At 39.7% G+C, this 68,738-nt stretch overlaps 1 protein-coding gene and 1 pseudogene across 7 annotated transcripts; one reads left to right on the forward strand and one right to left on the reverse strand.

The window, feature by feature from the left end:
- Positions 1–15,214: 15,214 nt before the first annotated feature.
- MTX3 (metaxin 3) lies at positions 15,215–29,759 on the reverse strand. Of its 7 annotated transcripts, none has more exons than XM_009240848.4 (9): positions 29,650–29,759; positions 29,088–29,157; positions 28,648–28,724; positions 27,637–27,729; positions 26,947–27,129; positions 26,714–26,790; positions 25,409–25,566; positions 24,040–24,128; positions 15,215–22,262 (listed from the first exon to the last, which is right to left on the reverse strand). In XM_009240848.4, exons 1-9 carry the CDS (start codon positions 29,728–29,730, stop codon positions 22,152–22,154), a joined length of 939 nt encoding a protein of 312 aa, XP_009239123.1. In that variant the 5' UTR covers positions 29,731–29,759; the 3' UTR covers positions 15,215–22,151. The 7 variants fall into 7 exon arrangements, 6 of the variants coding, with proteins under 6 accessions (XP_009239123.1, XP_009239125.1, XP_002815735.2 ...); XM_009240850.3 differs by having other exon boundaries at positions 15,215–22,344; XR_010139978.1 differs by lacking the exon at positions 15,215–22,262 and adding an exon at positions 24,927–25,023 and having other exon boundaries at positions 24,057–24,128.
- A 34,841-nt stretch (positions 29,760–64,600) lies between these two features.
- On the forward strand, positions 64,601–65,041 carry LOC112133492 (RING-box protein 1-like; annotated as a pseudogene).
- The last annotated feature ends 3,697 nt before the right edge of the window (positions 65,042–68,738 follow it).

The raw sequence follows: 68,738 nt of genomic DNA on the forward strand, positions 1-68,738 counted from the left end.
TAGATACTTTATAAAAATTATCATGCTCATTTACAGATGAGAGAAAAGAGGCATAGCAAGATCACGTTATTTGCCAAAGAAACTTCTTAACTAGGAAATTTAAACCTGGGAATTTAAACCTGGGTTCACCTTGGTAAAAGGCTCATCGTATTCCACTATGGCACGTGGATTAAAATACGGATGTGGAGATATGGATGTGGATGGGGAGCTCTGTAACTGCCCTGGCTCCGTTTAGCTTACAGATCTTTGTTAAGGTTCTTTAGCAGTTTGCCCCTAATTCTGCTAAAATAAGAGCCACCTCTCTAGCCCGTTCCCCTCCTACACAATGACAGAACTTCTTCCCTCAGCCTTTCTTCTGTATCTCTGGGAATACCCCAGTGGCAGTGGCAGGAGGTTGCAGCACACATAACTCATGCCACTGCTTGCCCTTCCCTAGCCTGCTCTGCTGGCCTCCTGATCACCTAGATGATGCTGTCTGTAGCTCCCGCTCCAGAGCTCCCGTCAACCTGCTAAAGCTCTGGGATGGCGCTACACCACCTGTGACCTCTAGTTGACCTTGGGCCATCTCTCCTCCCTTCTCCAGCTGCTTACAAGCCCTTGATGTCCCTGCTCATCCCAGGTCTCTCTCTGGCTGGAGGGGAAAGAACTCAACCTTCTGTACCCTGCCCTTTTGTGTGTTTCATTTTGTGTGTGGATGGTGGAGGTGGGAAGGTGCAGGCCAGCAGCAGCCTTCCTTGGGCCCACTCTGGGGTTACAGTTTGTTCTGTTTCTCCCTATACTCCTCCCGTCCAGTGCATGTAAGCCCCAGGGGTGCTGGATCAGAATGGTTCACATGGTGGAGTGCTGTGCTCAGATGTGTGGCTCTTTTTTTGGTCCTGCTACTGAGTGACTCTCCAGGGCTCCTTCTCCTTTCTCAGTTAAAGGGAAGTTTCTCTCCCAGGGCTCCATGGTGTCCATGTCTGTATATGGAAACCCACAGACTCCTGGAACCACAGAATCAGGAAATGTGGCTCGAGGGGGGTGAGGTGTCCTCACAGATACTGGGTGTGCAAATTCCAGGGGTAGTCAGGGGAGGTGTATGTGTGTGGAGTGCTGGCTGGATAATATTTTGAGCTAGCTAGCTATTGTGATTTTATCCATTTTATCCCTGTTTTTTCTCTTGCCCTCCTGCACCGGCCCCCACCCCCCACCTCCCATTCAAGCAGATAATAGCTGACTCTGTGCTCAGGCCTCACAGGAGGTTTGTAGCAAGGCACAAAGCAAAGACTTTGCTTCTAAGCTTTGGAAACAAAAGCCTAAGCCCTTAGCAGAAGAGGATTCAATGGAAAAAAAAAAAAACAAAAAACAAAAAACAAAAGACAGATTATCCTGAAGAAACATGGAAGGAAAGAAGCAATTTCTCCAAACTAGAAAGAAATCCCATTTGGTTAACAGGAGGTGAAGGCAGAGGTGACAGAGAGACAGATGGGGCTCCAGGAGCACAGAACCAAGCACTGCTTCCGGGAGAGTGATGTCAGCATGACTCAAAGGCGGCCTCAGCAGAGATGCTTGGGGACCCAGGAGTCACAGCACAGAGTGACTAGGCCTGAGGGGTCAGGCCGGCCAGGCAAGGGCAAGGCTGTCTCAGGGATCTGTAGACAGAGAAGCGAGGACCAGGTGGGCCTCACCCCAGAGGCCTTGGCACTGCATAAGCTCCAGAAACACTGGCATTAATAACCATGGGCAAGGGATTCCTAGGAAAACTGAGGTTATGCATTTTTTGTTTATTTATTTTTTCTGCCAGCCAGAAGAAATAAGAGCTTGGCATTATAAATTAAGTTGTTACAGAAAACAAAAGAAAACTTGTAAACCTTGTGTTTGTGGACTGGGATTCATGCCCTCTGTCACCTGCCCTTGTACCCCTTGTGTTCACCCAGAAGGGGAGAAGAGAGCCTGTGCTCATGCTCTATCCTGGGCATTTGGCTAGACTCAGGCCTTCTGTCCTGGACCCAGGAATAGGTAGCCTTGACCATGAATGCTTCGTATTACACTTTCTTTTCCGTTTCAATAATGATTCAACAAAACAGTTTTAAATGAAAAGCATTCGGTAAACATTGTTCAGTTTTTCCAGGACCTTAAACTTCAGAGGGATGCCACAAAATCATCTTCAGAGAAGTTTATGGTGCTTGTAAGGCTGAGAAAACAAAAGTCCTTAAGAAAAGCTCTAATTAAACATTGTAGAGCATTGTATTTCCTGCCTTGTAATTGTGATAGATGGTATGGCTTTGTTTTTAAACAACACCTCATCTTTAAAATGACTCTGCTAAGAAACCTAGCATTTTTTTTTCAGAATATGTCCACTGTGTATATTAAATTGACTAAACCTTCAGAAGAAGGAGCACAAATCAGACCCAGGAGAGTCTGTTGCAAAGTGTAAGTAGGAGAGAGGAGATGTTACCAATACTGAAAATACACTAAAATTCTGATGAAAGTACCAGATTCAATCCCATGCAAGCCTCTTAGGAACACTCAAACTGTTGAAAATAAAATGGAAAAAAGTGATTACACACTGGCACCAGCATCTAATTGTTTAATGAACATTACATGGCCTGGATCCTATTACTAATGTTTCTCTTCTTTGACATATGTCCACTGATGAAGGAAAGTTCTTTTTGGGTTGCAAAGTGGCTTTCAGAATTTGGACGCTCTGAAAGATAACAAACAGGCAACATCTTTTACTTCTTGCTCACAAGTAAATTTCTGGCAGTTTTTGACAGGTCATAAACACACATGAAATGCTAAACTTAGTGGGTTGTTAGATGCTTTCCTTAAAGTTGAAAAACATTTTTAAAATAAATTTCCTTATGTCTACTTTTTTCCACATTCTCAACTCTGACATTCAAATGCACTTCACGAACCGACATGTAATAACATTTGAAAACCAAATTTGGAAAACCTTCACGAATTCAGACTTTACTCTTAGAGAATTTTCAAAGCATTCTTGAGACAAGTAAATCGAGGCTGTGAATAAGATTACTGAGAATAATGCTTACTTAAGAGAAATATTCATGTTTGTTAGATATTTCACAAGCAGTTAATTACATTTAGAGTTGTGCTTGTTTAGGTCCTTTTGTGAGAGCACTGACACTGGTTAGAACTTTCTAGAAAAGCTTTCATCCATTGGTTTCTGTGACTTCACTCTTCCTTGTATTTCCAATGGGCTCCCTGGACGCATCTTCTCAAGCTCTTTTGTGGGCTCTTCTTCCTCACCCAGCTACTTCAAAGGTGGAGTTACTTAGGGTTCCATCTATAAACCTCTTCTTTTCTCACTCCACAAACTCACCCAAAGGTTTGAATTAATTATATGCAGACAATGCTCACGTTTATGTCTCCAGCCTCAATCTCTTCCTTGAGCTCCCTCATGTGTATCCTGCCTTAGCAGGTGACTCCACTATCTATTGCTAGTCTAAGCCTTAAACCTGGAATTTATGCTTAATTCCTCTCTCTCTTCCCATCTTCATCCTAAATATCACTTTAACCATCCACCCTGTCTCTTCCCACTGTTGTCAACTTATTCCTGCCATCATCCTTTCTTGTCCAAATTTCTATAGCAAGCTCTTAACTGATCCATCTGCTTCTAAAACCTTTCTCCTGCTAAGACCACAGAAATTTTTCTAGAATGCAAATCTGAACGTGTCACTCCTGGGCTAAAAACCTTGTTCAGGGCTGGGCGTGATGGCTCATGCCTGTAATCTCTGCACTTTGGGAAGGTGAGACGGGTGGATCACCTGAGGTCAGGAGTTCGAGATCAGCCTGGCCAACATGGTGAAACCCTGTCTCTACTAAAAATACAAAAAAAAAAAAAAAAAAAAAAAATTAGCCGGGCATGGTGGTGGGTGCCTGTAATCCCAGCCACTTGGGAGGCTGAGGCAGGAGAACTGCTTGAACCCAGGAAGTGGAGGTTGCAGTGAGCCAAGATCGCACCATTGCACTCCAACCTAGGTGACAGAGTGAGACTCTGTCTCAACAACAACAACAAAAACAACAACAACAACAACAACAAAATTGTTCAGGACTCTCATTGCCCTCAAGATAAAGCCCACACTTCGCTTAGGCTGACAAGGGCCTTCATGATGGAGACCACATTCCACCCTCAGCATAACCCTTGCACACCAGACTGAATGCACTGTTTGCATTTTCTGTTCCATCTGCTTAGAATGCCATCCCCCTCACCTCCACTCTCCCCTGGATCTATAAAGCTTTCTTCCATCTAAGATATCACCTCCACTGGGAAGCTTCTCAGCCTTCCCAAGATTGAATAAGGGACCTCTCCTATGTGCTTCTATAGTACTTACATCCTATATTACCTATATCACAGCACTCACACTCTGAATTTCAGCAGCAGCTTTACTCATCAGTTTTCTCAGATGATTGTAAAAACCTTCAAGGAGAGATGTATCTTCCTCATCATATCTCCAATAATCAGCTCATTCTAGATTCTCAAAAAACATTTGACAGATAGATGAATGCAGTTACTTTAAAGATCTGTTTCTCAGTTTCCTGATTCTAAATTCTGAACAGGGAGAATCTAATTTGCCCAGCTTGGGTCAGTTTCCATCCCTGGTCCAACGAGCTGAGCTAGGGGTATGACAGTATGGATGGAATCTCTTAGAAAGGAGTGTGGGGTTAGAAGCAATGAGTGGCATGAATAACCGAATTATACAATGATCTTCATTGAAACAATAAAACTGCATTGTAGTTTTTAAAAGTCATATGTTATATATTTTTCATTAATTCATGAGCCTCCTTTCATTAGTTCATTATAAAAAGTTATCACTGTACCTTCATTTTAATACATAAAATAAAAATTATACAGTCACTTTTTACTTATTATTAGGGACTCATTCATCCAACTGTTCACAAATATTACTAAGTACTTACTATGTGTGAAGCTCTGTGCTAGGGACGCGGTAGATAGCAGAAAATAAAATCAAATCCCTGCTGTCATGGTGCTTACTTTAAAAAATGTAAAACACAGATGTAGCATTTTAAATTAGAAAACTTAATATGAAAGAAGACAATAGGATGCTCTGCAGAAAATAACTGGGGGGATGTGATTCAGTTATGACAGCCAAGGAAGGATTCCCAGTCGGGAGAAAGAATTACATCAAAGCCAAGATCTGGCTTCTCTGGGAAGAATGCCTGGGATTGGAGAGTTGGGGGAGGACAAGGACGGAACTGGGGATCCCTATGGAGTTATCTGATAGTTGCAGCAAAAGACTATGACGCCTACGACTGTTGATGAATTCAGGAGATTTTGGGAGCCGGAACTGATTGCATTTTGATTGTTTCTATGTAGGGTGAATTAAAGGTGCTAAGAATAACAGTTGGGGTGAGGTTAAGCACATGAACTCTGAAGCTAGATTGTCTGAGTTTAAATCCCAGTTTCATTAGTAAGCTATGTGACCTTGGGCAAATTACTTAACCTCACTGTGCCTTGGTTTCCTCATCTAAAAAGTGGGTGATAATAATAGTAGCTACCTTGAAGATTTGTTGTGAGGATTAAACAAGTTAACATGCATAAAACATTTCAAACATTGCCTGCATGTCGGTTTACTTACAAATTGAAAAAGAGAGGTAAGTTTCCATGCTTCTGGCTTGAACAATGGAGCGATACAGGTGACATTTATTGAGATGGGAAAGACTAGCAGAAAAAGAGACTTTGATGGACTGAAGATAACAGTTTAGCCTTAGATACAGGCTTGAGATTGCTCAGACCTCTTGGACATCTCTCTTTGGGCAGGAGTCTGATCTCAGAAGAGATCCCTGGGCTAGAGACGTCAATCTGTAAGACTTTCAAATACAGGCAACATTTGAAGCCCAGGGAATGGAAAAGACAAGCAAGGAAGAGTGTGTAGAGTGAGCAAAGTGTGAATACAGGGCCAAGGACTGACCATGAGAGTTCCGAAAGCCAAGTAGAGAATGAGGGGCCAACTACTGGTTTATGTGCAGTGCTGTTATACACATGCATTAGACAAGTGGAAATAGAAACATCTGGTATAATTTGAATATAAGGAATATTAAAACAAAGGACATCTTTGTATTTCTATTTTAATGGGGCTTAAAACTCTAATTTTCTGTTTAGCCCTGTTACATTGATTTTGTGGCTTCTCCTATCCCTCATTGGAATCTCTGATCCAGAGATTTAAAAGAAAGTCTGGAGAATTTGGAGATATGAGTAGTTTCACGGCTGGATCTTCAATGGCAAAGACAGAAGGTGGGGCATAAACTAGAACCAGGTGATGAAATGTCTTATAAACTGTCATAGGAGTTTAAACTTGATAACAATAAGGAGCCACTCAAAGTGTTAAGGAACAGTGAAGCATGATTATTTCGTATTTGAGAAAGATCTCTGTTGAACAAGGTAGAAAATGCATTGAAAAGGAGCAAATCCAGAAGCTGAGAGGCCAATGGTGCATCTGTAACAGTAACCCAGGAAAGAAAAGGCAAGACAAAGGCAAAGAAAAGACAAACCAGGACTGTGGGGGAGGCCAATGGTTCCAATTTAAGTAATGACCACAGCAAGAAACAGATAGGACGAGGTGATTGACTAGTTAGAGAAGGTAAGAGAGAGGATGACGCCATTGCCTCTGCTTTTGTTCAGACTATTCCGTGCCTTTAAAATATTACATTTTTCCTAATCCATCCTTATGCTCCATGCAGCACCCTCAATGTCTTCTGTAGGGATAACCCTTTAATTTTCAAATATGTTCTCATCCTGTCTCCTGATGAATGCATGCAGTCATTAATTAGCTCAAGTGGAAAATAAAGATGCGACTCACTTCATATGCACTCTAGGTCTCAGGCCTGGGTAGTAAAAAAAAATCTATTACCTAAACCACAGAAGCTAAAATCCTCCACAAAGAAGAAAATACCCCAGTGATTGACTTGGTCTCCACGTCATCTGGCTTAACTAAGTATAGAAGTATTAATATGCTAGACCCTATTTATTAAAATAATTTAGCTCATCATTGTGAGAGAAAGCCCATGTTTCAAACAGCAATATTTTTGTAATAATTTAGAAGTCCCTCGACAAACCTGGTTAAACCCCATGTGGATTTCTGTTAATGGGGAAGATTTCCCAGTGACCTAGCTTAACACTGCTGCTGCACATTAATTTGCTTTCCAGCTATACATAAATAAATAAGTGGCTGCCTCCTTGATGTGAGCCGGAGGACCCAGGGGAAGGCATTTTTACCTCTAGGTATCTTCCCCAGACTTCTTATGCCATTTATAATTATCATATTCATCATTTTTTTCTTCTCTCTCTTCCCAATTTCTTTCTTCCTAGTCTCTCTTGAACCTATTCCTATCAGACTTATGCCCCCACCATTCCATCAAAACTGCTTGTCAAGGTCACCAATGACCTCCATTTTGTTAAATCCAATAGTCAGGCATCAGTCCTCATTTAACATGATCCATCAACTGCATTCAGTGCAGCAAATCACTACCTCATCCTTGACACACATTCTTCATTTGGCATCAAGAATAACACATTATTTCCATTTTTACCTACCTCATTGGGCTTAGCCTTCCTTGCTGGTGTTCTCCGTGGTCTCTTAGTGTTCAGAATACCCCAGGGCTCAGTTCCTAGTCCTCTTCTCTATAACTTAAACCCTTGATCATCTCATCCAGTCTCACGGTATTAAATAACACCTTTACCCTGACAACTCTTCAATTAGTACCTCCTGGTCTCCAGCCTTACTCAGCATCTCCACTTGGATGTTCAATAGACATCTCAAACTCAATGTCTCAAAAATGGAACTCCTCATCTCCCTTCAAAAACTGTTCTACTCATAGCCTTCCTTATCTCAGTTGATGGCAACTTGATTAAGCCAGTGCTCATGCCAAACATCTTGAAGTCATCTTTCTGTCTTTCTCTCACAATCCACATCTAATCTTGTTGATAGTGTCTGCAAGTTACACCCAGAATCCATTCTCTTCCTACCTTTCCACTGCTACCATCCTGATCCACCAACTCTCGGCTCAAAGTCACTGCAGTATACTCCCAGCTTCTCTTCCTGCTTATACACCCTTGTCTAGCACCAGCACCATAGCTCGAGTAATCCTTCTTAAAAAGTAATCAGTGGCATCACTTCTTTACTCAAAAACTGCAGTGACACAGGGTAAAAGCCAAAGCCTTACAAATGCCTTCAAGCTCCTACCTGGTCTGCTCCCTCCCCTGAGTTTCAACTTCATCTCATGCTCTCCCCTGCTCACTCTACTCCTGACCACTGGCCTCCTTGCTGTTTCTGAGACATTCCAGACAAGCTCTATGTGTGCCCTCTGCCTTGAATGCTGCTGGATACTAGAGGCCAGCCCCACACTTCTTTCATGGCTTTGTTCAAATGCCATCTTCCCAATGCCACCTATCCTGCCATATTTCATACTGTCACTTGCCCCAGCCCCAGTGGTCCCAGCCTCCTTGCCCTGCTTTACTTTTTTCTTTTTCCATAGCACATATCACTTCCTACTATGTGATGCAATCTGCTTATTTATTAGGTTCACTATCAACTGTCATCCCTGCTGGAGTGTAAGAATCACAAAGGCAGAGGTCTTTGTTTTGTTCACTGATGTATCCTGAGCACCAAGAACAGTGCCTGGAACATAGGAGGCACTCAGTAAATGCTTATTGAATTAATGGATAGATTGTTTTAGGCTTCAATCACAAGGGGCTCCTAGTATACAGCAAATATTATTGGACAGGTGATACATTCAGCTTCAGGTTTCCAATCTGAGCCATTAACATATCTTACCAGTTGAACGAACTACAAGTGAGATGTCTTTGATCCATTTCCTTTCTAGCTCACTCCTTCGACACATTTTTCATCCCAGTGCTCTGGTCCTCTCCTCAGGATGGGGAATGGATACAGTCAATAGTGTCTGCTCAGGGTTTATCCTCCCTAGAGTAATTTGGCCCTCTTTCTCCTTATCCCCATGAAATCCGAACTGCGATCCAATTTCTCAAGGCCTTAAAACTAAAAAAAATGAGAACTAGTGACTCCATTTTAAGAAATATTGCAGATTGTAAATTAAGCCAATGCTGCTGTTAAACCAGATTTAGCTCATTGACATCTAGAGGAAATACAAACAATCGCCAGAACTTTATGGCAAGAGAGAAGGACATGGTATAGTGGGAAACCCAAGCAAAGGGCTGGGTTGGGAGCTCTATGTTACTAGAGGCTAACATGAATGTCCCAGAGGAGCGAAAAAGAGGGGCATGACTGGAAGGAATAGATCATGGGGCACACATCTTATTTTTGCCTAAGCTGGACAACTGGGCTAACTCACCAAAGGTTTTGTGAGCCCCGCACTGTGCTGCTGGCACCTAGGATAGCCGGGTGGAGGCTTCTCCAAGAATTCTAAGAAATACCCATGGAATGAGAAACGCCCAGGCAGATATGTGGTAAGTGCTATCTCCCCTGGAGCTCTTCTGGAGACCCTGGGCCACTTCCACAATGCTTTCTACACTGAGAACACTCTACACTCTCACTCTACACTGAGAACACTCATTAGGATCAACTAGAGGCAGGTTGAGTTTTTATTTCACTAAGTACCCAAGCTCTTGTGCATAATTAATCCTCAAAACACTAATTTCTTTCCCAGCACTGAATTAACCTTGGTCAAAAAGAAATCAACATGATAAATACTAGGCACATCGTGGGCATTTGACATCCTTCTTCCCATGTCTCTCGTTTTCCTCTAGTACCCACCCTCCCAACCTCCTTTGAGATGACTATTTTCCATATTTGCTTCTTTCATGGCATATCTGTATTTCTTCGTATTTGGCCCCAGATGTCAGATTGGCTTGCATTACTCCAGGCTGAATCATTTGATTTCCTGTCCGTGTTTCTAACCTTTCCAGATCCTCTTGTATCATTTCTCAGTCATTCCCGCTGTTTACAATACCTCTCAATTTAAAGCCATCTGCAAATCTCATTAACAAACCACTGACTCCTTCTCCTTCACAATCATAGGACATGTTGAATGAAACAAGACCTGACAGCAATCCTCTCCTCTCCATTTGAGGCACCATTTCTCTGGGTTACTTTAATTTATTATCATTTTTATATTATATTGTTATTGCACATGTACTCCCAGTCTAGGCATATCTAATATGTGAAAATCAGGATTCATCATTTTTTGAAATTAAGTTATTCACAGGCTGGGCGCAGTGGCTCATGCCTGTAATCCCAGAACTTTGGGAGGCCGAGGAGGGTGGGTCATTTGAGGCCAGGAGTTCCAGACCAGCCTGGCCAACATGGTGAAATCCCATCTTTACTAAAAATACAAAAAGTAGCCAGGTGTGGTGGCCCACGCCTGTGGTCCCAGCTACTCAGAAGGCTGAGGCACGAGAATCGTTTGAACCTGGCTGGTGGAGGTTACAGTGAGCTGAGATCTTGCTGCTGCACTCTAGCCTGGGTGACAGAGCAAGACCCTGTCTCCAAAAAAAAAAGAAAAAAAAAAGTTATTCACCCTACAAAAACTTAATTATATTAATCCCTTTACTAGTGACTTTTCCTAGTATACTTAAAATACTTTGCTTACAAAGTAATAATTACCCAACTTTTCAAGGCTGGTTACAGCCTTGAATATAGGTGTTTAATACCCTTTAGCTACATCTGTCTGTAAGAAATTTTTTCCTAGTAGAGTTTTTGAATAAGATTCAAATTCTTCCACATCAATATTAGTAAGCATCTGAGGAACACACCAGTTTTCTCACTGGCGATTCATTGGATCTTGGCTTCAACTTTTCTCACCCCTTTTCCTGATATGCTCAAAATATTTCCAAATCTCACTATTCTTCCTTCCTTAAAACTTTTTGTGTCCCTTCTATGTGCCAAGCACTGTGCTCAGCGCTGGGGTACAATAAAGAAAAGAGTCTCTATTCTCTGGAGCTGTTAATCCAAGAAAAAACTAAAGGGAAATAGTACTTTTGAGTACCTGCCATATTCTGGACCTGCAATGTGTATAATCCCTTTTACACCCCACAGAAACCCCATCTAATAGCTGAGAAAACAGGAGTTCAGAGAAGTTAATTAATTTGCCTGTGACACAGAATACAAGTAGACAATTTGCAGAAGAAATACAAGTGGATGATAGACATATGGAAAAAATACTCAACCATACAGTTATTAAGTAACTGGTTTATTAAGTAAATAAAATGCTACTTTTTTACCTATCAAGGTGGTAAAGAGAAAAATAATACTCTACGCGGGTGGGGTTGCAGTAATACAGGCTCTCTTGCATAAGGCTGCAGAGAACATAAAGGGGCATAATCCTCCTGAGAAACTGTATAATATGTAACAAGGACCATTATAAGAGGAACTCACCTTAGTGTCCATCGCAAGGGAATGAAATAAACAATGTTACATCCATCCAATGAAATTGTACATAGCCACTAAAAATCATATAGAATATGTAATGACCTAGAAAGATTTACCAAATATTAAATGAAAAAGGCATATTACAGAATAGTAGATACTATTGGATGACAATATATACAGGATTGTGTGTATGTGAGTGTGGAGAAAATAAAAGACTGGAAGAATGGATAATATGTTAACAGGGGTTATTCATAAAAGATAGGACAGAGTTCTTTCTATTGGTATCTTCTACATTTCAATTATTTAAAAAACCCAAACATAAAAATGTTCATACATTCAGATCTAGTTATGCAACTATATTGCAATAAACAGCAATGTAGACTAAGAGTCAAGTAACTTGCTCAGAACCACCCATCTGGTATATTATGTTAAGTCTCGCTTAAGTCTGAAATCCATTTTCTTTCTACAACCTACTCATTCAGCTCCATAATCCCAATTATATCCTAACTAGAGTAATCCCTTGATGACCTTTCTAGTTTCTAGGCTTTTTATCACGAGATTAAGTTCTCCCACCAAAATGGTTTGCTGTTCTAAAATCTCTAAGCTGGCACTCTTTCTGCATTAAGCAACTCTTTCTTTTTTCAAAGCCTGCTTGCTGGCAGGTCATCCCAATTTTCATCATCTACTTTTGTTCTGTGAAATCTGACAAGGGCTTACGAGGTCTTCAGCATCTCTCAACAGCAAACATTGGTATTTGGGTTTGAACAATTCTTTGTCGAGCAGGGCTTCGTTAGCCCTGGCCAGCTTAAATGGCTTCAAGGCTTCACTGTGACAACAGAACTGCCACCACACATTTCCAAACACATCCCAAGGGTGGGCAATTGAGAACCACCCTATGATCGGCCACAGCTAACCCTCTGACCTCATCTTTCTCTACTCCCTGGCTCTCTGGCTCCATTCCAGCCACACTGGGCTCCTTGCTGCCCTTCTCATAAGCCCACAAAGGCAGGGATTTGGTGGTGGGGAATGGGGTGGAGGGGTGTTCCTTTCATCTGTACAACCAGTTCCTGTATTCAATTCCCTCTCTTTTAAGCACTCGATTTGTTTTTGATCCCTTTTAAATTTGATTCGGCTTCCCCAACTGTAAATGAACTAACCAATGAAACTAATCACTGATTCCACATGTTCCCAAGCTGTGCACCTCTACCACAGGATCTTCCAAGGTCTGAACTGAAAACTGCGTCTGCATTTCCTTTTACCTTCTATGTTTTGGGAAGGTATCTCTAAACTATTTCTTTGGGACAGAAAAGAAAAACTACATGGATGCAAATCAGTCATACTGCATTTAAATTATGTGCATCTCTCTCTTATTTTTAGTTCCTTGAGGGCAGTCTTTGTAACCTTCTCTTTATATTCTCCCCAAATAAATGAGTGCCTGGAAATCATAGGTACTAAAGACCTCCACAGCAGCCTCCTCCCTGAGAGATTAGGTGGCTGGAATGTGATTAGACACGTGGGCATCTCCAGGCTTCCACACAGCAGCCATTACTGAGTGATAGATGTCAATCTTGGCATGAACGTGATTTGCAAGGCTCCAAAGCGGAGATTGGATTAAATTTGCTTAAATTTCCATTAGGCTGTGTGTGTGTTATTTTTTCCTTTCTTTTTGGTCTTTTTCCTCTTAATTTCTACATCTGCTATATACACTCCCCACCGTTTTCTAAACCATTTTAGCAGTAGTCAACCCTGTGAATTGGATGTCATATGCAATACAAAATGTAAATCATGTTCATTAGATGAAAAACGCAATTTCCCCCCTCATGGAGAAAACTGGGACAACACATATCAGAAGGGGCACAATATGACAGTCTTCAAATAAGTCAGTGTGCTTCCTGCATTTAAAGCTGAAATCTGTTTGGTCTTAATTGTGATATTTGTAAAGTGTCATGCTTTCTTCTACACCGAAAGATTTCTTAGCTTCTTCAAAATATGAATTCGTGAGCGGACTACCTTCTCCAAACTAGGATCTGGGGAACCAATCCTAATTGTATTTATAGATGTTAAAGTTCCCCTGTTCTTTCCACTCACTCAAAACGCAGGATAAATATAATAGCTTCTCTTCCACTTGGAAAAGCACAAGTTTTGGAGCCTTGAGTTGGCTGCACTGGAAATTAGAAATGTCTTTGATGAGGCACAGCTGTCTTCATTTCTTAGTCACAAATGTCTAAAGCATTCCAGGAGGCTGACTCATATACCTGGAGAGGGACCATGGTTTCTCATTCTGTCTCCTGAAGCCTTTGTCTGGTCAAGAAGAGACCAGTTTCTCCTTTGTTCTACAGCTAGGAACTTAACTACAGCATGATCTTGAGTAAGATAAAACCTGACATTTCTTCACCACCATTTGCTTTTCATTCTCTTACATTTGTCTCAAACATAATGTGCAGCACTTAGTGATCTTTCTGCTATGCAGACTCACTGAAGACAAGATCCCAACATGGCAAAACTTAAGAGTTTTCCCACCAATAGCTGCTATCTGCAGCAAAGGAAAGAGAGTACCTTGCGTTGTAGCCTACCATCCACTGAAGGAGCTCAGTATGGACATCTAGGAGTTTCTGAGTTCCCCAGATAGTCTCAGATGAAAAGTCAAACCTCTGAGATGAGCACTTAAGAACCAAAATTTCTGAAGCTCTTTGTCATATGGTTCCTAGCTTTGTGACTCTAAATAGTTGTCTCTCCGCAAATAATTCCATTATTCCACAACAGCAACTCCTCTTTTCTGTTCTCTTGCAGCAAGCAATCATTACTCACCACCTCAATCCACCCAAGGGCTTTCACCTGGAACCCAAAGTGCATAAGTAATTAAGATTTGTGTTCTTTGGGGAAAGGAGTATCAACAAAGATGTAGCTGGCTTCTCATGTGAGAAAAGTACTTACATACCTACACAGTTCTACTTGGAAGGCCTATGCATTTTACTATAGGTAAATTACACCTCAATTTAAAAAAATTCTACTAGGGAAGACACCCATTCTCTCAGGGAACTTGCCCTTATTTAACTTACAGTTATAAATAACAGGGTTCTCTAGAACCATATACTTTGTCCCATAAATGAAGCAGTAAAAAAATCTGAATATCTTCCCTCCAACTAAAATTACATTATTTTTCTCAGTTAAATCTTCCATTCAATTACAATGGATTATCACCGTACTATCTGGGTGAGCAAAAGGTATAATTTACAAGAAACTTACAGAGCTGAAGGGATGAGAGAACTATAACCCTGCAAAGTTGTGTGAGCATCTGAGGTTCTACACAAACCAGTGGCCTAGAGAACAGGCCTCTAACCTCCCTTAGCCTGGAGTGGCAAGAGCACAAGTGGTCTCAATGCATAACAGAAAGAATGGACATTTTCTGGCCAGGCACGGTGACTCACGCCTGTAATCCCAGCACTCTGGGAGACCGAGATGGGTGGATCATCTGAGGTCAGGAGTTCAAGACCAGCCTGGCCAACATGGTGAAACCACGTCTCTACTAAAAAAAAAAAAAAATACAAAAAAAAAAAAAAATTAGCCGGGTAAGGTGGCAGGTACCTGTAATCCCAGCTACTTGGGAGGCTAAGGCAGGAGAATTGCTTGAACCCGGGTGGCGGAGGTTGCAGTGAGCCGAGCTCACACCATTGCACTCCAGCCTGGGTGATAAGAGCCAAACTCTGTCTCAAAAAAAAAAGAATGGACATTTTTTAAAAACCTGCTATGTCTACAGCTCAGTCCCAGCCCTGAACAACTACATTCAACCACCAAAAAACTCTTCGCAATGAAAAGATTTACCTCAAAGAATAACATTAAATCGAGAATTAATAAGCAGTCAGGAGATTTGAGATTTTTATTGAGAAAATAGCTATTTTGACATTATATCCAGTTTCTCATTTATCAGAATAAATTCTTTACAATATTGATCACCATCACCACTTTAGTGTATTTATACATAGTCTCTGACTAAAATATATTCACACTCGGCAAGGCTAGAATATTGAAATTATGGCCAACATTGCTTACTTTAAGACTGTTTACTTTATAATGAAGCTAGAGTAGTTGTGCAACTAGAACAGATGTTTTTAAAATGTTTGCCATTCAAAGATAGGCTTGGTGGGACAAAACTAATATGCATACTACATACATATATTTCTTGTCTTCTTTACTGTCAATCTTTCAGAACAGTAACATGACATTACAAACACCTCAAATTCCCACTTCAAAATGAACAGAAAAATGGAAAAACATTATTTCCCATTTCATAAAATTAAAAATCAAATCAGAAGAGAAGTAAAACTCATTTTTATGCATTTAACTTAAAAGCTTGAGTACATGACTCCTCCTAGAGAGAAGGAAGCCAGCACTTCAGAAGTAGCCAACGGTCCAAAGAATAAATGGCCCCATGGCCTTCTCTATGGTTCATGACTTATTGAGGGCTGATGCAAACTCTGGCAAGTTATTTTTCATGATTTCCAAGGATCTGGGATATGAAAACGAAATGATTAAAAGACATTTCTCTGAATTTGCAAGAAGATGACTGAAGAATCAGAACAAAGATCCAATGGCCTTTCACGTGGCTACATGTTCACCATTACACCACAACTCAAAACCCACAGGCGAGCTTTCTCTCAAATACACACTCAAAATGGTGTTCCAAATAATGCAATTGTATACATTGCAAAGACACACAAAATGCTTCCTTACACATGATTAGTAATCTGGTTTTAGACTCTGAAGTGATATCAAACATATTTAGCTAACCCTCTCAAAATTGAAGGCCTAGTGAGGTTTAAATGTTTCAGGATATAGAATCTGCTTAGAATTTAGTGAAAACTATGAACCTTAGACTGTCTTCGGTAATGAACAAAACTGGAAAATATTAAACTTCCTTTGCTTTGTCACTGAGCAACTATAAGCTTTCTATGATGTATGTATCATACTAGCTTGTATGTGACTTTATTGTCATAAACATGCATTCCCTTTTTGGCACTTTTAAAGTACAGCCAGAAAAGGTTTGGAAAATTGTTCTGGAAATACAAGTTGATTCCCTCTATCTCATGGATGCTTAGGAACTGGGTAGTCTGCTGAAACCACCAGTTCAAACCCTTGTACAGCTGTTCCCAGCCAACTGGGATTCTAAGGAAACAGGCTGGAAGAGCCAGGGGCTCCCCTCACAAATGCCTAAATAACCAACATATCTATGCCGACAGCCATCCCTCTCTCAATGCCATGGTCCAAGGGAGTCTTGACCTGTCTCTTCCCATTTTACTACCACTGGCTAGAGGGGCACCCAACAATAAGAAACCTTTGTAATGAGTATAAACTAGCAAAAACACTGTAGGGCAGCATTTCCTTAGGTGTATCTCTCAGAACATAAATCCCAAAAGATACCTACTTTTAAAAAAATCCGGCCGGGGACAGTGGCTCATACCCGTAATTCCAGCACTCTGGGAGGGTGAGGCAGGCAGAATCACCTGAGGTCAGGAGTTCAAAATCAGCCTGGTCAACATGGTGAAACCCCATCTCTACTAAAAATACAAAAATTAGCTGGGCGTGGTGGTGGGCGCCTGTAATCCCAGTAAATTGGGAGGCTGAGGCAGGAGAATCGCTTGAACCTGGGAGGCGGAGGTTGTAGTGAGCCGAGATCGTGCCACTGCACTCCAGCCTGGGTGACAAGACCAAGACTCCATCTCAAGAAAACAAAAACAAAAAATCCATATTAAAATAAATTAGGGAAATGATGTATAAAATAGAGGTGCTTCTTGGAGATTTAAAATGCACATTAGCGTATCAAAGGTCTGAAAGGCCAACAGTAACTCAACTTTGTCTAACTCACTATTTCCCAAACTTACTTGGCCACAGAACCCTCTATTCACCTAACAATATATTCTGACAAAACACTCCTTTAGGAACTGCTTCACCCGGAACCAAAAAGGTGAGGTTTAAAAAAAATTATAGCATAATTTCAAATGATTAATAAGGATACAAAGAGACTTATTTTCCTGTCTTTTGTTATTTTGTCTATTTATTTTGTTCTGAATAATCTTCTATCACATTTCCCTTTCTATTCACAAACCTTCAACTCGAGTTACCCTTTCTGATACCTTTGTTCAAGAATGTTAATTCTTATCAGAAATCCATGGCACACTAGTCTGGAAAAAAATAATTTTGTGTCTTTTTAAACTCCTAGAGTACCTCTCCACTTCAATCACAATTTAAGTCCAGGGCAGGTAACCTGGGCTCCTAGCAAACACTACACCCCAACAAGAGTTTGGGAGCCAAATTATTTTGCAAACCCTTAAAAACACAAACTAAAACTAATTTATCCTCATATCTCTGCGAAAATTAGCATTTTGAACATCCAATGAAACTTCAAGTTTGAGGATAATGGGATTACTAACTGACCTTTGATTTCATGTAACTAACAACAAATTTCTTTAAAATCTGGTTAAGAAATATGAAAATATTGAAAAGTAAACATAAATTCCACAAAGCTGAATGGCAGCAAAAAATATTTCTTAACATCAAGAACATATACAAAAGATGATCATTACCACCCAAATTATCTCTGTTGCTCAGGATTTCAGTTATAAAAACAGCCAAATCAAGACAAAGACAATTACAGCTTAAAACGAAAAGCTACACCTTCTTCATTAAAGGTGAGCTTCTTGTCACACTGTGCATATGGAGAGAGAACAAGTACAAGGCACGGGAGAACTACCACATCAAGGGACAGAACTTTTTCAAAATATTTTATCCTCAGAAGTAAACCCCGCTACCACAGAAAGAAAAAAATATAATTAGATATTTTAAATCACAGCATTTTTGACATCCTAGGGAAAAGGCGTTTTTGGTTTTAGGGTTTTTCTTTCTTTTCTGGTAAGGCAAAATAGATCTTTAGATATCATTTGTTACAAACATGAGTTTTTCTTAAGAATGAAATAAAAATTGTATTTAACTTCTATCATATATTTATTCAACTAAGTTGAATACTATGTTTGGAAAAGTAAAGTTTTAAATCATAGTTTATATAGATAATGATACATTTAATCTATGAATTTACTTTAAAACCACTTTTATTTTGAAATACTTAGACTCAGAAGAAGTTATAAAAATAGTCCAGAGAGATCCCAGGTACCCATTGCTTAGCTTCCTGTCTTTACATGTAAGCATTTATATCTAGGTTTTAAAAGGGTTAAAGTTTTTGACAGTTGATGAAAAACTGTCAAAAATTGTAACAAGGCTGGTAAATGCATATTTTTGGAAGAGGTTCTAAGGAAACACTACCAAGTTCAAATACCACTTTTATCACATGCAGCTGCCTTAACCAACAGGTTTTCTAAGATACTATCGCCATTACTTATTTCTGTCTCTTTCAATGGTGTTTTTCCATTTTTACAGACTTCTGAAAATTTTAGCTTTGATTGAAATAAGTTTCCCCGTTCCTTCATGTTAATATATCTAGCAATATTGAATAGAAATTATAAATGGAAATAAAAATGCTTGCTTTTATAAAATCTCCAGTCTTGCAGCACCCCCAATATAATACAAACAGACTTAAGTTGAAATTTGGTTTGTTAATGCCCACTTTTTGTGTGGTCAAAACACAGTTCTGAAGGAATGACCACCTTCAATGTTCTTTATAGCTTCTCTAGTGTTACTTAAAAAAAAAAAAAATCAATCTGATGGATGATTGATGGTAGTTTGTTCATGGAAGATCTTCATCTTATGGGAATTATCTAGTTTTTCTAATCATTAACTACCAACAAAAATAAACACAAGCATGTTCCCTTTAATCATATTATCCTCCACCATCACTTCCAAAAGGCATTGGCTCACAGTATTCTGTTTAAGATTGTGGACCATTTATCCCAATGAACTCAAACTTTATCCAAAACATATCATGACAGGCTGGTCCTGCAGTCTGTTCAGTCTGAAAAAATGTTCTGTGCTCTGTTCAGATTGACAAAATGTTCTTTTTGGCCGGGTGCAGTGGCTCACACCTGTAATCCCAGCACTTTGGGAGGCCAAGGCAGGTGAATTACTTGAGGTCAGGAGGTCAAGACCAGCCTGACCAACATGGTGAAACCCCGTCTCTACTAAAAAAAAATACAAAATTAGCTGGGCGTGGTGGCACATGCCTGTAATCCCAGCTACTTGGGAGGCTGAGACAGGAGACTTGCTTGAACCCAGGAGGTGGAGGTTGCAGTGAGCCGAGACTGCACCACTGCACTCCAGCCTGGGCAACAACAGCGAAACTGTCTCAAAAAAAAAAAAAAAAAAAAAAAAAGTTCTTTTCTAAGAGCTTCCTATTTGTGTGGCTGGTCCCTAACGTACTTTGTGCTCAGTTACAGCTTCCTGTCATCTCATTTGCTTATACATAAATAGCTCAACTAAGTAACCCAACGTATAAACTCTCACTAAAATCACACGTTGCATCTTAGGAAAAGGTGATCTGGAAGCATTATGGACTACAGTGAGAATGTAAGGCTAACGGCAGTTTGAAGTAGGGATGACACAAAAACATATAAATCATATTGACAGTCATTCCCTCTACTAAAAAAGACAAATACTTGTTATTCTAAAATGACCTCTTTTGATTAAAATTTCAGTTCATAAAACATTACAGTATGCTTCTTTATCAAAGTCTACATATCAGAAGAACATGAGCTCCACGTTCCTGTAAAACTTTAAACACATTTTTCTTCCTAATAGACATTAGCAGTTTTATTGAAAGAAAAATTGACATAACCTAGCATTATCTTTTGACTTTGCCCATGGAGAAACTTGGAGTTAAATTTACTGCTTAATTTTAGAATCTGTCAGTGTTGATATGGTTCTACAAATTTTTAATTTTTTTAATTTAAATTTTTAAATTTTTTTAATTGTTTAAAATTTAAAAATTTTAAATTGTCCTGTTTTACATGTAACATACTTGTAATATACATGTAATGTACTTGTATGTTATAACTGTAATATATTTCAAATACTTTTTGGAGGGTCTAATATAAATCATAATTAAAAATGACTGGCCTTGACCAAAGCATAAGCAGATGTCTGATGAATATGCTAACCACCCTTCTCCAATATACATCCATCCTAGAGGACAATAAAGTCTCACAGTCTTGATTTCCAATATAAAATATTTAGGTTTCAGACTGCTGGAATAATAGATTTCAGATTGCTGGAATCTTAACAATCTGCCTTTGAAGATCAATAACACAAACACACACACACACACCCTGTTGTAGAAGTAATGTGCAACTCATGAGGTACTTTCCCTAATCCAAACAGATGACCAAGATTTTGAAGACTACCTTATTTCTTAGTTAAAACTTTCAAGAAGAAATATTTACAATGACTTAAAGACTCTTGTATAAATAACTACCTAAATACAGAACAAATTGGGAGGATGTGGGTCAAACACAGCTGAGCTCCACTCAGCTCAAATTAGATGAGTCTTTTGACTACAAAGCTCATTTTCTTAACATATGGGTTCCTGCACGACTTGATAAGATCTGCTGAGCACCACAGTAATCTTTTAAGACACTAATCAAAAACATGGTTCTACACTTTAAAAACCTCAGAAGTGGTTTTAGGACACCAGAAGCACCTCAGCCACTAAAATAAGCAAGTTTCTATTATAAGTAAAATTACCACACAGCAAATCCCTTAACAGTTCAGCAACCAATAAATAGAAAATATTTGTTAAAAGCTGCTATTTCTGATTGTTCCTTTGTATTCTTCGACTATAAGTGAAACGTATGAAAAATAATTGGTTGTCAGAAAGCTTTTGACTACATGATATGCATCTTATGAAAGAATATTAGCCTGAGCCAAGCATAGAAAACTTGGACCAGATGCACAGTATTTCTACTACCCTGGCCATGGGCTCCTCCTGAGTAGTCTAACAAGTGGGCAATTTCAGTAAGATTTTACAGCCTAGCATAGTAACGATAACCAGTACATTCACTTCTTCTGGAATTAATACAAGAAAGACAACTAAAGATGTACTACAAAGACATAGGTCTAAAACTGCCACATTCGCCCAAGTAAACTAAAAGAACCCTTCCTAACCTATATCAAAACACATCAGCAAAGACCAATGTTATATTGAAATGAGTATTATCAGATATTATACGTTAACCACCTTTAATATTTATCTATGTGCTACTAAACCCCCAAAAGATTAGACTTATGAGAGCATAATTAAAAAGCACATTCCTCATCACTTTTTAAAGTTAAATATGGTCTCCTCTAGTGAAGCAATTTATCTTTTTCTGGTTCCTAAAATAGGCATCAAATTTCTAAACAGAAGTAAAAAGCCTCAGCCAAAAAGCCACATATTAGGTATTCAGCCTGGTCTAAGAAAACTAAGTTAATAAATTGAATAAATTAACTCAAATAAATTAGGAGTGCACATTCAGAACGAATTGTAGCTTTTGGTCAGCAACATGTGAACCAAAGGCAAAAATCTGCCATGATTAAGGCAGTTCTTTGTATACAGTACCATGTGTTTTTCTTCCCCTCCCCCAACCAAGTTCATTTAGCATTCTCTTTGATGTTATTAAAAATGCAGTGCCAAGCTAGAATACAAGCTTCCTAATAATAACAGTAAAAATAGATGGCATAGAAAGTTCCTTTTGGTTTAGAGTCTTCCTTAACACCTATTATGGTATCTTCTTGTTGCCTTCACACACTTGGTGTAAGAGATTACTGCAACAATCATTTGACTTTGGCCACAAACCATGACTATTGTCAGGGTGAAAGCCGTTGGAAGGAATTATTTTCTTCTTCTGCTGGAGTCAATTTAAGTGTTGGCAGTTTCCGAGGAGGAAGCTGAGGGCTTTGGCGAAGATTGTCATCCATCTGTAGAAAGTACAAAAGATACATCTGACTAATGCTGTGGCACCGCTTATGTGGACTGTGGCCTCCCCATCCAAACTATAGCCTAGAAGAGAACAGAACCATACGTTTCCTGGGCTGCTAGAGAAACCTTTTTCTTACAAATAATCTCAAGAATTCTAAATGTCATACCTCAAATACCAGCTGACTCAGTTTCTGTAAAAAGCAATGTGGCTCATTCCTGATACCTTCACGGAATTAGAGTTAATTCCACAAAATAAATATTCTACTGAACTCAACCATAACTTAAAGAGGTCTTCTGATAGTAAGTGTAAAAGCAGTACTGTTACACTAAGCTCCAGTTTGCAAACTATGTTCACATACAGTATCTTATTTGATCTTCCCGATACGCTATGAAGAAAAGGCAGACACAGACCTTCCCTGTTGTACAGATGAGCAAAACGAGACTCTGTAAGGTTAAGTGATTTGCCCCACGTCACAAGCTAGTATGAGAGCTGAAACTTGAACCCTGGTCTTCTGATTCCAAAACTATTATTCTTTCAACTATACTTCTTTACCTCAATGAAAATGACCTGTACTCCAATCAAAAAAGACCAGCTTTTTAAAACTGAGAGTATGTAGACCAAAGGAAGCTAGGACATTAGACAAAAAGAAAGATAAATTCTTTAAATCTAATCCAGCGGTTTTCCAAACACTGGATCAGTTCTAAATGAGGTAACCCACATCAAGCTCAAATAACACAGTGGCGGACCTCAAAAACTGTTAGCCAGTGTCATCAGGCCTCATTGCCCTATGAGTTTGTAAAATAGTAAGTATTACTATTTGTATCAGGAAAAAAAAAAAAAGGCAAGCTTATCAGTCACTGGGGAAAAAATATGTAACCTCTTGGTATTTTTCCTACTAGAATCACACTTGAAATTTCCTTTGTTGGCTCTCTCCCCTACCCAGTTCCTCAATGTTTCTCTCATGAAAAGAACACCCCAAGTGGCAAAATACCTACACTGGTGAAAAACTATAAACTATATCTAGAGCAGAGAAGAACAAGAAGGAGAAAAAATAAAACTTTCATGTGGAAAGAAGAAAAGAACATGGTGCTGTTAATAAGAAAGGATAAGCCCAGTGCTTACTATCTTAAGAAACATTAAGAGACAGAGAGGCAGACACACAAGCAAGAAGTGTTTTTGCTTTGTTTTTTTTGTGTTTTTTTCAGATGGAGTCTCGCTCTGTCGCCCAGGCTGGAGTGCAGTAGCGCGATCTCAGCTCACTGCAAGCTCCGCCTCCTGGGTTCACGCCATTCTCCTGCCTCAGCCTCCTAAGTAGCTGGGACTACAGGCGCCCGCCACCACGCCCAGCTAATTTTTTGTATTTTTAGTAGAGGTGGGGTTTCACTGTATTAGCCAGGATGGTCTCGATCTCCTGATCTCATGATCTGCCCGCCTCGGCCTCCCAAAGTGCTGGGATTACAGGAGTGAGCCACTGCGCCCAGCCGCTTTGTTTTTTTTTTAAAGCCAATCTTTTGGATTTCCTAGCTTAAAGGGTACTAATTGTGTGGCAAAAGTAAACCCAATACTCTTATCTGATCTTTCCCCAATCAGGCCACTATTGGCTTCAAAACACTATGTTACATACAACTTTAGTGAAAGTATATTTAAACAGTTTTCTGAAAAACAAACTCTATAAAAAAACTAAAAGGGTACAGTTAATGCGTGACCCAAATGACAATATTAGCTACAGAAAGGAAAATACTAAACTATGATAAAATGATTGAAGTAGACTTGACCTTTTCAATCAAGTTGGATTCCTTATTTACAAGTTGTGTGAGTTTCTGCAGATTTGCATCTACCGTTTCTTGTCCAGCTGGAGAGATGCCTAAGAAGCCAGGACAGAAATCAGAGAAAGACAGGAAATTTTTAAAGCCTTTAAAGCTATTTAGATTGAAAGAATTTTGAGTCTACCCACCCTGTCCAGTGCCCCACCCTCCCCAAAAAAGGCACAGAGGAAAACCATTCTGGGTTTAAAGGTGAAGAGAGGGATTCGAATGCTCCAAAACTAAACCCTGAGCAAAACGGACAAAAATTTATCCACTAAGTAGACACTGCTAACCAAGTGTTCTGCAACTGGCCACAATAATTAGTATTTAAAAAAAAAAAAAGCACAGTAGTCCTCATTTCCTTCTCAAGTTTAAGCTATTCCTTTCTCGCACCCATTTCAAATAGGTCTTTGGTCACAACTATCTGGATAGTTTTCTAAGGCAGTAACTCCCAAAAAGCTGCCCACCAGACATCCAAAGTATTTAGAAGAACTTAAAAATACAAATTCCTAGGATTGATGCCTATAAGATTCTAATTTAATAAGTCTGGAATAGGACCCAAGATTTTTTATCTGTCAAATAATCAGGTTTGCTAACCACTTCTCCCAAGTTAACAAGGTTGAACATTAATTTCATGACTCCCAAACTACTAACCCCTTCCTGTATACAGAATACATAACCCACCATAAAATAATAAACTGTCCACCTAAGCCAGCTATCTTTATAACCTGTTTCTTAAAAGGACAATTTCAGCCAACCCTCCCAATAGAAATTTAGTATCTGAATCACTTAAGCACAAGGCCCCACTCTCTCAAAGAAGCACATCCTAAGTAACAGGTGCCCTCTATTTACTATACCTCCATTCTGATGCAATCAGTTTTCAAGTAGTGGAATCATGGGAGTGTACCTCACCAAAATCAATCTACTGCTGATTTCTGTTCATGCAGGAAAATGCTAGAAGCAGCAGGTAAAAATCATTTAAAGTAATTGCCCATTTGCATTAGGATAAATATTGTTTTTCAGCAAAGACTTAATACCTGTGGTTTTAACCTTTCAGAAGAAAATGACCCACTTCAAAGGGGTAATATTTAAAGAACAAGAAGCAAGAAATGTAAAAATCCAGACAAATAGATAAAAGGCAAATATCTATTTATCTATTTAAATAAGAACTAACATGAGAATAAAAATGAAGTCGGAAAAACACAAATCCTTGAAGTGCTATAAACCACTATTTAAAGACAATACGCAAACTTCTAAAATTAAAATAAGTAGTGAATTTTGCTTATACATACATAGGAGAATATGCAAACAAACATTAGCTGAAAAACAGCCAGCTTACCTCCAAGACTAAGCCTAAAATAACTGCTCAGGATGTCATCACAAAAGCGACAGAGGTTGGAGAGCTGTTTCAGATGTTCTTGTAGCTGAACTTTAGGAAACCGTACTTTGTAAAGAGGTGCAAGAAAACCAAAAACATAGGCATCCAAGGTAGAAGGCCTAGAAATAAATTAAGGATTTTTAAAGCACATAAGACAATATTAACTGAAGGCCGGGTGCAGTGGCTCACGCCTGTAATCCCTGCACTTTGGGAGATCAAGGGGGGCAGATCACTTGAGGTCAGGAGTTCGAGATAAGCCTGGCCAACATGGTGAAACCCTGTCTCTACTAAAAATACAAAAAAAGCCGGGCGTGGTGGCAGGCACCTGTAACCCAGCTACTTGGGAGGTTGAGGCAGGAGAATTGCTTGAACCCAGGAGGTGGAGGTTGCAATGAGCCAAGATCATGCCACTGCACTCTAGCCTGGGCGACAAAAGCGAGACTCCATCTCAAAAAAAAAAAAAAAAGAAAAGAAAAGAAAATATTAAATTAAGGATTTTTTTAAGCACATAAGAAAACACTAACTTGGGATGGTGTTTAATTTTTTTTTCAAAATTCTCAATTCTGAATTACACGGTAAAATCTCTTAAAAGGTTTACTATCCATTTTAGTTCATAAAAATGATGCAACTAAGGTTTTACTCATTGAGTAGCTTAGACTCTAGAAGAAAATGAAATTGTCCTTATAGATTCATCTTTACTCACAAATGTTAAATAGGCTGGAGGCAGAGTGGGAACAGTCTTAGGTGTTTTAAATTCACATATGCAGCCTATTAAGTCAATGTTAGATTATCACTGGTAGAAAAAGTTTCCTATAATAAAAGCCCATTAAATTTTTTTCTTGTTTGTTTTGGTTTTTTGACACGGAGTTTCACTCTTGTCACCCAGGCTGGAGTGCAGTGGCGTGATCTCAGCTCACTGCAACCTCCACCTCCCAGGTTCAAGCGATTCTCCTGCCTCAGCCTCCCAAGTAGCTGGGATTACAGGTGCCCACCATCACGCCCAGCTAATTTTTTGTATTTTTAGTAGAGATGGGGTTTTGCCATGTTGGGCAGGCTGGTCTTGAACTCCTGGCCTCAGGTGATCCACCCAACTCGGCCTCCCAAAGTGCTGTGATTACAGGCATGAGCCACCGCACCGGCCTAAATCTTGTTTCTTTTTTAAGTGAAAAACTCATCTTTTGGGGAGATAAGAGGACTTGCTTTAAATAGCTGCTCACTGAATATATGTGCACAAAATATCAAAATGATTTTTAAGGGAATACTCACGTATCTCCAAAGAAAAACTGAGATGTTCCCAATCTGTTTGATAGAAGATTTAGGCACTCCTTGGCATCTCTGTATATCTAATAAGGATGAAATTATATCTCAAAAGTAGAAAAAAGTAGAAAAAATACTCTAAAACTACTTTTGAGGAAGGCATCTCTAGGTAAACTCATGTCTGCGTTTTATCTTGTCCTTTCTCTCTAGGGCCCTTGCTTAAAGAATAATCCATACTATACCTGCGCTTCCACTTCTCGGAGGTGGTAGAGGGGAGGCTGTCCTCTGGTCAGGAGAATCCTGTTCAGTGCTCCCTTAGACATTCTTCCAGGCAGGATCAAACTCAAAGGAAAAGGAATTTGTGAAGCAAACCATGGCTTTGTCACAGTAAAGTAATTGTCACTCTCAACCCAGAATGTGTGAAGCTGCAAAAGAAGAGAAAAAACACTACAAGGATGTTCTTTTATTAAATGAAAGATCACTCAATCAACATGAGAGTTTTTCATAAATATCTTTACATGAAGTGTCTTCATACAAATTTTCCAGTTAGAATGACTCAGGATAAAACAAGATTATTTTAAATGTGTGAGTTTTGTTGACTGCTATCTTCCAAACACCCAGAACAAGGCCTGACACACAGCAGGTGTTCAATAAACATTTGTTGAATGAATGAATTACACCCAATTCTATACATGGAGCAAAAAGATCCATCTCCCACAAAGAATTTCCAACATGACATTTTATTTTACTTTGTTGTTTCACATATGAGTTGAATGCCTAACAGAATCCAGTTTCACAGTAATATGAAGGAATTAAGATTAACATATAAGTAAAATTTTCTCTTAAGACTTTTCTCATTGGTTTTTTTCTAAACAGACTATGTACATCTGCAACTAGGCTACTAAAATACTGTAATATTTAAGAACACTTACCACTGCAGGGAGAAGCTTCTCTTCGAGGAGAGCAATATAAGCCAATGTATCTGCCCCTTGTTTTGCTGAGAGTTCATAATCAGCATTATATTTCTATTAAAAAAAAATAAAACCAAAGAAACTCAGAAGTCAAAGAGTAGCCCAAAGACAGTAAAACTAATCAAATCAGGATTCATATTTTTCCTTACAAATAGCAAATGTGGTATTAAAATGGGAGAAAGAGAAATACAAATCCAGTGAAACCTATTGCTTAATGCACATAAAGTTCTTAGCACAGCATCACATACACAATATGGTCAATAAATGTTACAATATTAACTACTATTATTTTCATGCTTGTTAATGACCTAGTTCAGTGCATGGCATGTAGCACAAACTTAATAAAAGCAACTATTATTTTTAACAAGAAGGAAACAGTTCCAATTGGCTGTGTTTCTCTCCATGAAAAAAGAAAAAAACCTTCCAATTTATAAAAGTTCAAAATGTTATTGACACAATTTTTTTTAAGTACAGTATTGGCAAAACAAATAACTTATGCATTCATATAAATCTTTACATGTTTAAACATTTTGGATACATAACTCTCTACTGTTAAAACATTTAGATACAATATTCCATAAAACTGCTATAAGAGCTTTTTAAAAATAATATAGTTGCTAGCTGGTGAGAACTCAGGTGTCATGCCCAGCACAAAAAATGTACCAACTATGTGACAAAACAGACAATCCTATCAATAAGTGTAATAGTGAAAATGGCTAAATTAAATCTACTTACATATAAATTTCAATAAAATTCAAGCAAAGTTTATTAAAATATAAATTGACTACCTCTTCATATGACTTTCAAATCACACAACTCATGCTTTAGAGCAGTCAGTCTCAAATCTATTTTTAAATCTTGTCCCAGGTATCTCCAATTGTCTAATGAGTTGGCAAAAAAAAAAAAAAAAAAAAGCCCAACATGCAGGGATCAACAATCTACCAATCTACTTCTTCAAAGTGAACCACCCACCTGTTTTCTTAAAAAGTTTAGTATTTTTGCTGGCTGAGAAACCATGTCGTCTTCAGTTGTCAAAATTGGTACATCACCTATAATCAAAAAGCAGTTTACATACAAGGACACAGTGTGATTTCCTCTGAGAGATTCCAATATCCTAAAAACTATAGCAGTTGCACATCTAGAGGGGAAAAAATTAGTAAGCTTGTCTTGGTTTTTTTGCTGTTTCACAAAGAGCGATTCTAGAGAACATTTTCGTTTCTCATAATTTCCAGTGATTTCGCTTGCACTTTGAGATATTACTCAGAATGATCAAACCATAAACAACACAGAGCCAAGGTCACGGTAAGAAACTAAATCCTCAATATTATAGCTATATACCTCACAGCTTTAAATGCAAGAAGAAGAAAAAAAAAAAGATTGCAGAAAGGGGAGTGTAAAGGTTTACACTATACCTCTTGAACCTCTCCAGGTGTTATCTATCACATTGACTTTCAAGGGTGCACCAGAAAATTTGGCATAAGCCTGAAACAGAGTTTGCAATCAAACATTTTAGACCAAGTGCGTAATGCAAAGCTGCAGAGCAGCTTTACTTCACAGCCCCATCCCCCAAAGGCAGAAGGCGACTGATACTGAGGCCGCATCCCTCCCCGTGATCTCAAGTAGGGACGCGGGCGCCAGCCACCCGGCTTTCGGGGACTTTGTTCCCCAAAAGGTCCTGGGGATGCAGAGTAAGGAGGGCGCGCCCCTTGCTTCGGGGTTTCACTCCACCGCCCAGACAGCTTTGTGAGGCGGACAAAACTCGGAGCCAAGCGGAGAACCCTTGACGTTGCCGCCGGCCTTCGGCGGGGGTACAGGCCAGGTTGGGATTCGTCGGTGGGAGGGAACCCAGGGCAATGCAGCGTGCAGCGGCCCGTCCCTCCTGGACCCCGCAGCGCAGCGGGAAACTGGGGCGTCAGCCTCGCGCCTCCGGCCCCGCCCCTTCCTCCTGCGCCCTGGCCCGCGAGGCGGCCTCACCATCACCACCAGAGACTCGCTGTGAACCGATGGGAGCCCCCAGCCGCCTCCCCAGCAACTGAGTTCCAAGGGGGCCGCCATCTTGCGGGGGCCGACCTTTACTATCCCGGAAGTACTTTGCCTCCTAATTTCCGGCACGTGGAAACGCGGGGGCGTGGCGAAAGGAGGGAAGGGTAATTTGGGGGATCTTGAGAGATGAGGGAGAGAACGACTGGAGGGATTAAAAATAACTCTTAGGAGCAGCTTGGCCTGAAGGGTAAGAGTTCTGCGCCTTAAGTCAGACAGACCCACCAGTAATTCTTCAAATATTAATATTTATTAGATCCCTAGAGTGTTCCAAACCCTTTGAACATTAAATCTGTGTGATGCCTAAATTAACCTGTTTGTAAAATAGGAATGACCCAGTATGTACAAGATTGTGGTATTTAAAATGTCATGAAGAGAAAGAACTTGGCACACAGGAGGCACTCAGTAATTGTTCAACCCCTTCTCCCATATATGTGGCCTCTGCCTGCTTTTCCAGCCTCAATCTGTTCTCACCCTCATGTTCACTGGCACCACCCTGCTTAAAAGTTACAGTATTTCTGAACGTCAGGTAAATTGTGCCCACCTTCAGTGCTGGTCCTTCAATCTGGAATATCTTTCTTCCCTATGCAACTGCTCCTCAAAAATGAGCTTAACTCACCTTCCCTGTGATGTTTTTACAAAATTAGGAGCTCTGTGTTCTTGTAGCCTCTTGTGCATACTTGAATTGTAGCTTCTCTCCCTAGCTACAGACCTTTTGCCTTTCACAGAAGAGGGTTAGCTTCATAGGTGTGGGACCTGTGCAGCCACACAAGGCCCTGTGCTTAAAAAGGCTCCTCATTTGGCTGATGCTCTTCCGTCACTGTCTTGAAATTCTTAAGTTTTGAACAAGGGGCTCTGCATTTTTATTTTGGACTGGGCCCCTCAAATCATGTACCTAGTCATGTCTGTGGGCCTAATGAGCACAGACTAAATGTTTCTTGGCGTTAAACCTGACAATTTCTCAGAAAAACTATCGAAGAGGAAATTTTGGTCTTGGAAATGCTATGATCCAAACATATGACTGGGTCTCAGAGTTAGAACTTGGGTGCTGGGTCTTTTTTCTAGAAGGCACAGTAGTCTTTCTGGGATACCCTCCCAGTCATGCCTCTCTGAGTTCTTTCCTTTCCTCTATCCCACTGAGATGGTCAGATCTTCTTAACTAAAACTCAAAAGAAACCTCTGCAACTTTTCGTAAAATTACTATTCAACAAATATTTGCTAGGAACTCCCTTACTGTTTACATAATCATCTAAATTATAGTGCCAGCCTGCTAAAGTCTTTTTTACCTGTTTCAAAACCAAGAGTTCTAAGAAATGAAAAAGAGCTATGTCAGAAATGAGAATTTATTAATAATAACTGTATAATTGGAAAATGCGTAACATATGTACCATTAAAACTGTCGAAACATTTATTGAGCAGCTCCTATGTCTTAGACATCATAAGGCTCTGGAACAATACAGAAGTATATGAAACATGAATTCTGTCCTCAGGAGTTTACAGTGCACAAAGGAGATATACACACACCAAGGTGTAACAAGTCAGATAATCACGAGTAGGGTTAGAAATATAAGCAAAATACTACAGAAACACAAAGGAGGGACAATGCATCCTCTGTGTGAGCAGTGGAGACTATCTGTTGAGTCTTCAGTATAAAGAAAGTAAAGTAATTCAACTTTCAGATTGTAATGGAACCTCCCTGTTTTGAGGGTTAGAAATGCCAAGCCATAGACTGACAAAGGCAAGGCAGGGGGAAAAAAATCCTAAGCCATAAAGCTGAAGGTCCGTATACTACAATCAGGCATTTAAAACAATCATACAGAAAGAATGTGGATTTCCTGAGCCTTGTTTGTAGCAGGACTGAGAGAAGTGAATGAACATACTTAGTGGACACATAACACAGTTACTCAGTTTGGCCTTCTTCCGTACTGCTGCTGCTACATACAGTGATTTCATTTGCATTGAAGAGAAATTAAATCTCTTCCCTTAGTGTTGAATTGAGACAGAATAGCATGTCATTGCATCTGATGAAAGAATCCTTACACACAGGTTTATTAGTGCATAGATAATACCAATCTTTTATTGCTGCAGTTCCTCTTGAGAGTCTATCTGTTAGATGGAATTTAAAAACTCTAACATAGCTGATTGCACAAACAGGCTGAACACTGTTCCAGAGAACCACACAGAAAATTGAAACCTTCAGAAATTATGCCTGGTATGGTTAGTTGGCTCCTGTGCCTTTTCCTGGCTGTTTTAGAGTATTGTTCAGAGTTCATCTAAATCATAACTTCAGATTCCTACCAGGAAGAATACTGTCTGCAAAACATCCATGTTTGTGTGGGATGGCCTGAATCACAGCTTCATAATGAGTATCCCAGACAGTGTTTTCCCCGAAAAAGAAATCTTATTTTTCAAAAGATGATCATTAAGAATGGTTTCATCTGGTGATAGGCATCTGAACTCAGGCAACCTGACCTTGGCATCCATACCCATCCTTTGTGTGTTTCTTAACTTGGGAGCCACAGTGCAAGGTTTGTTAGGCTCTTTTTGTCTGGGTGATTAAGAATCTGGGAAATGGTGCTGTTGGGAAAGATGAAAGGTTTGTGACAAGTGATGGTGCAGTATATGGTCCCTTATGGGAAAATTAAATTGTAAAGTCTTAAATATCCCTTTGAACTTGAAGATTCTGTAATTTGTGTTCAGATATAAAATCCTTAAGGAGGGGAAAGAACAAACACTGAATAGAAATCAGGAGAGCTGAGTTCTTGACTTGGCCTCTGATTAGCCATATGCGCTTGAGCCAATCATTTTACATTGATACCTCTGCTCATTCATTTATAAAGCAAAAGTTCTTATATCTCTGAGATGCTATCATTTTATGTGTAATGAACATTTAATAATTTCTGACATTTATGGAGCAATTTCTACATGCCAGAAGTTGTTTCAAGTATCTAACATAACTTGCTTTATCTCCATAATGATTTCATGACACAGGTACCTTCCTAAGGTTAACTAACATCTTTGTGTCCCTCCTTGAAAATAGAAGAAAATATCAGTACCCATATAGCCAGTAGGTGGTAGAACCAAGATTTGAACCCAGGCAGTTTTGGCTTCAGAGTTTATACTCTTAACCACTGTGTCATACTGCCTCATGTAGCCTCCTGTGTAGTCCGTTAAAAAGCCCAGTTTCACCCAAAGTAGAGATATCAATGCCATATTATTGTTATTATTTATGTAAATAATATTTGCTTAGTATTACACCATTAAACAAATTCATTAAGCAGCTTCTGTATGCCTAGCACACTGCAAGGCTGTCAGGGAATAAAAATTTATGTTCGCCTGTAATCCTAGCACTTTGGGAGGAGGATCACTTGAACCCAGGAGTTCAAGACAAGCTTGGACAACATGATGAAACCTTGTCTCAACAGAAACACAAAAATTATAGCTGGGCATGATGGTGTGTGCCTATAGTCTCAGCTACTTGGGAGGCTGAGGCAGGAGGATCGCTTGAGCCCAGGAGGAGAAGATTGCAGTGAGCCGTGATTGTGCAAAAACTTATGTTCAAGCTTTTAGAGGCACTTTTAGAGGCAACTTTTAGAGTTGATGAAACAAGGCCCACATATTTGAACTGACTAGAGACTATTAGGAAGTACCATTTTTGTCAAGAAGACAAGTCTAATATGGTTTTAGACAAAGGCTTGAATGTACTGCAATGTTTGGCAAAGGCCTAATGAAAGAAGTAAGATGCTAGCTGATCTTGAAGGGTGGGTACGTTGCATTTAGATTTGCACAGAGTAAGGCATTGCATGTGGTCTGTGCTATATGAGTGAAGGCGTAGAAACAGGACTGACTATGGCAAGGAATCTGAAGATGAGTAAACGAATGCTGGGTTTGGTTATAAGCTGGAGACTGCTCAGGGAGAGTATTGGTTGACTAACTTGAGAACCAGAATTGGAAGGCATGGGAATTTATAGTTTTGAGAAAATAAAGACAAGTAAAAGTCCAAATACAATATTAGTGGATTTACATAGTCAAGGATGGGAGGTAGACAGCTATTGTTACATGGACATTATAAGAAGAAGCATTTTATAAACCCATGAATTGTATTAAATAAAGTAAAAGTGTGGTGGAAAATGCTGCTGAATATTATTGGAGGAAGGTCACTTGGCACCCTTCCGCTGAGCATTTTTGATAGAGGAGGTTGTTAGAAGTCCAGTGGCAAGGGATTACTGGAGAAAACGGTATAAACAATAAGGGCAGGTCCAAGAGCATGAGGAATATGACTGATAAAGGAAGAAGAGAAATGGGACGGGACTGAAAGACTCTAAAGTTTTTGAAAGAGATGACATGGTAAATCTACACACATATGAGGACAAAATTGGCTATTAGTGAGTAAAAGTCTGAAGATGCTGGAGAGAAGAAGGATGAGATCCTAGGAATTGCCCTAAGAGTTGTGGCTGAGGTCCGGAGCTTGAGCAGCGGGGCTGGCATTGAAAATGAGAGACATGCTCTCTTTCTGACACTGGAGGAAGTTTCAAGGGGAACTCTGGGATGCTGAGTAGATAAATCAGTTACCTTCAAATTTCCTATTACATTAGAAAACAAAAGTGCCTGAGAGAAAGAGATTGGGGCTTTAAAAAGACAGCTGGGCACAGTGGTTCACACCTGTAATCCCAGCACTTTGGGAGGCCAAGGCAGGCAGACCACTTGAGGATCACTTGAGGTCAGGAGTTCCAGACCAGCCTGGCCAACATGGTAAAACACAATCTCTACTAAAAAAAAAAAAAAAAAAAAAAAAAAAAAATTAGCTGGATGTGGTGGCACACACCTGTAATTCCAGCTACTCAGGAGGCTGAGGCAAGACAGTCGCTTGAACCCAGGTGGCAGAGGTTGCAGTGAGCTGAGATCGTACCACTGCACTCCAGCCTGGGCGACACAGTGACTCTGTCACATACACACACAAAAGATGGAATAATTTAGACTGTATCAGGGGTTAGTAAAAAGTAAGTGGGAGCATTGCTGACAGTGGTAAAGGTCAAATGTAAATTAGTATTAAGGCGATAAATCAAGGGAGAGCCATGGGCAGGCTAATGATTAGGTGCCTCTTTAAACAGATATTCTTTAAATATTCATTCAGTTTTTTTAAATGGAAATGAAGTTGGCCCCAGAATGTAACAAGATCAATTTATATTTTACCAATTATTTTAAAAGTTTTATTTGGAAATCCAGATTTTAGTACCACTTAAAAGTTGGTCCTGAGGATGATAGAAGAGGGATGGTACCCTAGGAGTTGCCCCAGGAATTGAAAGAAGATGAACTCTGTAGCTTCAGCATGATGGGGGCTCAGCCATCCTGACGTCTAGCTAAATTTGTACAGTTGTGTGGCTTCCTCTAAAGGTACTTTGTTACCCAGAAGCATAAAAAGCCAAGTTCATGTATTTGGTGGCTATGTGAAGGTGATCAGGCAGTAATATATACTGACAGGGATTCATTTTGCTCCTCCAGCATAGTAGTAAACCTGCTGTCTTTTGTATGAAAAAGAATTAAATGAAACCAAAATGAGAATATTACAATCTGACATTGTGCTCAATTTATGTTGAGGAAATAGGACAATTATACTTAAAAAGTGAGGTTTGTAAAGGGTCCTAGGTGAAAATAAGGACCTTATAATGGAAGTAAATAATGGAAATAATGGAAGTCTTATTTCTATACTTCACTCAAAGTGGTAAAACCTAATACACCAATAGACTGTGATGTTAAATATGTGTATTGTAATACTGAGAGTAGCCACTAAGAGAACTATACAAGTGATATACTCAAAAATACTAAATAAATCAAAATAGTTTTGTTTTTTTTTAAGTCCAAGTAACCCACAAGAAGGCAAGGGGCCAGCAGGGGAGTGATAGGTTGGAGGTGGGGAGGTAGTCAGAGAGATGAGAAGTTGAGAATAAACAGAAAACAGGTAACAAAATGGCAGGCTTAAATCCTAAAATACCAAGACTTATTCTAAATGTAAAGTTGATCTCAGTACACCAATTAAAAGACGGAAATTGGCAGAGTGGATAAAAAAACCTAAGCCAAATATATGCTGTCCATCAGAAACTTCCTTCAAACATGACATTGGTAGATGGAACCTAAAAGGATGGAAAAGTTATACCATGCAAACATTGATCAGGAAAAAAAAGTAGTATGCATGTATGTGTGTGTGTGTGTGTGTGTGTCTCAGATGATATATATATGTGTGTATATATATATCAGATCAAGTAGACTTCAGAGAAAAGAAAATTACTAGGGACAAGAAGGACATTACATAATGATAAATGGATCAGTCCACAAGACGACGTATTAATCCCAAATGTGTGCACCAAACAACATTGCTTCAAAATACGTGAAACAAAAACTGATAGAGGTGAAAGAAGAAATAGACAAATCCATAATTTTAACTATAACATATAAGCTATAGTTATACCCGACACTCAGCAATTGATAGAACTACTGGACAAAAAATAAGCAAAGATATAGATGAATTAAACAACAGGATCTAATAGACATTTATAGAATGCTCCACCCAGTGACAGCAGAACATACATTATTTTTAAGAGCTTATATAACATTCACCAAAGTAGGCTATTATGAGTCATAAAGCAAACCTCAACAGAAGTTTTTAATGAAATAATGCAGAATTTATTACTTGACTGCTGGAAGTAAACTAGAAGTCAATAACAGAAAGACAACAGTAAAATCTCCAAAAACTTGGAAATTAACATACTTCTACATAATTAGTGGGTCAGAGAGGAAGTGTCAACAGAAAAGAAATATATACAATTGATAATAAAAATACAACATTTCCTATTAAGAGAATGACAAGAAGCCACAGACTGGGAGAAAAAAATTTGCAAAACATATATCTGTTAAAGGACTTGGGTCCAAAACACACAAATAACTCTTAAAACTTACAACAAGAAAACAACCCAATCATACTGGATTAGGATAGACTCCAAATCTAATGATTGGTAACTGATATGGTTTGGATTTGTGTCCCTGCCCAAATCATATGTCAAACTGTAATCCCCACTGTTGGAGGAGGGGCCTGATGGGAGGTGATTGGATCAAGGAGGGATTCCCCCCTTGCTATTCTCATGATAATGAGTTCTCATGACCCCTGGTTGTTTGAACATGTGTAGCATCTCCCCTTTCTCTCTCTTCCTCCTGCTCCAGCTGTGTGGGACGTGCCTGCTTTCCCTTCGCCTTCCACCATGATTGTAAGTTTTCTGAGACCCCCCTCAGCCATGTTTCCTGTAGAGCCTGTGGAGTTGTGAGTCAATTAAACCTCTTTTCTTCATAAATTACCCAGTTTCAGGTATTCCTTTGTAGCAGTGCGACAACAGCCTAATAAAGGTGACCTTATAAGGAAAAAGAGACATAGCAACACAGACATAGACCCAGACCCAAAATTGGTGAAATCTGAACGAACTCTGTGGTTTGTACCAATGTCATTTTCCTGGTTTTAATATCGTACAATAGTTACAGTAGATGTTACAATTGGGGGAAACATCCCTGTACATTTATTTTACAACTTCCTGTGAGTCTATACTTAATTGAAACTAGATGTTTTTTAAAAGAATTAAAGGTAATGTAATGGCATGTGATGCAAAAAATGGGCACATGAAATATCCAGAGCATTCAACCAGATGGCAGCTAAAAATGTGGACCATCTGCCTTCATGGAACTTTGTATTTCGGACATCTTTTCATCAGCAAGACCATGCCATTTAAATGTTTTCCCAGAAGTGATGCTGAGCTATGTTCAGTGGCCACATGGCTCTCTAGAATCAGTAACAATGGATAAGGATGGACAGCCAGGAGTAAAGATGCTCTCCAGGAAATCATCTTAGGACTGGGTAACCCCACTACACCCCTGGGATTCAGTCAGCCTTGGAAATCACTTAATATAATCTACAAACAATCCAGCATTCTCTGTTTGGCTAAAGATACATTTCAAAGTTTTCTTTAAGAAAAAAAAGCAATGTATTAAAATGCTTTGTTTGAATATATATATATATATATATATATATATTTGCTGGATCAATAGTTCTTACAGCCATATTACTAAAATTAAGGGGCTATGGCATAATAAGAATTACTATAATTCTAAACCCATTAACAGTTTATAGCTTATCCATTTCTTATACTATCCCTGTGAGGAATAATTGTATCAAGCTTTATTTGTTTACACCAAACAGGAAAAAATAGATATATTTATTCATATTTCCTCCATTGGATTAGCCAAGTCTACTAGGGAGCAAAAATACTAAATTCACATGCTTCCTTTTTTATGGTAGTAATTGAAAAAGTTATGGATATGATCCCATTTTCTGAAATGTTTAAAAATGAGTGTATAAAATGATCTTAGTTATTTTCAGAACTTAAGTCATTATGTGTATTGTTTAGTTTATAGGGAGTTATATTACTTTTCCAGATTAATAGGCTGCCATCGATAATGAAGAACAAATAAATCCTGCCTTGTGAAATGCTGCCATTTTAAAATTTGCCTGAGGAAAGATTCATTATTGGAGGATTCTTTGCTTTATACATAAATTGCTTTAAACAGCAAACTCTCCTAGCATTTAAAAATAGTCCATATGTAAAAATTCTCTCAATCTGCAATCATGTCAGTTGTGTAAAATGAGATAGATCTGGTCTGATACCTCAATTTATGGAACTTCCTCTTGAAATGTCAGTCATTACTCACATCAGTGCTTTAAATGCCATCTTAGCAAACTAAAAGAAATTAGTGTACATTTTGAGTAATGGAAGTGACTTAGGAAGAGGAAAGAGCAGGGTCGAATGAGTTTGAAATGGTGTTTACATTTGGGTATTGTTCATAGATTTTGGAACTGTCTTGCTTCCCCTGTTCATCAAGGTGCTGAGGCAACAACATTAAAATCAACCCAAGAAGTATACTGAGTAGGTATATGGGAGAATGGCATATTAACTTCTTGATAAAATGTCTCAGTATGTAAATATTTGTGAATTATTATTAATTTATATTACTGTACTTACACCATTTGATTACACCTGCATAAAGCTGCACACTCATTTTTACTTCAAATGCAGGGACTAACTCTTATATCCCCCACAGCATTTAGTAGGCACATAATAGATGCTTATAGTTGATGGACACAAAACAGATTCAACTTTTACAAGAATAGAACTTTTATTGCTTCTTCAGTTTCAAATGTCTCAAAGTTACCCTTTGCTTTTGACCACAAAGTCTACCCCTCCTTATGGTGGTTTCCTCAGGTGTCTGTGTCATCTCTTTCCATTCCATTTTCTTCTCCCACATCTACTCAGTAACTGGAGCCTTCCTCCTTTTGCTGCCCCTTGACTACAAGACATTTCCATCTTTTGGCTTCCTAATATGTCATGCCTTCTGTTATTGCCACCACAGCCTTCCATTCCCCAGCTCTCATTTCCATCCTAGAGATGGGACAATAAGGCTGTCATGAATAAGCATAATTTATATGCCTTTTTCTCCATTTGTTGGTATGGATAATTAAGTGACCTTCAACTTTCATTCAAGGTTAACCATAGCGCTAAAAACCAAAAGGATAAGATGAGAGTGAGCCAATCAAGTCCAGAGAGGTGTATTTCCAGTGTGGAACAGTGACTCAGTATAAATATCCAGGAGAGAGGCTTCCGAGAGAGTATGTGTGTGCACTGGTGAGGGGAGGAAGGGTTACGGGCGGGAATTGTGGTAGAAGCTTCCCGAGGCCAAAGAAAACATTCCCAGAGGGTCTCTATTTTAAAGAAAAGATTTTCTTTTCTCTGATTTTTTTAATATGTAGATGTCTTCATTATATAGTTGGACCTGTTTTTAAAACAGCTTAGTTTTAGATTTATTCTTTGACATAATTTGTACCTATGGACATCGCCAACAGCTTATAAAAATTAGACCAGCTGACTCTCAATAAAACTTCTCACCTGGTCCATGAGCATCATCTCTTTATTTGGATTTCATAAGCCAAATGATATCTTAAAATTGGCAAATATAATTACAACTCCATTGAACATATTTTTCTCCAGAAAATGTTTTGAGTACAAAAACGACATCTAGAGGTGACTGTCAATATATCTTTTCTTTGCACATACTACATATTTGTTGCCGTGTTTTAGAAATATTTTAGGAGAAGTTTGGGTAACAGAACCAGCAGTGGCATTTATTGAATTCTTCCTCACAATAACTGAAGGGATAGTATATACTCATTTTGCAGATATAACCCTTTCAATACAACTAATATTTATTGAGTTTACTAAATGCTGGCACCAATGATACCAAGATCAATCAGATGTAGCTCTTGTTACTGAATGGCGTACATGGAGGAGATAAACACAGTAACATCCACTCTGTTTGGTGAGTGCTATTGGAGATTAATTAAGTGTTACGAGGTTGTAGAAGAGGAATTATTCAACAATCTGCAGAGGGCTTGGGGATGAAACAGTGTCAGTAAAGCACTCCTGGAGGAGGTGTACCAGGGGAGGTGTTCCAGACAGAAAACAGCTGAAGTAAAAACATGGAATAGAGCAGTAATATATTGTGGTCTGAGAACTACGTATAATTCAACATTTCAGGAGGGTAAAGTGAGCGGTAGATAATGATGAGAAATAAGACTGCAGGCACAGTCAGAGGCCTATTTACCCACACTAAGGAATTTGGAGTTGGAGGCACCAAGGGTAAATATCTTGTTTCAAAAAGTGATTACATGAGGATTTTTACCCAGTTCTGTTTGTCTCCAAAGCCATGATTTTTACATTAAACCATATTTACTTCATAGACATTCTTCAAATTAACCATTTACCAAAGATTCAGCATTTCAGGAGGGTAAAGTGAGCGGTAGATAATGATGAGAAATAAGACTGCAGGCACAGTCAGAGGCCTATTTACCCACACTAAGGAATTTGGAGTTGGAGGCGCCAAGGGTAAATATCTTGTTTCAAAAAGTGGTTACATGAGGATTTTTACCCAGTTCTGTTTGTCTCCAAAGCCATGGTTTTTACATTAAACCATATTTACTTCATAGACATTCTTCAAATTAACCATTTACCAAAGATGTAAATAAGTTATAAGAAGAAAAACAATACTAATTTGGAAAATAATTAAAAGCATTATTTGGAAAAAGCCAGTGTAGTATCTCTATTTTCAATTTGAACTTTGAGTCCAATGATTAGACATTTTCTAGTCCCATATTTTATACCATACCACGCACTCTGCTTTTGTTAACTATCATTAATAGTGAAATGACAAACTGACCAGCATCACTGGGTTTACAGTGATGAGTTACACTGGTGGGTACCCTACAACAGGCGTTTTTTTCTTTGGTATCCAGCCACTACCTTCAGTAGCTGCCTGACAAAGATGTGAATCTGAGGCCGCACTACCTCAAGGGCACCTCTACCAAGACACATCTGCTGGGCCTAATGAAAACAGAGGTTTCTCCCAGCCCTAGCATTGGAGACTGACATACCCTCAATGGATGTCAGGGGAGACCCAGTCACTAAGGATGACTCTCCTGCCCCTAACCCATTAGCATGTCCCAAAAAGAAACAGGAGACCAAAGACCTTTGCCTTGTATAACAGTCATGCTGCCTCGGAAAAGCTGGGAAGTCCCCTCTCAGTGACCCCATGCTCTATCCTAATGTGAACGATGTTCATGCTTTTTCATCAAATCTTTTAAACAGAAAGGGTGCAGAGAAAGTCAACTGTAATCACTTGGTGCAGAGCAGAGTGCAGGGAGAGAGAGCATTTCATATTCAAGAAGAAATTGTCCAAGCAGTAAATGTCACTGTGGTGAGTCCTGTAATTGGAGATAGTAGAGAAACACTGGACAGCTGAGGAAACTCCAGAAGGAAAAAAAAAAAAAAAAGAAAAACCTAAGAACAAAATGAAAGAGCCTAAAATTTACACAGAATTAGAAAAAGACTTCTGAACAAAATAGCATTGATGGTGCTGGGAAACTTAATTAGTGCATACCCCTTACAGCACGAGGTAGGTAGAGGAACTGTTATTTTAATGAAAGATCATTTGAAAAAAAAAAAAAAAAAAGCATTTTGTCTTTCTCTTTAAAATTTTAACTAAATTCCCTGATTCTTAACAGAATAGGGAATATACATTTTTCACTAAGAACAAGTGTGTTTTCTTAAAATTCCATGTTATGACTGTTACAGGTGAGTGGGTAGCAAGTAGAATATTGTGGTTAACTGCTAGGATGGAGAAGGGGTAGGGGAATCGATATTATTAAGACAGGGATATAGAAGAGGCTTCAGTAATTTGTGGTTTGAATACTGCAAACTTTAGTTAAGTAGTAGGAACTAATGTTTCTGGAGTTATTCCTTATACCTTTATAAATGCCTAAATACTACAAACATTTCATAAACTTTTAAAAGTGAATTGGAGATTCGGGCAATATTTAGGGAAATGAGAGGGAGCAAGAAAGAGATGAGAGGGAGCAAGAAAGAGATCAGAGGGGTAGAGGATGAGAGGAAGAGGAGAAGTAAGTAGGGAGAGAGAGAAAAAGGGAAGGAATGGTTTTGAACCTAGTGAGCTTTTGGAAGGGTTAGGTTAGAGGTCACATCATGCTGTTTGCCTTATCAATTCTTATCCTGATCGAGTAGCTCTCTACCTCTTTCTCACCAAATGGCTCAAGCAGCTGCCATGGTATTCTCATCTTTACAACCCAGCCACAAAACAGCTCCAGTCAACATAAAGCAGTTCTTCCAGTAGAAAAAAGAAAAAAAGAGCAACTGCAATTCCCTCAAGAAGAAAAGAACAAAAACAATGAGTATATATGTAGGAATGAACCTAAAGCAGCTCTAAACTACTCCCCTTTAGGGACAGAAGCGAATGCCTTCGCCAAATTCAAAATGAAATCCCACATCTCTGAAGACCCCTTTCTTGTGTTACTGTATAATTTACATGCAAGTTGTCTGCATAATTAATCGTCCTCTATAGCATCTGGTATTTATCATCAAAAGCAGCTTGTTGAGAGGTTCTGGAGAAGCTCTTCATCTATCCTGGGTTTTAAACATTTTTCTGCAAGTCTGTTTCTTTAAAATTAAAAGTGTAGCTGAGCACAGCGAGGATCTGGTAGTAAGTAGTAGGGAGGGCCATTCATACTTGGGATGCTGCTAATGTGGCCTGCATGATTCAGGGCCAGAGAGGTGAAGATAAAGGGAACTAAGCGTTACAGCCAAAAGGGTTCTGAAAATCTCCTAGTCAGATTCCTCAGTTTCCACATTTGATAGTAGCTTTCGCAGGGAACCCCAGCCACCATGACTGAGCTGAAACTGGAAGCCAGGTTTTTCAAGTGTCATTCAGGGTTGATTTAGGGTTTTGGTTTTCTCCCGCAAAATGGAGAAAATGGGAAAATTTTAGATTATCCATGTTAGAGGGATGATGAATGTGTGTAAATGATATTGTTCAGATTCTGTGAGTGGGACCAGCACCACATTGGACTGGCCTAGGGAAGTCAGGATTCTGCCTTCCAGGTAGGTGCTCCCACGTGTTGGTGACCTGGAACATCTCTCTGTGTTCATTCTGGAGATGCAGATCTGGGCCCCACAGACTCAGACTTTTGCAGGACACTAGGGTGGCCCCTTGTTGCTTCTCATCTGCTATAGTCTTCCTGCCACTGTGGCCTGCGGGTTTGATTTAGAAATTCAGAAAAGACTAGAAGCAAGCAAACAGATAAGAGGTTAGAGAAGTGTTTATCCACTAGAGCAAAGCCACAACTGTTCGTATTATTTAGCTCTTATTATTCTAAATTTTAAATTGTTTTTTATTGTTTCACTTACCATGTGTAACTTTCACTTTTCAATTACACATGGCAAGTGAAAGAATAAAAAGCAATTTATTTATTTTTTATTTTTATTTTATTTTTTGAGACAGAGTCATGCTCTGTCACCCAGGGTGGAGTGCAGTGGCATGATCTTGGCTCACTGCAACCTCCGCCTCCCGGGTTCAAGTGATTTTCCTGCCTCAGCCTCCTGAGTAGCTGGGATTACAGGTGCCCACCACCACACCCGGCTAATTTTTGTATTTTTAGTAGAGAGGGGGTTTCACCATGTTACCCAGGCTGGTCTCAAACTGTTGACCTCAGGTGATCCACCCTCCTCGGCCTCCCAAAGTCTTGGGGTTATAGGCATGAGCCACCACCTCCAGCCAAACAAAACAAAACAAAACAAAAAACTAAAATTTAGAATAATAATAAGAGCTCAGAAAATGACAGTAATTAAAGTTCACATGGAAAAGTTGCCCTTGATATATCTTGGGGCAGGGTGGATTTTCCTTATTGTTCTTAGCTCCTTTTGTTAATATTTATTTTAGTGCCTTACTGCTACTAAACAGAAAATTCAGAAAACATTGTAGATGTCTTCCTTTTATGCTAATATTCTCCAGCTTTTCATACATTTTCAAAAAGAAATAGATTATGGATTTCTCAAGGTTTAGCCGCTTGTTATTTCCATGTGTAATACAAATAAGCATAGTTAAAGGTTAATTTAATTAGCAAATTTGCAGTTATCTGAATTAAGTGTACTTCAAATTTAATTTACAAGACCTGACAAGTTTGTGAATAAGTTAATTCATTTCTAATGTATTTTAATATAGCCAAACCACAAAGCATCTTAAACTTTGTAAAAGGAGTGTGCACGGAGGAATGATCACTAGATGTGAATTCTAGAGAACTGAGGTCCAGGCTTTGCTGTATATTGGCCCAAGCAGTTCATTTAGCTTCCCTGAGTCTTAGTGTCCTGTTTTGTATAAAGGGGAACCTGATCCCTTTTCTGCCTGGCTGGCAGAGCACCGTGAGACTCTGGAGAAATGACATACGTTAGAGATGTTTATAACCTGGAACGTGGTACACAGTATGTTTTGTTTGTGGCTTTTTTTTTTTTTTTTTTTGAGACAGAGTCTCACTCTGTTGCCCAGGCTGGAGTGCAGTGGCGCGATCTTGGCTTACTGCAACCTCCGCCTCTCAGGTTCAAGCAATTCTCCTGCCTCAGCCTCCCAAGTAGCTGGGACTACAGGCATGCACCATCACGCCCAGCTAATTTTTGTATCCTTAGTAGACACGGTGTTTCACCATGTTGGCCAGGATGGTCTCAATCTCTTGACCTCGTGATCCACTTGCCTCAGCCTCCCAAAGTGCTGGAATTATAGACGTGAACCACCATGCCCAGCCTGTGGCATTGTTTTTAAACTAAAGCATGTATTATAGTTTTCCTGAAAAGTAAAGATTTCCAGAAAAGGAATTGGGAAACTCTTTTACCCTCATAGTTATAAAATATGGAGGTTTCCTTCCTCCAGGTTGGTCAACTTCCCTCTTGATATGGTTTGGCTTTGTGTCCCCACCCAAATCTCATTTGAATTGTACTCCCATAATTCCCACGTGTTGTGGGAGGGACCTGGTGGGAGATAATTGAATCATGGGGGTGCTTTCCCCTGTACTGTTCTCGTGGTAGTGAATAAGTTTCACAAGATCTGATAGTTTTATCAGGGATTTCCGCTTTTGTGACTTCTTCATTCTCTCTTTGCCTGCTGCCATCCATGTAAGAGGAGACTTGCTCCTTTTTGCCTTCTGCCATGATTGTGAGGCTTCCCCAGGCCACATGGAACTGTAAGTCCAATTAAACCTCTTTATTTTGTAAATTGCCCATCAGCAGCGTGAAAATGGACTAATACACCTCTGCTCTAGTTCTTTTTGGAACTAGGCCTCTTCCCTTTGGTTGTCTTGCCACTCACTGTCAGATTGGACACTTCTCCACACTGGACCTCACCATCACCCTGCTGGCAGTCCCACAGGAGTTAAAATGTCTGAAGAGGGAATGGCCCAAAAAGGAGTCTCACTGCCATTGCAAGAGCTGGTTTAGAATAAAGGGGGCAGGGTGGATGATGAAGGGTTACTTAATGGGTACAACATATGTTATTTGAGTGATGGATACTCTAAAAGCCCTGACTTCACCAATATGCAATCTGTGCATGTAACAAAATTACACTTATACCCCATGTATTTATACAAATAAAAAGGAATTTTTAAAAAGAATAAACGGGTATGCTGTTCATTCATTTAATAAACATGTATTGAGCACCAACTATGTGCCAGGCACTCTTCTAGATGCCTGGGGTGCATAAATGAACAAAGTGGGCAAAAATTCCTTCCCTTGTTCAGCTTACACTCAAGAATATGAGACCAAGGAGATAAAGTCTCAGAAGGAGCAGAGAGAAGGAAGAGTGGATGATGCCCAGTGAACAATAGGATAAAGCTTAGGAGTGTTCATCCTCATTCATAATTCCATAGCCCATAAACGTGCAGACCCAGACTTGACCATAATGTGACTAGATACTAACAGGGAGTTATTAAGCTTATTTTTTTCATATGAATTTCACAGACATATACAATAGCATGGTTAAAAGAACTAAATTAATTTTATGGTAGTAATTTTTTCCAACTCTCTGATATTTTGTGTCAGCTCCTACTTGTCCCAGCCATGCCTATCTGTGGTCTGCGGGCCTTCAAAGGGCAGCCTTTGTGTTACCCAGAGCTATCGCAGTGGTGCTTCGTGCAGGGGCATCCCTGTGCCTCCTGGAATTCGTCTGCCCCATGAAGCTAGGTGGCTGGTGTTCATGGCCAGTCCTCTAGGAAGCAGGCATCCCCACTACCGTCCACCATGTGTGTCCTGTCTGCAGAACGTGGCTACTACTCAGATCCTGTTTCTCACTCAAGTTCAACCCCAAGGCTCGCACTCTGTCAAGTGATGTACTTCTTGGGGTCCATCTGCCTCAGGGGTGAAAACTGTGAATAAAACTGTAGCCCAGAGAATCATTGAGAGACTAGGTATAAGCCAGTGGCAGAACCTCAACCAAAATGCCGGGCTTGTGAACCCTAGCCCTGGGCTCGTGTACATACCACACAGTGCTCTGAAATATCATTGTTTGGGGCGTTATTGTCACTTTTCTTCTACTGATGTGGATGGCATGTAATTCAGATTCTTCTCAAATAGTAATTAGTTGGTTTTGAGAGTAATTAAGGCAATAGATGCTCCTACAAGAAAAGAGAATGAAAGACCCTGATTTATGTATTTGGGGTAAGATCTTACAATAAACTCGGCCCAGGTCTGGAATACATATGGACAACTTCTAGCAGAGCATAAAGCATTAAAAAGTTTATTAACACATCATATCGGTGTCAATGAAAATCAAATTGGTATAATTTTCAAAGAAGAAACTAATGATACTTTAGGGGGAGGAGCCAAGGTGGCCAAATAGGAACAGCTCCGGTCTACAGCTCCCAGCGTGAGCGACGCAGAAGATGGGTGATTTCTGCATTTCCATCTGAGGTACTGGGTTCATCTCACTAGGAAGTGCCAGACAGTGGGTGCAGGACAGTGGGTGCAGCACACCGTGCACCAGCTGAAGCAGAGTGAGGCATTGCCTCACTCGGGAAGCGCAAGGGGTCAGGGAGTTCCCCTTCCTGGTCAAGGAAAGGGGTGACAGATGGCACCTGGAAAATCGGGCCACTCCCACCCGAATACTGCGCTTTTCCGACGGGCTTAGGAAAGGGCGCACCAGGAGATTGTATCCCGCACGTGACTTGGAGGGTCCTACGCCCACGGAGTCTCGCTGATTGCTAGCACAGCAGTCTGAGATCAAACTGCAAGGCAGCAGTGAGGCTGGGGGAGGGGCGCCCGCCATTGCCCAGGCTCGCTTAGGTAAACAAAGCAGCCAGAAATCTCCAACTGGGTGGAGCCCAGCACAGCTCAAGGAGGCCTGCCTGCCTCTGTAGGCTCCACTTCTGGGGGCAGGGCACAGACAAACAAAAAGACAGCAGTAACCTCTGCAGACTTAAATGTCCCTGTCTGACAGCTTTGAGGAGAGTAGTGGTTCTCCCAGCATGCAGCTGGAGATCTGAGAATAGGCAGACTGCCTCCTCAAGTGGGTCCCTGACCCCTGACCCCTGACCAGCCTAACTGGGAGGCACCCCCCAGTAGGGGCAGACTGACACCTCACAAGGCCGGGTACTCCTCTGAGACAAAACTTCCAGAGGAACAATCAGACAGCACCATTCGCAGATCACGAAAATCCGCGGTTCGACAGACACCGCTGCTGATACCCAGGCAAACAGGGTCTGGAATGGACCTCTAGCAAACTCCAACAGACCTGCAGCTGAGGGTCCTGTCTGTTAGAAGGAAAACTAACAAACAGAAAGGACATCCACACCAAAAACCCATCTGTACAACACCATCATCAAAGACCAAAAGTAGATAAAACCACAAAGATGGGGAAAAAACAGAGCAGAAAAACTGGAAACTCTAAAAAGCAGAGCGCCTCTCCTTCTCCAAAGGAACGCAGTTCCTCACCAGCAATGGAACAAAGCTGGACGGAGAATGACTTTGACGAGTTGAGAGAAGAAGGCTTCAGACGATCAAACTACTCCGAGCTACAGGAGGAAATTCAAACCAAAGGCAAAGAAGTTGAAAACTTTGAAAAAACTTTAGAAGAATGTATAACTAGAATAACCAATACAGAGAAGTGCTTAAAGGAGCTGATGGAGCTGGAAGCCAAGGATTAAGAACTACGTGAAGAATGCAGAAGCCTCATGAGCCAATGCGACCAACTGGAAGAAAGGGTATCAGTGATGGAAGATGAATGAAATGAAGTGAGAAGGGAAGTTTAGAGAAAAAAGAATAAAAAGAAACGAACAAAGCCTCCAAGAAATGTGGGACTATGTGAAAAGACCAAATCTACGGCTGATTGGTGTACCTCAAAGTGACGGGGAGAATGGAACCAAGTTACAAAACACTCTGCAGGATATTATCCAGGAGAACTTCCCCAATCTAGCAAGGCAGGCCAACATTCAGATTCAGGAAATACAGAGAACACCACAAAGATACTTCTGGAGAAGAGCAACTCCAAGACACATAATTGTCAGATTCACCAAAGTTGAAATGAAGGAAAAAATGTTAAGGGCAGCCAGAGAGAAAGGTCGGGTTACCCACAAAGGGAAGCCCATCAGACTAACAGCGGATCTCTCAGAAGAAACTCTACAAGCCAGAAGAGAGTGGGGGCCAATATCCAACATTTGTAAAGAAAAGAATTTTCAACCCAGAATTTCATATCCAGCCAAACTAAGCTTCATACGTGAAGGAGAAATAAAATACTTTACAGACAAGCAAATGTTTATCACCACGAGGCCTGCCCTAAAAGAGCTCCTGAAGGAAGCACTAAACATGGAAAGGCACAACTGGTACCAGCCGCTGCAAAATCATGCCAAAATTTAAAGACTATCGAGACTAGGAAGAAACTGCATCAACTAACGAGCAAAATAACCAGCTAACATCATAATGACAGGATCAAATTCACACATAACAATATTAACTTTAAATGTAAATGGACTAAATGCTCCAATTAAAAGACACAGACTGGCAAATTGGATAAAGAGTCAAGACCCGTCAGTGTGCTGTATTCAGGAATCCCATCTCATGTGCAGACACACACATAGGCTCAAAATAAAAGGATGGAGGAAGATCTACCAAGCAAATGGAAAACAAAAAAAGGCAGGGGTTGCAATCCTAGTCTCTGATAAAACAGACTTTAAACCAACGAAGATCAAAAGAGACAAAGAAGGCCATTATGTAATGGTAAAGGGATCAATTCAACAAGAAGAGCTAACTATCCTAAATATATATGCACCCAATACAGGAGCACCCAGATTCATAAAGCAAGTCCTGAGTGACCTACAAAGAGACTTAGACTCCCACACAATAATAATGGGAGACTTTAACACCCCACTGTCAACATTAGACAGATCAATGAGACAGAAAGTTAACAAGGATACCCAGGAATTGAACTCAGCTCTGCACCAAGCTGACCTAATAGACATCTACAGAACTCTCCACCCCAAATCAACAGAATATACATTTTTTTTCAGCACCACACCACACCTATTCCAAAATTGACCACATAGTTGGAAGTAAAGCTCTCCTCAGCAAATGTAAAAGAACAGAAATTATAACAAACTGTCTCTCAGACCACAGTGCAATCAAACTACAACTCAGGATTAAGAAACTCACTCAAAACCACTCAACTACATGGAAACTGAAAAACCTCCTCCTGAATGACTACTGGGTACATAACGAAATGAAGGCAGAAATAAAGATGTTCTTTGAAACCAACGAAAACAAAGATACAACGTACCAGAATCTCTGGGACACATTCAAAGCAGTGTGTAGAGGGAAATTTATAGCACTAAATGCCCACAAGAGAAAACAGGAAAGATCCAAAATTGACACCCTAACATCACAATTAAAAGAACTAGAAAAGCAAGAGCAAACACATTCAAAAGCTAGCAGAAGGCAAGAAATAACTAAAATCAGAGCAGAACTGAAGGAAATAGAGACCAAAAAAACCCTTCAAAAAATTAATGAATCCAGGAGCTGGTTTTTTGAAAGGATCAACAAAATTGATGGACTGCTAGCAAGACTAATAAAGAAAAAAAGAGAGAAGAATCAAATAGATGCAATAAAAAATGATAAAGGGGATATCACCACGGATCCCACAGAAATACAAACTACCATCAGAGAATACTACAAACACCTCTATGCAAATAAACTAGAAAATCTAGAAGAAATGGATAAATTCCTGGACACATACACTCTCCCAAGACTAAACCAGGAAAAAGTTGAATCTCTGAATAGACCAATAACAGGCTCTGAAATTGTGGCAATAATCAATAGCTTACCAACCAAAAAGAGTCCAGAACCAGATGGATTCACAGCCAAATTCTACCAGAGGTACAAGGAGGAACTGGTACCATTCCTTCTGAAACTATTCCAATCAATAGAAAAAGAGGGAATCCTCCCTAACTCATTTTATGAGGCCAGCATCATCCTGATACCAAAGCCTGGCAGAGACACAACCAAAAAAGAGAATTTTAGACCAATATCTTTGATGAACATTGATGCAAAAATCCTCAATAAAATACTAGCAAACAGAATCCAGCAGCACATCAAAAAGCTTATCCACCATGATCAAGTGGGCTTCATCCCTGGGATGCAAGGCTGGTTCAATATACGCAAATCAATAAATGTAATCCAGCATATAAACAGAACCAAAGACAAAAACCACATGATTATCTCAATAGATGCAGAAAAGGCCTTTGACAAAATTCAACAACCTTCATGCTAAAAACTCCCAATAAATTAGGTATTGATGGGACGTATCTCAAAATAATAAGAGCTATTTATGACAGACCCACAGCCAATATCATACTGAATGGGCAAAAACTGGAAGCATTCCCTTTGAAAACTGGCACAAGACAGGGATGCCCTCTCTCACCACTCCTATTCAACATAGTGTTGGAAGTTCTGGCCAGGGCAATTAGGCAGGAGAAGGAAATAAAGGGTATTCAATTAGGAAAAGAGAAGTCAAATTGTCCCTGTTTGCAGATGACATGATTGTACATCTAGAAAACCCCATCGTCTCAGCCCAAAATCTCCTTAAGCTGATAAGCAACTTCAGCAAAGTCTCAGGATACAAAATCAATATACAAAAATCACAAGCATTCTTATACACCAATAACAGACAAACAGAGAGCCAAATCATGAGTGAACTCCCATTCACAATTGCTTCAAAGAGAATAAAATACTTAGGAATCCAACTTACAAGGGACATGAAGGACCTCTTCAAGGAGAACTACAAAACACTGCTCAATGAAATAAAAGAGGATACAAACAAATGGAAGAACATTCCATGCTCATGGGTAGGAAGAATCAATATCGTGAAAATGGCCATACTGCCCAAGGTAATTTATAGATTCAATACCATCCCCATCAAGCTACCAATGACTTTCTTCACAGAATTGGAAAAAAGTAACTTAAAGTTCATATGGAACCAAAAAAGAGCCCGCATCACCAAGTTAATCCTAAATCAAAAGAACAAAGCTGGAGACATCACGCTACCTGACTTCAAACTATACTACAAGGCTACAGTAACCAAAACAGCATGGTACTGGTACCAAAACAGAGATATAGATCAATGGAACAGAACAGAGCCCTCAGAAATAACGCCACATATCTACAGCTATCTGATCTTTGACAAACCTGAGAAAAACAAGCAATGGGGAAAGGATTCCCTATTTAATAAATGGTGCTGGGAAAACTGGCTAGCCATATGTAGAAAGCTGAAACTGGATCCCTTCCTTACACCTTATACAAAAATTAATTCAAGATGGATTAAAGACTTAAACGTTAGACCTAAAACCATAAAAACCCTAGAAGAAAACCTAGGCATTACCATTCAGGACATAGGCATGGGCAAGGACTTCAAGTCTAAAACACCAAAAGCAATGGCAACAAAAGCCAAAATTGACAAATGGGATCTAATTAAACTAAAGAGCTTCTGCACAGCAAAAGAAACTACCATCAAAGTGAACAGGCAACCCACAAAATGGGAGAAAATTTTCGCAACCTACTCATCTGACAAAGGGCTAATATCCAGAATCTACAATGAACTCCAACAAATTTACAAGAAAAAAACAAACAACCCCATCAAAAAGTGGGCAAAGGATATGAACAGACACTTCTCAAAAGAAGACATTTATGCAGCTAAAAGACAGATGAAAAAATGCTCATCATCACTGTCCGTCAGAGAAATGCAAATCAAAACCACAATGAGATACCATCTCACACCAGTTAGAATGGCAATCATTAAAAAGTCAGGAAACAACAGGTGCTGGAGAGGATGTGGAGAAATATGAACACTTTTACACTGTTGGTGGGACTGTAAACTAGTTCAACCATTGTGGAAGTCAGCGTGGTGATTCCTCAGGGATCTAGAACTAGAAATACCATTTGACCCAGCCATCCCATTACTGGGTATATACCCAAAGGACTATAAATCATGCTGCTATAAAGACACATGCACACGTATGTTTATTGCGGCACTATTCACAATAGCAAAGACTTGGAACCAACCCAAATGTCCAACAATGATAGACTGGATTAAGAAAATGTGACACATATACACCATGGAATACTATGCAGCCATAAAAAATGATGAGTTCATGTCCTTTGTAGGGACATGGATGAAACTGGAAATCATCATTCTCAGTAAACTATCGCAGGGACAAAAAACCAAACACCGCATGTTCTCACTCATAGATGGGAATTGAACAATGAGAACACATGGACACAGGAAGAGGAACATCACACTCTGGGAACTGTTGTGGGGTGGGAGGAGGGGGGAGGGATAGCATTAGGAGATATACCTAATGCTAAATGGCAAATTAATGGGTGCAGCACGCCAGCATGGCACATGTATACATATGTAACTAACCTGCACATTGTGCACATGTACCCTAAAACTTAAAGTATAATAATAATAAAAAAAATTAAAAAAAAAAGAAGAAACTAATGATACTTTAAGGCTGTGTTTATAGTAATATTGTCTTTCTGAAAGATACTTTGTTTATGTACTATATTAACATAGAAAATTAGTAAGCAGTTTTCAGCTACAATCAGTGGTTTAAATTAAGCTATAAATGTGGGTCTACCAGTGAGAAACTAAGGCAAATGTCTCCATCTAAGACAGAGTTGCCAGATAAAATATAAGATGATGCCCACTTAAATTTGAATTTCATATGAATAACAGGTTATTTTTTCTTATAAGTAAAAATTTCAAGCTTAACCGGGCCTCCCACATTATTTTTTTTATTATTATTTTTTTGAGACGGAGTCCCGCTCTGTCGCCCAGGCTGGAGTGCAGTGGCACGATCTCGACTCACTGGCTTCCCACATTTTTATTTGTTAAGTGTGGCAACTATGATCTAAAGGACAAAATTTGCTTCCAAACACTGCCCCTGAATAAGATCCAAAGTACATATGATAGCCAATTAATTTGGAAAATACCTCAATACAATTTCAAATCTCACGGAGGCAGGGTTTCTCAACATTGGCACTATTGATTTTGGGGCAGTTAATTCTTTGTTGTGAGGGGCTCTCGTACATTGTTCAATGCTTAACAGCACCCCTCGCCTCTACCACCAGATGCCAGTAGCATACCCTAGCTGTGACAACCAAAAATGTCTAGACATTGTCAGATGTCTGGTGGGGAGGGGGTCACAAAATCATCCCTGGGTGAGGACCCCTGTTCTGAAGGAAGAAGCTTATTTATAAGTATAGTATATGTATTAATATCTTAGTAGAAAACTAGCTTGTCCTGATCTTGAAGAAAGAAGAGGAAAGCCATATTTTATGTAGCCTTTATTTTAAAATATCATGGGAGAAGCACCAATGGAAATGGTTGAGGAACTAGAGAGCTGGTAGACGTGAGATTGTTTTGCAGTCTGAGGCTCTATGACAAAAGCTTCTGTTTGCTCCAGCAGCGTTGAGAGAAAAAGGCAGTAGAAAGTACTCATGACACGGCTCAGGTTCCCAATATAGACTTCATCCAAGGCTTTTGAAAGAACAGTTAGTACAGAGTCTGCTGATTTCTGGAAAAGGGGTGTTTTATTTGGATAGCAATAACTGAAATTCCAACCTAGACCACCTAGCTGAATAATTATATGTGTGTGTCCAGAAAACAAATTGCCAAGAGACGCATTGAGAATCAGAATAGGAAAACTGTTTACTGTTTGATTTTTCAGAAAATAATTCGACAGGGAATTTTGCTAAAGTGTTGTTCCTTCTATTTTACCCAAGAAAACATATGAATTTATTTTGCTGTCTAAACCAAGAAACTAATGTGGTTATACATATTATGGGGAAGTTTTTAAGGAATTAACCTTTAGAGTCTTTGTGGCTCTAATTACTGCTCTTTGGTTGTATAGTGAGAGTCACTAAGCATTCCTTCCTCCAAGGACTTTTCAGCATAATCCTATTTTCCACTCAAATTCTTTGTGATTGCCAGATTGGAGTGAAAAATCACATCTACTTCCAATGAAGAAAAACTCAAAAAAACGGTGATTCAAAGAAGTTTCCAAAGAGAATACATGAACTTCTTATTCTGCCTTTATTAATTGACATCTACAATTTTGTATTTTTCTCAGGATACTGCAAAAAACATTCTTTTGAATCATTCTCACTAAATTTAGGGGCCAAGTGTCCTAGCTATATTGCTTTTTTAAAAAAGTTATGTTAAAGCAGCCAGCCTTGGTGGCTCAAGCCTGTAATCCCAGCACTTTGGGAGGAGGAAGCAAGAGGATTGCTTGAAGCCAGGAGTTCAAGACCAGCCCAGGCAACATAGTGAGACCCTGTCTCTACACACACCCTACCCCCTAAAAAAAATTAGCCAGATGTGCCTGTAGTCCCCGCTACTCAAGAGGCTGAAGCAGGATGATTGCTTGAGCCCAGAAGTTGAAGGCTGCAAATGAACCATGATTGGACCACTGCACTGACAAAGCAACTCAGTTCTGATCTACAGTTCATTCTTTGGATAAACATAATACACAACACCTAGAGATACAGCAAAAACCCATTACCCTTAAGACAAAGTCCAGAATCCTTACTGCAGTCTACAAGGTCCTAAATTATCTGATTGGAGCAGACTGCACTTTCCCCAACTCCAAGGTATAGGCTAAGCTGCTCTAAGTTAGAGATCAAAAAAATAGAGTGGCTCAAATGAGATCAAAGTTGATAATTCTCTCACCTACCAGGGTAGAAGTATGCAGTGGTCAGTGGTTCAGAGTTTGTGGAAAGTTTGATCCATGAGGTCATCTAAATAAGGTGCTTTGACCCAAGTACTTTCTGTCTTGTTGCTCCCCACCCTTTAAGACATTCTCCTCATCCACATGGTCAAAGCTCACTCACCACTACCCTCACTCTGTCCCAGTCTGTAGAAAGGTAGACAGAGAGGCCAGCAAATAGCTTTCTTTTAAATTTGTGTTGCCGGGTGGGTCTCCCAGGAAACAGACTCTGAGATGGAGATTAGTGTACAGGAAGTTCATTATGGGGTGCTCCATGAATTATCACGCAGTGGAGGAAAGGAAGGAAGCAGAACTGGGAAGATGGAAAAGTTAAGCTGCAGTACAGTCACGACAAGATCTCAACCCAACTGATATGGGCCGTTGAAGCTGAGCTGGTCCTTCACAGCTGGGATGAGACCAGATATTGGCTGCAAGCCGTTCCAGGAAAGGGATACGACCTTGAATGAGATGACTTTTCTTAGCTGAGGCAATTCTCAAAGGGAGCTGTCAGCCAGTAGCCTTGCAGTTGGACAGATGGCAGCACAGCAGAGCATCTGGTACAGGATGTGACCTGGAAATAGCATTGATATGGTTTGGCTGTGTCCCCACCCAAATCTCATCTTGAATTCCCATGTGTTGTGGGAGAGATCCAGTAGGAGGTAATTGAATCATGGAGGAAGGTCTTTCCCATGCTATTCTTGTGGTAGTGAATAAGTCTCATGAGACCTGACAGTTTTAGAAGGGGGAATTTCCCTGCACAATTTCTCTCTTTGCCTGCTACCATCCATGTAAGACGTGACTTGCTTCTCCTTGCCTTCTGCCAAGATGGTGAGGCCTCCCCAGCCATGTGGGACTGCAAGTCCATTAAACGTCTTTCTTTTGTAAATTACCCAGTCTCATGTATGTCTTTATCAGCAGCATGAGAACAGACTAATACAAGGGTAAACCACTTCCATTCACCCCTCATTATCTAGAATGTCTAGAACAGCCACCATAGTTGCCATAGAGGCTGGGAAATACAGTCTCTAGCTAGGAGGCCCTATGCCTAACTAGCACTAAAAGGAAGAAGGGAGAAGGGAGAAGGGATACTGGGGAGCAATCACAAGAGGGAAGGAAAATCATTGTTTGAATTTGTTCAGCTTATTGACTGTTTTAGATCAAAAACCACTTCATTGAGGAAAGCAACCCACCAAACACAGAAGCAGAAAGAGAGCTAAAAGTGGGATAAGAACAGCTGAGAAACTGCTCATCCAGTAATATATTTTAAATAGTGAGGACTACACCAAACTTAGGTAGGCTTCAGAATGAGCCAGGGACAACTCCCCAGAACTCTGCAGGAAGGGGATCCTGAGGACACACTTCCAACCTGCACCTGAAACCCCAAGTCACAAGGACAACTGATATTTAGATGCTTTTCTTCCTAAGACCTGCTACATATCAGAAAAAGTCACTTAAGGTAAAAGATAAAATATGCTGAGACATGATTCTGTTTCTTAAAAAAAAAGAAAGAAAGAAACTCAAACAGTAATTGTATTGACCCAAGATAGCACTATTAAAATGTATCACTTCTGTTAGTGTTGCTTGGATTTTCACATAATAATGTTCTGTTTAAAAGAAGGAGACCAAAGTATGCTTATTACCTGAATGACAGAATATTCTGTGCACCAAACCCCCATGACATGCGATTTCCCTTTATATAACAAACCTGCATGTGTACCCCTGAACCTAAAATAAAAATTAATAAATAAAATTTAAAAGTAAAAATAAAAATTAAGGAGACCAAGAAATAATTAAGGGCCCACTCCCCTTCTTTCCGAACAAAATATCCGGACCAGCCTCTGCCACTGATTGAACCAGGGATTGGAAACTAACATAAAGCAGCCACCACCTCTAGGATGAGCATAAGATTATCAGTAGCCTATGAGGAAACTTGGTAATAAAACTCTGACTGGTAGTGACACTGTATGAGGTAGTGGGGGCATCTAACTGACCAATGTGGTCCTCCTCTTGTGGACAGGGAGAGGGGTATGTGGTGTGTACAACAGGAAAAACATTAAAACTCTAGAAACCCAAACAGAGGGAGTAGGAGGGACCATAAAATGTCTGACTTCTCAAATGGCTGATAAGCTCCTGGAGGTGTCCTTGGTCTCTTCCCCAGAGGCAAATTTCAACTAGAGGTTGGAGCTAAGAAGCTTCTCAAGACTCAGGGCTTCTCACTTTCCCCTCACAGGCCCACTCCAAGGCTGTGATTTCCTGGGCTCTCTTTGCCTGGGCTTCCTGGCCATCAGTGTCCATCACTTGAGATAATCTGAGTGTCCCCACAACAAACACCTGAAATACACCTAATAAGAAAGCCTCATCCCATCTGCAAAGTATGCTGGAACCAAGATCCAGATTCACAACTCAGGAAATTTCACTCTACTTAAGCAGTGGCATTCTATCTTCAGATTAAAGTGTGTTTGAAAATGTCTACCCCTACTGACTGGGGCTGTCACACGAGGTCCCACTTGGCCCCGTCTTGGGACTCTCCTGCGCAGCACTTGACTCTGCTAGACATCCTCTCTCCTCTCCCCTGTGCCCTCATCCCCATCATCTCCCAGAAACTCAGTGCTGGAACACATGAGACTTCTCAGCTGCATATCGGCAGGGCCAAGGGATCCTCAAAACAAGGCAAGTTTCTGCCCTCTCCCCCCATCAAAAGTGTGTAATTTCTTTGTTTTTTTTTTGTTTTGTTTTTTGTTTGGTTTGGTTTTTGTTTGGTTTTTTGACACAGAGTCTCACTCTGTCACCCAGGCTGGAGTGCAATGGCGCGATCTTGGCTCACTGCAACCTCTGCCTCCTGTTTTCAAGTGATTCTCCTGCCTCAGCCTCCCAAGTAGCTGGGATTACAGGTGCCCGCCACTACGCCTGCCTTATTTTTGTATTTTTAGTAGAAACAGGTTTCACCATGTTGGTCAGGCTGGTCTTGAACTCCTGACCTCAGGTGATCTGCCTGCCTCAGCCTCCCAAAGTGCTGGGATTACAGGCATGAGCCACCACGCCTGGCCAAACGTGTGTAATTTCTTAAACCCAAAAGGGTCTAGCCAGGATCCTGCATTGTCATATTTTAAGAATAAAGTGATATCTCCATGAAGGGCCCCACTTTGAGCCCTATTTATGTTTGCCTCTGGGATTTAGCTGTAGCTGGACATGTGTGATAGTGGGTAGGTGACAGCCTGCCCAGGGTATATTTGCACCCTGGCCGTGTAGCATGGGGTTGAGAAAGCAGGCTCCAGTATTCCACAGGTCTGGGTTTAAACCCCAGCTCTACCATTTATTAGGTTTGTGGCCCTGGAAGAGTCTGTATCCCCTCTAAGCCTTCATCTCCTCGTTTGTAAAATAGAGACATAATAATAGTTTCACAAGGCTGTTGTGAGAATTAAATGATGTATAATTCGTTCTTGGCATAGGGCCTAGAACGTAGTAAGCACTGATAAATGACAGTTCTAATAATAGATACCCCATAAGTAAGCCTCTTTGAAGGAAGTTTACCATAAGGTAAGAAGAAAGTCAACTTGATCCAGTAACAAAACCCCAGAAGGAGAGATTCCAGACATAGCTTGGAGCCCAGCTCTTGGCTATGTCTCCTTACCCAGCTATCCTGTAATTCATCACTGAGTCCCATGTAGAGATGGGATTGTAAGTAAATTGTGAAAAGAACGATTTCAGTAAAAACTCCTTAAGGCTTTTGGGTACAGCACAGTGTTGTCTTGATACCACCACCACCACTTCCTACAATACGTATGTCCCACCTAACCAGGAAAGAGATAACGTCTCAAACTTTGCTTCAAATGCTGCCCAGCTTTGGAATCTCACAGTGTCCAAAGCATCAGAGGATGCTCAATGGATGTAACAGTGGCCACCAACAGATATGACCATGGTCTTCAGGTGATATGCCAATGGTATGTAGTAGACACAGCTCTGGTTCCCAACAGAGGTACTGATGATTCCAGCAGTCATGACAGTGGTCCCTCGCAGATGTGGTGGGATCTCTGGAACAAGCAGAATGATGTTCTGTGGATACAGCAGGGCCCTTGGAAGCATCAACATTCTCAGACTGATTGAGATGTTAAGGAGTTCAGATATCTCTTAGGCTCAGCAAGAGTGGTACTCGAGCCCAAGGATGTGGTGTTAGCCAGTACTTGGGGGAAGAGAGGGAGAAAGTGTCTGATACCATGGAGTAACTGCTGGTATTTATTTATGACCATGTGTGGGTTATAGCCCAAGGTACAGACATTTGGGGTATGAGGAATGTGAAGAAGAGACTTTGAATTGGACAAGAGTGAGGAAAATAGCCAAGGAACTATGGAATATACATCTATTACCTGGGGTCACCATAAGCATAAAACTAAGAGCTTCATTTGCAGCCCTGTATTTCAATGAGAAAGTGGAAAGAGCACTGGACCAGCAGTCTGGAGAACCATGTGTTAATCCAAGTCTGTCACTTAATCTCTTCAAACCTTATAATGTATAGAAAGGAGGAAAAAGAGTAGCACTCAATAATTGACATCTTTTCTTTGATAATTTTATTTCATCACTACCAGATTCAGATAAAGCCAAAGTCTCGCTAACACTCCTTGCCAGTTGAAATGTGGTGACTCTTAAAAACTTGGAAATGTCACCATTCTGGTAAGAAATCTTTTAATGGAAACTTTACATCTTCTAAAATAATTAACATTCAGTACTCAACCTTAGAACATTTTCCAAATTTAGATGAGAAGAGATAAAGCAAGAAAAAAAGATGTAACCCTATCATACTTTTCCTTTTGGCGTTGAAATAAATATCCAATTAGGGGATGGGGAAAGTTTTGGTTTCTTTAGTACTGAGTTGGTGGCAGCGAGAGCTAAGTAGGGGCTGAGCATCTCAGGTGTGGACTTCCCCTAGATGATCCAGCTATCAAGTTCTGCCAAGGTGAGTATGCCCTTGTGGGGCTTGCATGGCCTAGTCACAGTGGGAGACCCTCTATAAAGGCCTACAAGTACTTAGGGAGGTAAGAGGACACCCCCTCAAGGGCTGAAGCCTGTCTCACCTTTGAGGGGAGTGAGATCACAAGTATCCCTGTGAGCTGTATAACAGGAGGGATAAGTCCATGCCCTGGTGCCGATCCCTATGCCTTTTGGAACATTTCTCCCTCTGATAAGAAACCTCCTGATAATACTGTGTTTCACTGGAACAACATCATCCTCATCATTAGTAAAATGATTGCTGGTTGTCAACATTCATGGAGAAGGTCCCTGGGGAAGGTCAGCTGTTGCAGGGAAGACTGGCATGCTGGTTCCCAAGGCAAGTGTTCCTTTCCATGATGAAGGCACCAGGGACCAAGGTCAGGCCTTCAGTCTCAGAGATGCAGAAACTCTTGTCAGTGCCTGAAAGAAGCTGAAGAATAATAAGCAGACTGCCAATGTTGTCATTAAAAGGCAAGATGTCTTTTATGAGGTGAGCATTAGCATCAGCCTGGCAAGTACATTCTTAGACAAACTGCAAGGAAGCCAATTTAACAGAAAGCTGCTTGGCAAGTAACAAGGGTGATGTTTAATGGGGTCAGCCTATAATTACATGATGCATCCATTTCCACCATGTGGTTCTGTCTGCCTCTTGGACCAGAAGGGCTGTCTTTGGGGCCAGGAAGACCCTTCCCTGGACAGTATTCACGCATCCACTGCCAGACTTTGCCTCACTGACTCTTCCTGTGTCACACATTTCCAAACCTCAGTGACTCACCGATTCCCTTTCTGATTGACATGGTCTTGCCTTAAACGTGTTGATGTCTTTAATCAAGACAGATTAAAGTGAAGTTTCTTTTTTCTGGAAGATGTGACTGCATACTGTTTTGACCCATTATATGTGCTCAGCTGGCAAAGGGCTATGTCCCTTCATAGCCTAATTCTTGGGGTCACCCCATTGTTGCCTTCCTCCCATGTAACACCTACACTGTAGTGTTGAAATGTCATCAAGTTTTATTTCATTTCATTTTTATTTTCTGTGTTCTTTTTCTGTGTTCCACTGATTTTTTTGAGTGGGATTGGTCTGCGAAATGGTATTATTTTTAACACAGAATGAATCCAGTGAGACAAAATCTTATAACAAATTCAACTGTTTCATTGTATGAAAGCAGGGCAGGTTCTTTACTGATGACAATTTCTGTTTGAGAAACCAAACTGAGTTCTTCATAAATGATGAACAAATAATATACACATATTATTGTATTTAGGATTATAGTACTGCTAGCCCTAAAAAATGATCAGTGAAGTATTGGCAATGTGAGGTGATAAGTTTCTGTTTCTCCTTTTCATAATAGATTTTGCCTGTCCTGTTAGTGATTTGCACTGCCCGCAGCTACCCAAAACCTCAAGCATAGACAAACTGCTTAAAATTCCAACCTTGGATGAACTGTTTCAAAATGGATAGATTAACCCATACCACACTCCCTGTGCTGACACTAATGAAAAAACAAAAGAACAAAAGAGTTTCTACTTCCCAGATGTCAATCTTCTATTTGCTTTAATCATTTTATATTTATTTATTGATCCATTCAATTATGTTGGTTTATTCCTACTTAAGTTGTTCCAAAGCATTTAAGACAGATGATAAGAACACAAGATAAAAATCAGGATCAAGAAAAATAAAAATAAATGCTAGATGACAAAGATGGGAGGAGGAATTAGAATTAGATGTATAAAATGCTAGTTCCTATGTAATTATTAAAATGGAGGCCAATGTTCAAGCTGGGCTTCCTGGTGGCAAAAGCATACATGAAATTATAATAGGTACAAAATAATACCATAAAGAAAACCTCCCCAAATAAAGAAAGCTTTTTCTTGGCACTCGAATCTGAAAGAACTTTTTTTTTTAGATAAGAAAATCTCAGTGATATGGATAACACAATACCACAATACAATCTAACAACATGCAACCCAACAAAATGTGTTTTTTTAAAGGAATTTTGTTCTTTGCTCAATTTCTTCCATCTACTAATTTTTAAATAATACATCCTCTGTCTATTCATTTCAGGTTAACCCAAATATTTTAATATTTAATAAAACCAAAGTTTAAATCTTTTTACCTGCTTCTGAAAAATACAAGGGGAATATAAGACTAATCAAATTGCTTCCCATGCCACTTTATTTGTTGTTTTAGTTGAGTGTTTTAGTTCTATTTTGCTTTTTAATTCTACAAATTAAACACTATTATTATTGTCATCACCATTGTTTTATATGGCCAGTGTTGAAGTGTATTTATTTATAAATGTCTTTGCTCACCATTTCTTCTTGAATTTCAGACTTTCAATTTGGATTCATTTTCTGTGAGCCTCAAGTATATCCTTCAAAATTTTCTTTTGTGAGGATCTATACTCAGTTTTGTTTGTCTTAAATGTCTTTTATTTTACTCTTAAACGATCTTTTTACTAATTGTGTGATTTGGGATTGATCATTTTTTTTCTTTGACACATTGAAAATAATATTCTGGCTTCCATTAATGATGTTGGAAACACTGCTATACCTCTAATTTTTATTCCTTTGTGGTGATTTGTTATCTTTGGCTACTTTTAAGATAGATCCTCTCTTTGACCTTGTTGTTCTGAACTTCCACTATAATGTGCCAAGGAATTATTTTATTTGTGTTTATCTGCTTGTGATTTGGCTTATCATCTTTCAGCAATTCTGAAAAACTCTCAGCCATTTTTCCTTGGAATATTGTCTCTTTTCCATTCTTTCTACTATGTCTTTCCAGAGCTCCAATTAGGTGTATGGACTTTTTCAAAAACTCTTTCTTTTTCTCTTATTATATTTTGAAATCTCATTTCTCTGTACTATATTGTATATGATTTCTTTAGATGTATCTTATACTTCACTAGTTATCTCTTTGTATCCAGTCTGCTGTTTAATTCATACATTGATGTTAATTTAAATTATATTTTCCACTTACAGACGTTCCAGTTCAAATATACTTTTTTTTTTTTTTTTTTTTTAGACAGAGTTTTGCTCTTGTCGCCCAGGCTGGAGTGCAATGGCGTGATCTCGGCTCACTGCAACCTCTGCTTCCTGGGTTCAATTGATTCTCCTGCTTCAGCCTCCCTAGTAGGTGAGATTAGAGGCACCTGCCACCACACCCAGCTAATTTTTATATTTTTAGTAGAGATGGGGTTTCATCATGTTGGCCAGGCTGGTCTCAAACTCCTGACTTTAGGTGATCTGCCCACCTCGGCCTTCCAAAGTGCTAGGATTACAGGTGTGAGCCACCGTGCCCAGCCCAAATATACTTATTTTTTAAACATTTTTTATTTCTTGTCATTATTTTCAAATGTCTGTTTTATTTCTTAAAGCATATTAAATATATTTATTGTATAGTTTACTTCTGATATTTCTAATATCTGCAAGTCTGTGAAAGTGTGATGTTGTTGTCTGCTATTTCCTCTGGCTCTTACTTGGTGTGCCTTTTGCCTAGTATACTTTGTCTTTGTGTGTTGGGAGGGGAGTTCATATTCTTTAGAATGTTATCTGTAGGATTTTTTGAGAACTGGTTAAAGTTGGTGTCCTTCAGAAAGGATTTTCTTTTACTTCGATTGCCTGGGAGGACTACCAGTTCTCTCTGTGATTTTTTTTTTTCTTTTTTTTTCTGGTCATGCTTTCCACTTCCACTGCGTTTCTCACTGTCTCAACTATAGTAGCATGAATTTGGAACTGCAAAACCACAAGAAGCAACATCAACTATGAAGTATCATTGATAAAAATATTTAACTTGAATCTAATCATGAGAAATAATTGACCAAATCAAGACTATAGGACAGAATCTAGGACATTCTATAGAGCCTGGATTCTTCAAAAAAGTCATACACACACACACATACATACACTTCAATTTATAAGATAACTTAGAAATCAAAAGAAACTACAGAGATGAACAGCCCAATGCAAGCCATGCCCTTCATTGATTTCTGGATTTTTTAAGTCATAAAAGATATTTGGGAGTCACTTAAGAAAAGTAGAATGCAAACTGTATATTAAATGGAATTATGGAATTATCATTACTTTTCTTAGGTGAGATAAGGATATTGTAATTATACAAGAGATGTCCTTCATCTAGGAGATGGCTGCTGAAGTATTGAAGGGTAAAGTGTCCTGTGCATATAACTGGCTTTCAAACAGACAAACAAAAAAAGCTGGTCCAAAATGGCAGTGGCAATGGATGTGGATACCCGAAGCAGTACCAACAGCAGTGCTTTGAAGTAAAAAAGTGAAATGCAGTAGCTAGCCCTCTGGGCTTGGGATGTTGTGGTTAATAACTGTGCCATCTGCAGGAATCACAGCATGGATCTGCATAGAATGTCAAGCTAACCAAGAGTCTGCCACTTCAGAAGCGTGTACCGTTGCACGGGAAGCCTGTAACCGTGCTTTTCACTTCACTGTCTCTCTCACTGGCTCAAAACACAACAGCTGTGTCTGTTGGACAACAGACAATAGGAATTCCAAAAATATGGGCACCAGAAAAAGAATTCTTCCATCAAGCTTAACTGTTTTGTGATTCATTTAATGACTTGCCCTTCTGTCACTTAATTATAAATTAGATAGAACTGTGTCTTTTCTGCTTTGTCTTTGCCATTTGCTGTTCTCGCAGCCACATTGTATTCTGTGTCAAAGAAAGTCCAGTTGGATTCTAGAGCGAATGCTGTCTCTTGTGTATGTGAAAAAAAGTGAACGTAAATGAAGGGTCCCCTCTTCCAAGGCTGAAAAGCCACCTTTTAAAAGTGAAATGTGCCGGGCGCGGTGGCTCACGCCTGTAATCCCAGCACTTTGGGAGCCGAGACAGGCGGATCACGAGGTCAAGAGATCGAGACCATCCTGGCTAAGACGGTGAAACCCCGTCTCTGCTAAAAATACAAAAAAAATTAGCCGGGCGTGGTGGCAGGAGCCTGTAATCCCAACTACTCGGGAGGCTGAGGCAGGAGAATGGCATGAACCCGGGAGGCGAAGGTTGCAGTGAGCCAAGATCGCGCCACTGCACTCCAGACTGGGCGATAGAGCGAGACTCCGTCTCAAAAAACAAACAAACAAACAAAAAAAGAAAGTGAAATATGTGTTCATTAGAGCCAGAGCAGGGCTGTCCTATGAGTGCATCGCTTAGTCAGAGGACTGCAACCGTACAAGGGGGAATGTGGATCGCTGACCCTGAAAACAGCAGTCAGCCCTGTCTTCCTCTGGTGTGATAGCAGCAGGCAGCTGAATGAGGAAAGAACGTGGGATTCAGAGTCATCAGACCCAGCTCTGAGTCCTGGTTGCATGGCCTGGCTACTGATGGCAATCTCGGGCACGTTGCCTGTCTACCCTGAGCTTTCCTCCTCTATAATGTAGGCTTCTAAGGACTACATGGCATTACATGCGGCACAGAAAGAGGCTTTATAAAATGCAAAACCACTGTACAAATGTAAACATTGTGTGCATATGACATATTGCTTTCTCTTCTTAGCTTAGAAAAATAAATTTTAAAAAATTGTAATATGTAATCTTGGCTGGCAAATGTATGAACTCAATTTAAAAACTGATGTCACCTAAAATTGAATTAACACAAGAGTTCAAGTTTCCTTTACTACCACTACCTCATCACAACTTGTTAAAATGTTTTGGGCCACAGAAGGAATTGCCAATTCTAGTACTAATTTGGTAGCTATAGAGAATCTTCAACTGAGAAACAGTTTTGTTGCAGTGGTTCTCGAAATATGGCCTGAGGATTCCTGGGGGTACCTGAGACCATTTCAGGGGGTTCATGAAGTTCTCCCTCCAACTGCAAGTCTATGTGAAACTAGTTTTTCTTCATATACTTTAACCAAAGCAGTGCATCAAATGAAGAAGTAGACTTGAGAATCCAACTGTCTTCCATTGTCAGACATAAAAGAGATTTGCAAAAAGGTAAAACAATGCTAGTCTTATCACTAAATTATTTTGTTTTGAAAAATAGTTTATTTTAATGAAAGTATGTTAAGTGAAAAAACATATTATCTATACACAGACACATACACACATATGTATAGGCATATGAGATAAAGTAGTGTCTCTAAGAGCACTGTTCATAGTACTTTGTTTCTTAGAGACAGGGTCTCTGTCATCCAGGCTGGAGTGCAGTGGTAACAATCAGCTCACTATAGCCTCAAACTCCCAGGCTCAAGGGATCCTTGCATCTCAGCCTCTACATGCGCCACTACATCCAGCTTAGATTTTTGTATTTTTTGTAGACATGGCGTCTGTGTTTTGTATATTTTGTAGAGACGGGGTCTATGTTGCCCTGACTGGTCTTGAACGCCTGGCCTCAAAGAATCCCCTTCCCTCGGCCTCCCAAAGTACAAGGATTACAGGCATGAGCAGCTGCACTTGGCCTCATTGTACTTTTCTTTCAACTTTTTTGTAGGCTCAAAATTTCCACAAATTTTTAAATTTTGTGGGAAAGTGTAAAAACAAACCAGAAAATCACATGAATTCCCCTAGAGGTGTTCTCCTCTACTCCACAGCCAAAATCAGAAGAGGCAAGTTTCTTGTTCTCTCCTTTTGGGAGGAGGGTTTATGTCTAAGCTACCCTACACTGAGGGTGCGACTCCTGTTGTCTCAGTTTTCTATGAAAGGTTTCCTACTGGGTTTTTCACCCTAGGATGTCTTTTTCTTAATCTCTTCAACCCATGATGCTGATACAACAGAAGTTTAAGGTCCCAAGTTTTATCAGACACTTTCAGGGTAAAATCTAGCTTTGGCACTCGCTTTCCCTCTCAGGACTCAGGTTTTCACTTTATATTTGGTCTCTATACGTTTCTTGCCAGCTCAATAATTCATTTAATTTTAAAATTTCTACCCCAAGTTTTTCGTTATTTTCACTGGGAGGATCATTCAGCGTATGTCATCACATTACACTAATAGAAACAAGTCTCAATGCAACAGCATTTTAAATGGAAGTTAAATTGCAATCACTTTTCTTCCAGTTCTTGCAGAGATTCAAATAGTGGTTACAGCCACAAGTAAGAGATTCAAATAGTGGTTACAACCACAAGCAAGTTTTGAAAAAAAAATTCTTTACCATAATACTGTAAAAAAGCTTGTGGCCCTAAGGCATAAATCCAGCACGTTCACCTTTCAATTACTCAATTGAAAATATAGTTGTCTCAACACAAAAAAGTGCTCTATCAAACCAGTCTTTCCCCCTAATTTGTGCAGCTCATTTATTCAAATTATTGTGAATTCAGAATTCTACATTCTGTACAAAAAAAAGTATGAAGATAGGCCAAATCATGAGAAAACACCTTCTCAAAAGTCATAAATACGTTCATAACAATGTGGAAATAGCCCTGTTGACAAGTGCAGTACATCTCTTTTTTCATGCTTTTTAATTTGCAAGGACATTTTTATACAAGAAGCAGGTTTCTAAAGCCAGTGTCATTCGTGGTTTCCTTTTTAGTGTAGTGGGCTTGGGATCCTCGGGACTAGGCTACTGCCTGAGGATGGTCCACTCCCCTTTACTCAAGCCTCCCCTTAAGATTTAGGATAGACCTTTCCCCTGAATAGCTGAGTAGGTTATCATCAATTTCCTTAGTTGCAAGAATACCAGCCTCAATTATTTATTAAAGAAAAATAAAGAAAAAAAGTAAACAGACATGATTCTGCAAAAAACAAATCTCAGGATTATAACATCACATGATAACCCAGTCCCTGATTATCATGGAATAATTATTCCTGAGTGTCAATTACAGGTTGTAGATGCTGGATATTTTTATCCTGAGACTTTGTTTGGCCTGAACCAGCCCTTGAACTCTATTTGTCTCATCTCTACATTGGACAATATACCTAGCTGTACCTGCACATATGCATGTGAGATATATTGTATCTCTGTATAAAGTAACAACAGACTCCACCTGAGTTTGGAGCTCAGTATTTGCTCTAGGTTACAAAAGCAGCTGAAATCACTCATTCTACTTGTAGTCAGGGCAATTAAAATTTACTCAGTCCTGCTGTATTTTCCTTCCTTTTACAAGAGGGTTAGGTGCCCCTTCCCTAACAGAGTATGCTCTACTTATTCACAGATTGTCAACAATAACCTACAGTTTCCCCGTTTCCTTTTATTTAAGCTTTGGGTGATAATAGATTAACAAACTCAATTACAAATGGAAACATCTGAACTCCACTGTCTTAATTCACTTAGTGTTGCTGTAGCAGAATATCCAAGACTGGGTGGTTTATTTTAAAAGAAAGAGAGAGAGGTCTATTTGGCTTATGA

This window comes from Pongo abelii, chromosome 4 (genome assembly GCF_028885655.2).
Source record: "Pongo abelii isolate AG06213 chromosome 4, NHGRI_mPonAbe1-v2.0_pri, whole genome shotgun sequence".
In the NCBI taxonomy this organism is placed as follows: domain Eukaryota; kingdom Metazoa; phylum Chordata; class Mammalia; order Primates; family Hominidae; genus Pongo; species Pongo abelii.

What these genes read in the sequence shown, in the direction of transcription:
- MTX3 (XM_009240848.4), bottom strand. Translation starts at nt 29,730, where the DNA reads ATGGCGGCCCCCTTGGAACTCAGTTGCTGGGGAGGCGGCTGGGGGCTC. An exon ending in TAAACTTTTTAAGAAAACAG is followed by an intron (nt 27,730 to 28,647) that starts GTGGGTGGTTCA and finishes TTTTTTTAATAG; the next exon opens with AAATATAATGCTGATTATGA. An exon ending in AGAAGCTTCTCCCTGCAGTG is followed by an intron (nt 27,130 to 27,636) that starts GTAAGTGTTCTT and finishes CTTCTTTTGCAG; the next exon opens with CTTCACACATTCTGGGTTGA.